Source organism: Pyrus communis, chromosome 5, assembly GCF_963583255.1.
Source record: "Pyrus communis chromosome 5, drPyrComm1.1, whole genome shotgun sequence".
Taxonomy (NCBI): domain Eukaryota; kingdom Viridiplantae; phylum Streptophyta; class Magnoliopsida; order Rosales; family Rosaceae; genus Pyrus; species Pyrus communis.
In genome coordinates, this window is record NC_084807.1 from 39,207 (window position 1) to 107,529 (window position 68,323).

Below are 68,323 nucleotides of genomic sequence, written 5' to 3' on the forward strand. Positions count from 1 at the left end.
GGACTATGTTTAATGGGATTGAAGGGGACTTGCGTTTACTAACTCTCTCACTAAAGGGCCATAGCATGGACTGCAAAGACCCTCGTTGCGTTCTTCTTCGCGTCGCGTCCTTCCCTGCTTTCTTTTTCGCGTCGCGTCCTACACTCACCAAACTCTGGCAAGATCACACCACCGGTCCAAACCACCACAGATCTCTCTCTCTCTCTCCCCCTCCTTTTTTTTTTTTTTTTTTTTTTTTTTTTACTTTACTTGTTCTGTTCTTTGAAGTCTCATTTGATGGAATATGTGAATTCGTTTCGTTTCGTTTGTGAAGGGAGGCTGGATTTGTGGGTTTTCTGGGATGCCAATTGGTTCTAATCAAATTGAACGATTTCTGATTTCTCTGGAATTTGGGTTAAGCATTTGTTATTCGAAGTTCTGCAATTTCCAAGGTGCAAAGGAGCACCAGCAATTTGCGAAGAAGATGCCCTTTTTTTCCATTTGTTAGTCCAGCTTCTTAGTCCAACATTGCACCAAAAGTTTCATTAAGTTAGTCCAATTTAGTCTAGTCTAAACTAGTCCAGCTTAATCCCTAAAACTAGTCCAATCCGGAATAGTCCGGTGCAATAAACACACCCTACAAGTAAATGGGAAGTATGTAACCTAGTACGACACAAACCATAATATTGAACCTATAAATTGGGACATGCATAACTAATTATGTAACCTAAAAACCAAACCAAACTGTAGAGATATCCATTTCGGTTCTAGTATGAGCGGTAAACTGGACTTGTTGATGCATAAAATCGGATGGACTTTTGGAACAACGTAAAACCTTAAGTTTGTGACTTTCGCAAGGTTGCTCCGTTCACCTAGTGAGGATAATATATAAAGAGATAGAGATATGGAAGCAAATACAAAATGTACGTGGTTCACCCTAAGTTGGGCTAAGTACACGGGGTAGAGGAATTCTTATTAATAGTGAAGAGTTTACACAATGCATAGGTTCAAGCATTATCATCATTAGCGAGTTCTAATGACGAGTTTAAATACAATAATGACATTAGGGATTAATTGTAGGAGAATGATTTTTTTTTTTTTTTTTTTTTTTTTTTTTATAGTTGAGGAGAGTCGCTCACTTTTGTTTGCGGTCGATGTGAGACTCTAAGAGTTTTATTCTAATGTTGACACGTGTCGTGTTGTGATTGGTCTCTTGATTGGAGATGAATTCTTATGCTTCAGCAGGGGTGCCCCATCATGAATCCTTCAGTGGGTCCTTGAAGATATGAAGTTAACCGGTGCTCGGTAGTTTTGAGATTGATGAAGTATGGTACAAATAAGACCAAAATCGAATGGGATGTTGGGCGGCATCAACTACAGGTATTAGGAGTGGAAGAATTGCTCTACCACATAGGCCATGGCTTTTAGTGGTTATAAAAAGACACCTACTGTTTTTCTAGACGTTGTAGCCTTGTTCGGAACTCCTACGGGGTCTCACAACGACATCACCGTCCTCGAGCATCTTCAATGGTGGCTTTATATATACTCTACGAGGCTACTATATATATATATACACATATATAGGCCCTTTATGCAAAGGGATCCCCATTTTTTGAAAAAAAAATTGGGGATTATGAGGCCCACTCCACATCGAATTTCAACGATTTGAACCGTCTATTTTGTAAGTCACGATTCATAGATCATCCTTGCAAAAATTCAATTCAATCTGAAACCACTTACATATAAAGAACAAATTTCAATTCAATTCAATTTGAAAAATAGACGGTTCGGATCGTTAAAGTTTGATGTGGTGTGGACCCCTCAACTAATCCTTATTTTTATAAAAAAAAAAAAAAATTGGGGATCCCTTCCCTTAAACATAAAATGATATGAGATGTTCTACTAAAATGGCTTACTTTTATCAATTTCAAAATAAAAACACACTACATATTGAAATGACATTGGTAGCTTAGAGAGCTAAACCGAAAACATAAACAAACAACATGCCTAAATTGCAAGGGTATTACAATTTAGTTAGTTAAATGCTACAAACACAAAACTTAGCCTCTTGTGCATGTTCATACTACATGTGTTATCAAATTATTACGAAGGGCAAAATGGGCATTTGAATCATCCACTACACTTCGGTTACGTAGATATTGATGCAGTGTTACAAGATCTTGATATGCATCACTCGTGTTGGGTTTTTGCGCATATTATTGGGATTAATTCAATTCAAATAATCACACGCAACAAAAACTAACATGCAATATGTTATCCCATTTATATATTTGGTTCGTTGTAATTGATAAATCAACAAACAAAGAAAGAGAAGAGATTAACTTACTTGAATCTCTAGCCACGTGCATGCCGCGTGATTGGATCACCCACTATTCAATATTCCTTTTCATGGTTGCAATCTTCCTCTGCATGGTTGATCACGCGAAGCTCTGCAAGCGTTGAGCTTCTAAAAGTATCCACACTAATACAATAGCAACCAATGATGGAGTGATCGATTTAAATGTGCTAGCAAATCTCTCACTTGGATCAGCGTAAAATGGACGGCACTAAGGTGTTTTGGCTTAGGATTTTTGTCTTTTTAATCTGAGAGACATAACTGAACAACTTTTGCATTGTGTGTATTGAGAAAAACACATAGTATATAGATACTCTTTGCCACACCCCTTTACACAATTTACCTAAATAAATGACGACATGAAAATAAAACCAAGAATAAACTAAGAACATACAAAGAAAAAACGACGTTATACAGCATGTTGAATCATCAAATAAAAAAATAAAAGAAAAATTAATGAAAATGACTTCAAAACTTTAAATTTTAACAAAAAAATTATATAATAATTTTATTTAATGATAAGGACAAAAGAAAGAATAAAAAAAAAAAAAAAAAAAAAAGAGCCAATGCACGCCATTACACCTATAGCCCTTTGGCCCCCTCGTTTGGAGATGATTTTTTGTCACATGGCTATATTTGGCCTATGACCCTTTAGCCCTTTGGTTGGAGATGGTAAGAAATATGGTTTGACACTGTTCATTAAAATATTAATTTCTTTGAGGGTTGTAGGGCTAAAACGAGCCTCTGGAGATGGCATTAATGAATAGTGTCATACCATATTTCATACCATCGCCAATCGAAAGGGCCAAATGGCCATAGGCCAAACGTAGCACTGTGACAAAAAACCACCTTCAACTGAGGGGGCCAAAGGGTCATGGGTCAAACATAATTTATTATTTTAATTAAATTAATATAATTAATTAAATTAAACTACCATATTAAAATAAGATTTTCGAACATATTGGAAAATTATTGAAAGAGGTGGTCATTTGAAAATTATTGAAAAAAATTAAAGTTCACGGTTGCGGTTATGGGTAACCGTTTAGATGAATAAACGGTTATGAGTATAACCGTTTATCTATGAAATTTAAATGGACGGTTATAGGTATTACTCATGGTTATAACTAGTATCCATCGGTTATGGGTAATATCCGCGGTTATAACGGGTATCCATTTACTTATTTAATTTAATATATGTAAAATTAAAAAAAATAAAAACCCTATTATTTCAATTAAAGACTGTTATTACCCATTTCCCTATTTTAATTTACTTTGTAATCATATGATTTATAATTAAAGACTTGTTTGGATGTAGCAGAAAAATATCGTTCATAAACTATTATTTCAATCATTGGAACTGTATGAGGATTTAAATGATTAAAATAGGGAAATGTATGCTAAAATGTACCTATAGTAATGTTTAATTGTCAGAAAATGAAAATTAAGACAACTTTTTTTTTGGTAATTTTCAAGTTGTTAAAAAAAAATGTAAATGAGTGAAAAAGAGGTAAATGGGTAAAAAAAAAAAAAAAAAGGTAAACAGGTTCAAAAACAGGTAAATGGTTATACTTGTGCCTGCATAACCATTTACCAGTAATTGAATAAACGGTATACCCATCACTGTTCATCCTTAGTTGTCAAACAAATCGCTGGTGGAAGATTTTAGCCAATCGTCATCTCCGGAGGAACTGGTGCTACAGAAGAGAGAGAGAGATGGGTGGAGCCCAGGCGATGAAGAGGATACCTCGCATCAAGTTTCCTCAGAGACACCCCAAATCTTCTGGTCCGTCTCTCTTTTCCTTTTCTCAAACCATTGTTTCGATTTTCATCTTTAATAAATTTAATTATTTATGCATGTTCCTATTTTTTTGAATTTAAGCTGTATTTATGCTCCAATTTAATGGGTTTCTCTTGAATGTCCCTAATTTTTGTTCTTTTCTTGTAAATTTAGAAATCTATCCTTCTCTGTATTTAAATTGAAGCATAGATTAGAATTGTGATGTCATAAAAAACCGCCTAATTTTGTAAACTACAGTGTGATTTCAATTGGATGGTTTGTTAAGATTGGCTGGCTCGATTTTTCGATTGAATTTTCCACTTGTTTGAGCTTGAGTTCATGAAACAGTTCAGATTGGCTGCATCGGGCTGGGTGGCTGGCTGGAGATGGCCAGCACGCTGGCCTGATTTGGTGGTTTTGGCCCGGTGGGACCTACAAGCCCTTTGGCCTAGCCCTTGGTTGGAGACAGTTTTTGTGTCATTTCGAGCTAATTTCGAGCTAATGTATGCATGCAAGTACGTATGTTTTTAATCTTACCTATTGATTTGAGGTTGAGAAATTGATTGATTGGTCGGCAATTCCATCCTTTGTTGTTTCCTTAATCTCGATTGATCAATTACTGGTTTGCATGATTAATTGCAAATTAATTATACTTGCTTGCTTCCTCTGTGTCTTTTTCCTAGGCTATATTGATGGATTCTTTGACATTCTCGCCTACAATTGAATACTTCAATTTGAGGATTGAAAAATTCCGCCTTAGTTCTTGAATAATATTATTACACATAACTTGCCGTATACATGCTTCTTTATTTATTCATTTTGGTTTTCTTTGGAACTTGCTGCTTCTTTTACCGCTGGACTGAGATGGATGCTTAAAACTCAGGTTGCTTGTGCGAGCAAGTTTAGCATTATATGATGCTTCATGACTAGCTGATGAAGGGTTTTTGTGAGACGGCTGTTGCGTCGAAATGTTCTTCTAAAAGTTCAACAGATTCAACAGATAGAGGTTCATCGTCTGCTTGTTCAGATTCAGGATCTAGGGACAGTAAGCACGATAAGGCATCCCTGTGGTCAAACTTCTTTGCGTCTGCTTTCTCAATCTTCGAAACACATAGTGAGTCATCAATTACTGAAAAGAAGGAAGGTCACTCTAGAAAGAATGGATGGACAGCAGCTGTGAGGAAAGCTGTGACTATTGGATCTATGAGGAGAATTCACGAGCGTGTACTTGGATCCAGAAGGACTGGAATTTCTTCTGCTAGTGACATATGGCTTCTTGGTGTGTGCTATAAGGTCTCACAAGATGATTCCTCTGGAGATGCACCTATTGATAATGGATTAGGAGCATTTGAACAGGATTTCTCATCAAGAATTTTGATGACATATCGTAAAGGTTTGGCTTGCAAACACCATTTTTAACTTTAGCACTTATGACTTTGTGGATAAAAATCAACTTGTACATATTTATTTCTAGGATTTGAGGCTATTGGAGATTCAAAGTACACTAGTGATGTAAATTGGGGTTGCATGCTTCGGAGTAGTCAGATGCTTGTAGCCCAGGTATGGTACAGTGTTTTATCCATTTTGGGTTCTTGCATTCTTATGTGGTTAATAACTGGTACATGTGTGAATGTTATTGTTAAGGTTTCTTGATCATGGCTTCGGTCCTTGCAATTAGATAACTTTTTGGTGTCTTCATAGATGCTTTACTTATAGGGGGATTGTGCTTGCTGATTTTTTGTGTGCCTTTATTTTTTATTTTGTGGACATCTTGTCCACTTTTTTTGTAATTTTGTTGTCATATGCAATAATATTTTGTTTCTTCTTCTTCTTAAAAAAAAAAAAAAAAAAAGTAGTGAATGACTAGAGTATATTTTTACAGGCGATGCTTTTCCATAGATTGGGAAGATCTTGGAGAAGGCCCTTGCACAAGGTAAAGTTGGGTGAGGTAGGATTGTTTTTTCTGTGATATAGTTTTGCCTTAAAATATTTGCAGTTCACATCTTACCCCTTTACATATATTTTCTTAAATCACATTCAGGAATCTGATTGGTCATACATGTTTTTTTATACCTCTGTTATGCAGCCTTTAGATGAAGCATATATTGAGATCTTGTATCATTTTGGTGATTCCGAAACATCAACTTTCTCCATCCACAATCTTCTTCAGGCTGGAAAGGCTTATGAACTCGCTGCCGGATCATGGGTTGGCCCATATGCCATGTGCCGCACTTGGGAGACTCTAGTACGATGTAGGAGAGAAGTAACTGACCTTGATGATCAGCCACTTCCAATGGCTGTTTATATTGTTTCCGGGGACGAAGATGGGGAGCGAGGTGGAGCCCCAGTAGTCTGCATTGAAGATGCTTCTAGACACTGTTTGGAGTTCTCAAGAGGCCAAGTTGATTGGACGCCTATTCTTTTATTGGTTCCTTTGGTTCTTGGACTTGAAAAAGTCAACCCCAGGTGCTTCTTTTATTTATAGTATACGGATGATTATGATTGATATATGCTGAGTTGCTGACGCGGGAGGTATTTGGTCATTTTATTTGTTGTCTAGCAATTTGAGTTAGTGTTATTTAGCTTTTGTTGTTTCCTTTTTCTTACGTTGTTAGATTAAGAATTTAGGAAGTCCTTTCCCAAAACTGTAAGCTTAAATGTCTCACCGAACCATAAAGTTAACTTGGAGCCTAGATGACATAGGGAATTATAAAATTAGTGAAATTCATAACTCCAAACATCTAAATTTTAGACCATTTATGTTACTTAAATGGGATCATTAATTGATTATCAGGTGCTGCTTTAGGATAGTTTAGAGTTGTATTACAAAGTAAGAGGTTTATGATGGATTTTATTTTTCATTCTTTTTCCTAAGGGTTGTACCATTTTGTTGGTGGACCTTTGGTTCACTAATTTTTGTTTTGTGATTACAAGCTCTTTAATAAAATATTGTTTCTGATAAAATAAAATAAAAATTATAATCAGGTACATTCCATCGTTGCGGGCGACATTCACCTTTCCCCAAAGTCTTGGCATCATGGGTGGAAAACCTGGTGCATCAACTTACATTATTGGTGTGCAGGATGAAAAAGCACTTTACCTTGATCCCCATGAAGTTCAGCCGGTATGGAATTTCTTTTTAAATACTTCTCATTCGGATATCTTTGTATGTTTTCAACCAAAATAAAAGCTAATAATCTGAAAATCTGCATTGTTCAACGAGCAAATTGTCCTTCAAATGGCAAAGAAGTTGTATGGCTTATGTGAAACAAATACTCTGATGAATTTTGAATAAATCTCATACTAAAGACATATAGGTTAGGATGGATTAGTGTCTAGTCATAATTTGGGTGACATCCAGTTGTCTCCCATTCCAAATGCACTCATGGTTGTCGTTTTCCTTGATTGTGGATTTTCTAGAACTAACTGTGGAGAGTAATGCTGCTAAACTCTATGGCAATTGCATCAGCTTGGAAAATCTGTATTATTGATTCAATTTGTGTAGGTGACTAGAGCTCCTCATGAGGTGTGGACTGTATGAATCCTTTGTTGTATTCCACTCAATCGAGGACTATCGCCTCACTCAAGTTTGCAAATTCATGTCCGTCCGCCCACACAATACTTTTGGGCTTCCTCTTCTGCCAATATTCTCTATTTGAATAAAGTCACTCGTATACCAAGCATTTTTATGTTGTTGTACATGTCTAAATCGAGCAAACCACCTTAGTGTGCTTGGTTGAAGATCATGTTCTCTATTATCTGGCATAATATCTGATGCAGTAGCAACACCTTGGTTAAGAAAGCCCAAGTCCAAACACAAGTCTGTTTTCCCAAATTGTTCTCTGTTCCTCAGTGTAATTCTGTTTCCTAAACTTTTTACTAGCTGAAGGCCAGCATCAACATGGCATATGTTGTCTTACAACAGATTGGTAAATAGAGCTTATTCATCCTCCGTTCTTTCAAATTTCTTTTTTTTCTTCAAGTACAGTAATATCAAAGCAAGACATTCATCTACGGTTGAGGGTTTGTCTAAAGGTTGTGTGGGCAATAAGAAGGCGCTCAATGAGTTGATTGGGAAACAGCTTAAACATATTGTTGCTTCGGTTAGGGAAGATGCGAATGGGCAAAATGCAAACGTGGATTCTCGTTCGTCAGTGTCTAGACAAGAACCTAGGGAATTTGCGGTAGAGAATGGTTTATGTGGGATGCAGATTAAATAGGAACCAAGATGAATTGCAGAATAATTCAAGCTTTGAAACTCTGCATGCATTCTGTCCGCATCTTAGAAAATTGAAAATAGTATAAAAATCAGCATCAATCAAGTTAATTTCAATTCTTCATTATGTTCCCAAAATAAAAATTTATAAAATTAGGATGTTTTAGTGACTGATCAGACTTCTCCAATTAGGGGTTTTGCCCAAATTCAATGTAAGACTCAAGTGCCTATCATGCATATAGGTTGTTTTAGTGACTGACGAGATTAGGGTGGTGTTCAAATTTGAATACGAGTCTTAAATCGGCATGAAACAAGTTAATTTCAATGTCAATATTATATTCCTAAAGTAGACTCGTATGGTTTAGGATTTTGTTCAAATTCTAGTGTAGGTCTTTAAGTTCCAGGTGTGAAAGCTTTGGGAGACTGTCAGATTTTGGGCTACTACAGGCATCAGTAATGGCTGTCTACATGATGTGTTCTTTCTTGGGGACTTTTCTGATTGGAAAGCTGCAATAGTCTAATTTCTACGAGTTGATCTTGTAGCTGTTATTTATCCTACGGGATTTATAAGCCATTTCATGCCTCATATTATTGTTCTCTTAATTCAGATGCCATTTCTGTCTTATATGAGTTTTTATCTTCTAGTATTATTGGAATATTCCCTTCAAGTTATTCCTAATAAGAAACAACTCTACTATCCAAATTGTTCCTTTCTTTTTCTCTTGTTGTATGTTGAAGTTTCTGTCCAATAAACTCAGTCTATCTAGAGTTTGTTTCACCGGTATAGAGTCTAGCAAACAAGCTTTTGCTTGATTTGCCTCCTAACACCATGCCTATCTAGAATTCTCTTTTTACCCGTGAAAGTTCCTGTATTCCAGGTCTTCAAAAATATTCTACTTTCCTGGACTAGTCTCTTTACCTGCAAGATGTCTGTTAAATTCTATGTCTACACAACACAATTGGTGCCACTGTGGTGCTTCCGGGAACACCTTAGACAACCACTCCCTCTTTTTCACTACACTTGGATGTGATGCAGCGCATCACTAGTAGGAAATGTTCCACTCATCTCATAGATCCAGTTCGTCTATAATCCAGTGTATGAAATTTCAAATTTACCCTTTTGACATTAAATGAGTTGAATAATAGACTGTAAAGTGATGGAAATATAATAGGTAAAATGTACTTAACAGTTTCAAGTTCCCCCACTTTTCTCGCTCACTACTATCTGCAATGACTTCATCTAACACATGTTGGCCCCACATTTATCTGGGATTTGGACTGGCTGTGGTATATGGTACCACATGAAGCATATGGAGTGATAATTATTAATTACATTGGAATGTTCTTGTTACAGGGGTTTTTATTTGTTCTTATTTAGGTTGGATACTTGTGATAATGTTTTGAATTATTACATTAGCTGTCCTATTGTTCATGGCAGACTGGTTTTTTGTCATTGGTTGTGCCAGGTAATCAATATCAGAAGGGATGATTTGGAGGCTGATACTTTATCCTACCACTGCAAGTAAGATTCTTTAAGACTACCTGTCTTCATTGAATTGGGTGTTTAATACTAACTACTGGTAATTTGCAGTGTTATACGGCACATTCCCCTTGAATTGATTGATCCATCCTTGGCGATTGGATTTTATTGTCGTGACAGAGGTTTGCTGGTCACTCTGCTGAATTCGTATTTTTGCAAACGTTGGTTTATGTACTTTTAGTTAAGTTGATGTACTTAGTATTGTTTCATGGCTGGCAGATGATCTTAATGATTTTTGTTTTCGAGCCTCCAAGCTGGCAGATGAATCAAATGGTGCTCCACTGTTTACTGTGACTCAGACACATAGTTTTCCCAGGCCGGTTAACCACAGTGATGCGTTGGGTGATGGTGCAGTAGAAAACGATGATTCATTTTCTGTTCTGCCCATGAGCGATGCAGATGGAAGTGCACAAGAAGATGACTGGCAACTCCTATGATGACTATTTACTGGGTATGAAATGAATATGGGTGTTCGACAACGTTGTACATTGTGGGTGATTTTGGGCTGTCGTGGTTGTATCCGAGCACTTTTGGTTGGCATTTGGATTGCGTGCTTTATTCCTGGAGTTGGGGTGAATTGGACATTTGCGAAGAAAAAAAATTATGATTCTTATGACTTTAAATTATTATCAATCCCAAAGTTTTTAGCTAGCCTTTTTATTTAGAGTAAATTATGGCAATGGTTTATTAACTTTAACTCAATTGGAGCAATGATCCCTCAACTAAAAATTCATTACCATTAGTCTCTTGACTCATCAAAACTTGCAGTTATGATCTCTTAACTAAAAATTCATTGTCATTGGTCCCTCAACTTTAACTCAATTAGAGAAATGGTTTGTCAATTTTAACTTAAGTGGAGCAATGGTCTCTTAATTTTAACTCAATTGTAGCAATGATTTTTTTAACATAAATCATTTTGACAAAATTCTGACGAAATTGACAAAAAAGATCATAACTACATGTTTTGATGAGTTGAGAGACTCTAATTGTAGCAATGGCTCTTTCAACATAATTTATTTTGACAAAATGCTAACGAAGTTGACAAAAATGACCATAACTACACATTTTGATGAGTTGAGGAACCAATGATAATGAATTTTTAGTTGAGAGACTATTGCTCTAATTTAATTATAGTTGAGATACTATTACTACAATTTACTTTTTTATTTATGATAAGAGAAATGCTACCTACATTTCCCACTTACCTTTTTCTATTTACTTTTTTTTTTATTCAACTTTTGACATGTGACTCTACTGCTACTACGGAAAATGATTATAGTTGGATCATTTTCCTATGAATCATAGGGATCTCGTGATTATGACCGTTTATGGTACATCATGAGATTAAAAATCATTTCAAAATTAAAAATTAAAAATAAATAATGCTTAACAAAAACTGATTGTACAATGAACGATCACGATCACGAAATTCCTAACAATGATCCGCTGAGGATCCTTTCCCTGTTACTACTACATCAAACTATCGGGAAAAGCTTGGTCAACCATCGTTGAATCTAATCCAACGCTGCAGAAAAATAAGCCATTCAATATTACCTTCATTTTTTCTCTCTTTCCTCACACCTTTGCCCTGTCGAAAATCGATGAACGACAACCAACGAAGAATGACGAATGAAGGAGACCGACAAGCGATGGTGATTGACGGAGAAGACGAACGTCGTGTCCAAGATTTCTTTATTTACTGCTATCCAAATCTAGCTATGTTAACAACGGAGCTTGTTGACTGTGGCGGCAATGGTCATCAACAGCTCGAATCTAGCGATGGCATTGAGAGACAGACCTGGAGAGAGATGCGTTGAGGAAAGAGAGTTCGGAAAGAGAGTATAACTGTTTTAAGTAAAAAAAATATTAAAACAAAAACGCTTTTATTTCTCCACCCTTGGATTTTTATCCAAGGCTGTTGACCAAGATTTCCCTGGACTTTGCGTTCCAGGTGAACGGGATTGTCAAATCCAAATTACCTATTTGATTCATAAATTTCAGTAAGTTTTTTTTGAACCAAAATGGTCTCTGAAATTTGCATAACTCCTCATTTTGGTCTTTGAGATTTGAAATCAATAGAAGTGATCATGAGATTGTCCACCATTAATCATTTTGGTCATTTGGTGAAAAATTATGTTAAGTAAGATTCAAAATGACAAAAAATACCATCAATTTAATAAACAATAGGACAAATGATTTGACAAATTTTGAGGGTATTTTTGTCATTTTATCCTTATTCAATAGAGATATTTTAGAGAATGACCAAAATGATTGATGGTTGATAAATTCAGGGATCAATTCTACCGATTTCAAATCCCAATGATCAAAATGAAGAGTTATGCAAATCTCAGATACCATTTTGGCTAAAAAACCATTTCAATATTTGTTATAAAGAAAATTGTAGCAATGGTCTTTTAATTTTAACTCAATCAGAGCGATGGTCACTTAACTAAAAATCTATAATCATTGATCTTTTAACTCATCCAATCGTGTAACTATGGTCCTTTTATTCAACTCTGTCAAAATGAGTCACGTTGGAATGACTATTGCAATAATTGAGTTAAAATTAAGAGACCATTTCTCTAATTGGATTAAACTTGAGCGACTATTTCTCCAATTGTATTAAAATTGAAGGACCATTGTTACAATTTTTCTCATTTTGTTTTCCATATTTGCATCTTGATTTAGTCTCATATGCATGGAATGTGGCTCATTTTGATTGAAGTTCTAACGAAGTTAACGAAAAAGACCATAACTGCACGTTTTGATAAGTTAAGGAATCATTGGTCACAAATTTTTTGTTGAATGATCATTGCTACAATATCTTCGTTCTTATAATATTGTGTTGATCAATTTCTTTGATCACAACGCCATATCTCAATCTTTTCAACGGGTAAATGTTTTTATTTATATAATGATATATTTACATCGAGATGGTGGGAGAATAAATTGGTTGCAGACTCACCATTCTCGAAATTCAAACCTAAGAGTCTGCACTTAAATTAAGAGGAATACGACTAGTCCATAGTACTAAGTGATAATGGAGTGAATGTTTCATTTCAAGGATGATATGTTGCACATAAAAAAATACACAATTCAGATAGTTGAAATTCAATGTCGAGGGCCCTACATAGTCTTTATCTCTTTTTTGTGGGGATCTGTAACACCAATTTTTTTTACACAAGTTTTGTCACATGTTTTTGTAGGGCCAACTTTTTAATGTATTTCAATGATCTATCTCTTAAGTATTTCTCAAAGATCATGTCTACAAAAAATCATCTAAATCTTAAATCATATGACCGTTGGATTAAGGATTTAGAGTTATTTCGTAGAACTATATTCGTCCATTTTCTTAACTACAAATAAATAACTTTTGGGGTCAGATCCGTGACACCACTTCTTTTACACAATTTTTATACACGTTTTTGTGGGGCCCACTACATAATGTAATTTTAACAACTCAAACCTTTTATCTTTTAGAACATCATTCATGCATCATCCTTGCAAAAAATTAGACAAATCCAAGACTACTAAGACACTCATTTGGAGTGAAGAAAATGGAGGAATATGGTTCTATAAAAAAGAGGAGTTTTAGCTGATCGAACTCTCGAAACTCTAAACGTTTAATTCAACGGTCATATACCATGAATTTATCCTATATATATATATATATATATATATATATATATATGTCTTCAGGCGAATTTGGTGTTTTTTTAGCCATTTTTGTAGCAATGGGTTATACTGTGATTTTAGAATAATAAGTAAAACAGAAATGTTCGGTAAATTGTATTTTTAGTAGTGTTGAGACTAAATAAAACCGTGTCACACTGTTTGATAAATTTTGATGTAAGACTTCAATGGATGTTTATAATGACTTCAATGGATGATGTTAAAAATTTCATGCAATAAGACATTCATAGTGAGGTGAAAAATTGAGTTTGATTCCGAATTCATCATAAGCTAAGCTCTTGAGTTCTATACAATAAGGACTAGGATTCTCTCCCCTTTTTTTTTCCCTTCCTTTCTCTCTCCTCTTATTTAAATGGTTACGGTTAAACCACATCAACATCTTATATTATTTTTTTTATAGAAAGAGAAAGACAAACCCACTTTTTGAAAAGGGGGGGGGGGAAGAGAATAACCAGTAAGAGTGTGTAAATTAGATGAGTCCCACAATTAGTAGATAGAACTCACCCCCAATAAAAACACACGTTCTTTGTAGCTGTTGTGTTATAGGAATCTAACTCAAAAGTGCTAGATTTTTATAATAGTTCTGCTCTCCATCCTTATTTTGAGAATATGTGAGAACCAAATGCATATTAACCATAAGACTATATTAGATTAAATCCAAAGGCTTACAATGTTTGACAATTTAATAAAGCAAAACAAGAAAATGAGGTTTTTATTGGCTCATGGATTTTAGTTGGTTTTACTTTATTAAGTTGTCAAATATTTTAAGCCTTTGAATTTAATCTAATATAATTTGGTGACTAATATGTATTTAGTCCTCACATGTCTTCAAAATAAAGACCTTAGGATGACATGGATGATTGTACAGGGGGTGGGAATGTAATGGTAGTGGATTGTCCGTCGGGGCGATGATAGCGATGGTGTTGGGAGTTTGGCGGTAGTGATCATTGCTAATGTGGCGGCAGCAGATATTTATTGGTTTAAAATCTTGTAATTTAAATCAATAATTCTCAACACTAATAGTTCTCTTCTCAGGCTTTGAATATTTAACCGTATTTCAAGGACATGTACAAAGACACCAATGCTTGTGACAAACAGTAAAAGTAACAAGTGGTTGTTATATAGGAAGTGCGGTTTCGGATGACGCACTTTATGTTCATTCCCTTAAAAAATAGAGTCACATATTAATAAGACCACTTTCTCCAAATGTATTAACCGTGTTTGTTGATCCTATAGGTTGTTGTTCCCCAGAAAGTCACAATGATCACAATCCAAGTAATAGAACTCCGAGGATGACACAATAACGCGGTATCCAGAGTGCTTTCACCTTGACATTATCATGTAGCAAAATGTCTTCCCAATAAACCACCGTCCTATTAAGAGATATAATGTGAGGGAAAGTGGAGTTGACAAAAAGCTCAAGAAGCTCACTGAGCGTTCCACCCTTTGATAGAAACGATTGAATGGCTGGATCAGCTTTCCGACAGCCCGGCATGATCTCACACTCTCAGCTCCAGCGTGGAAAAAATGGTTCAGGAAATAGCGTTGCCACATCATGGATGACGTTTTTAAGGACTTGGCAGTCCTGGTGGTCACCAGAGCCGCATCATGGGCCACTACAGTGGCAGCTGCCGCTGCTTTCATGGCTGTGGTCGCGCTCCGCAGTGTTAGGGTCGTGGCATTGAGCCTCGAAGAGCGATAGCGTGGGATCACGTTGTGATCTCCATCGTCTAGTATCCTTTAGCGTAGGATCTTTCGTTCGTTGTGGTTTTGAAATTTCTCGCCTTTGTATCTTTTTCTCAGAGTTATTCAAAAAATTTATAAAAAAGTTTTAGGAATAGGAACATGTGGGAAAATGTACGTAATACGAAATTCAAAACGTAACTACGAGATCCTTCTTTGAGCGTTTGAATCAAGCTTTCAACGAAAGCACCAATTTGTGGTAGCAAGAATCTACCGTCTTCAATATTACGAATTTGTAACTAATAAAAAATTAGCACTTTCGATCTAGGGCAAAGCCACATGTGCCCACGAGGTGGGAGGGTTTGTTTGACCAGTGGATCTCCGATGCCTAAGTTAGTAACTTTGAAAAATAATGAGTGTTTAGGACTTAAGTGCGTAGCAAAAGCTTACCAGAATTTGGTAGAGATGAGATATTTACAGGGAGGTGGCCGGCCTAGGCATACTACTTTGCCCTCCATGTGGCGGCTTCCCATTGGCCAATGTTGTGTCATCCATAGGATGATGATGGAAGCATCCTTGATTGATTGTGATAAAGATTCCTTACTTTTTTTTATCTTAAATTAGGAATGCATTAAAGATATGATTTGGTGATTAATCTTATCTCTAATGTCCTTGATTTTTCCATGCCACGAGAAGAGGGTTTGGAGCAGTCCTATTCAGCTGCTTAAACCTTTAGGGATGTTGAGCTGCGTATAGAAATATTTGTATACTCTGCTCATTTAATGAGGGAAATCTTGTATTCTTTGGAAAAAAAAACTCACTTATCATCTCCAGAATTTTGGGATTATTTTTTACTCCACAGTTGTGGGATTGTTAAGATATTCGATCAAACGTTCCATATATAAAACAAATAACGAAATAAAAGGTCCCCTTAACGGATTGAAGTAACTTTTGTTAGATTAGAGGATTCATTGAATAATCATGGTAAAAATCAAACTAAGGGCGGAAGCTAGGGATGCATATATTCAAAACTAAATCATTTTCTCAAAATCTTGAAGACCTAAGGGTTGATGAACTAAACTTATCCTAAAGTTAAAGAGTAGCGTATGAGATAATTACCCTTGAAGACTCTCTTTAGTTCATAAAACCAAAGTAAACACCTTTAAGAAAGGCCTTCAAAATCTCCATGGAATTGTTTTTCCTTTTCTTGAAGAGAGTTCTCCAAAGCCACCAAAGAAGATGACCTCTGTTAGGATGATATTTTACACATATTTTGTACCCTTTTTGTGTATTATGTAGTCATGATCATGTATTATATTGTTGAGTTTAATGCACCTTGTGTATGTATTGTAGAAATTACGGTTTTGAGAACAAAAGATGAGATTAAACGTCTAAATACAAGAAAACCCGACGACTACCAAGTTAGACCATGGTATTATTTTGGGCTGGAGAAATAAGAGACAAATTGAGAAGTTGGACCGGTTAAAGCTTCAAATAGTTGGCCCAATTGAATGGACTAATGCAAGATAGTCCAAGGAGGCTGCGGCACAAATAAAAGAGGAGGGGTGGAGATCACAACGTGATCGCGTGGGTTTTCGATCAGTAGGGGTGCACTACTTCACGTGGGTTTTCTTGACATGTCGTTAAAACTCCATGCAAGAACTCGACTGATCGCGTTCAATGTGACCAATCACAATTGAGCATCTGTATACTTATCTTTGTAGCACAACAAGAATGGCAAGAGACCAACCGTTATGTTTTGAGATGATACGATATGTTTCCATCTATAGTAAAGGTCTCTAACACATAGTAAACATGCCCCAAAGTGTACTGTCAACAATTGAATTTTATTTGTAGTAGGTTGCTTGGGCTACTGTTAAGATAATGTTGGGCTAGTGTTAATGTATAATGTTTTCGTAATCTCCGTTATTTGCAATATTATGTCACCTAAACCTGTTCAAATAAAGATTTTAGGCTCCGCCATTGATCACAATATACTTGGTTTGTGTACTCATGTAACATTATTAATTAAGTTTAAGCGGATCTGTCACAGTATGAGCTTAAAACTTGTTCTGTGTAATATAGATATTTAGATAGATGTCATCTACATGATTTATTTTTTCTTTTATATGCTATTCTCGTTTTCCACTTGGACTTGAGGAAGATAATGATTGAAAGGTCATGCATTAGCTAATTCATCAAATTTTCCAGATTTGTTTTAGTTCCTTTGATTAGCTAGTACGGTATAGAGTTAACCCTGATATTCTTCATCACATTTGTGCGAAGCGTTGCGGATACAACACGTGCTTAATCCCACACGTAAGCATATGCATGTGGTTGTTAAAGGTTGTTGAACAATCAAGCCAATGGGGCCTTGTTTTGTGTTGAAAGACATACAGATGGATCATATTTTCAAACTCATCGAAATAGTAACCTATCAAGTATTACATGAGGAAAATTAGGAACCTACATACAACGATTAAAGGTATGCGCCAAATATGATTGATTATGCAACCAGAAATTTGCTCCAGTAAATATCAAATATATTCTTAATGATTAATAAAATTTTCCACAGAATTTGTATCTCGTTTATTATTGTCCGTTTTAGAGTTGCCTTTGATATGAAAATTGTCAAATCATATTCATATTATTGAAGAGCTGTCACATCCCAGTCCACCATAGTAAGATATTGTCCGCTTTAAGCCATGCCCTCACGGATTTGTTCCTGGGCAAAAGAACCTCACTACCTAAAACGCGTCTTGCTAGGAAGAGATGGGCATGTATATATAAGGCCAGGGACCAACCCTTACTCCGCCGATGTGGGATACTACAATCCACCCCCCTTAGGGAGACCGACATCCTTGTTGGCACATCCGAACGGACGGTGACTGGCTCTGATACCAAACTGTCACATCCCAGTCCGCCGTAACAAGATATTGTTTGCTTTGTGTCATGCCCTCACGGATTTGTTCTTGGGCAAGAGAACCTCACTACCCAAAATGCGTTTTGCTAGGAAGAGATGTGCATGTACATATAAGGTCAGGGATCAACCCTTACCCCGCCCAGGGATCAACCCTTACCCCGCCCAGAGATCAACCCTTACCCCGCCGATGTGGGATACTACAAGAGCTGTCCTCAAAGATGTAAATTCGACCTGTAAAACAAAACAATTAACTAAGGAAAATGCACCTGCCATAACTGTACCATAAAAAATGAATCATTCTTTCCTTACCACATAGTTTATTCATCTTTCTTTTTGTCGAATACTAATACTTTATTCATCTTTCTTTTTGTCGAATACTAATCACTAATGTTATTTATCATCTTTCTTGTTGACCAATACTAATCACTAATGTTATTTATCCGCTTATATTAGAAAAGAAAGCAGACTTTATAAGGGAAGGGATTTCCATTTTTCTCAAAGGGTAAACTACATTTTCATACCTTATGTTTGAGGTCTATTTCAATTCCTTACAACATCTTTAAAACATTTCACTTTCATACCTTAAGTACTATTTTATTTCAAAATAATACATCCGTTACATTTTCCATCCATTGATCTGTTAAATGCTGACGTGGCTGCTAAATTTCTGCCACGTGGCAAATAAAATATTGGGTAAATTACACTTTTATACCTCAGGTTTGGGCTCTATTTCAATTCCTTACAACATCTTTAAAATATTTCACTTTCATACCTTAAGTACTATTTTATTTCAAATTAATACCTCTGTTACATTTTCCATTCATTGATCTGTTAAATGCTGACATGGCTGCCAAATGTCTGCCACGTGGCAAAAATAATAATTTTTAAATTTTTTAAAAAATACTTGAATTTTTACAAAAAAAAGAAAAGAAAAATTGAACAACCCACATTTGCAAGAAGAAGAATAAGAAGAAGAAGAGGGAGGAAGAAAGAAAAAAAAAATTGAAACTATGTGACCTACATCTGCAAGAACAAGAAGAAGAAGAGGGAGGAAGGAAGGAAAAAAAAAAAAAATTGAAACTATCCCTCCCCCCCAGCGACCCACATCTGCAAGAAGAAGAAGAAGAGGGAGGAAGAAGGGGAAAAAAAATTGAGCGACCTGCATCTGTAGCAGGAAGAAGAAGAGGAAGAGGAGGGAGGAAGAAAAGGAAGAAAAAAAAAACAACCGCCCCCCACCAGGACCCTCCTCCGATGCCCTCCTCGCGCGACCCTCCTTCCTCTCCGCAATTTGGTGATGCAACCCACCCGTCCCCAAAATTTTTATTTTATTTTATTCTTGACGTATTTCGAAGATTTGATTGGAACTAGTTCTTTATTTCTCCAAATTTAAGAAAACGAAGTGAGGGGTACTTTAGTCATTTCTAATTTTCTCGACCTTTTCGGTCAACTCTTGAATTGGTTAGGTAGAGTTCGATTCCATGAGCGCGTAGGCGCAAACAGATCTTATTTCCGAGTCTGAACGAAGAAGTTAGAGTCGTTTGAAGTTGGTGGCATTTTGGTTATATTACCAAAATGCTATAAATTGGGGGGATTTCAGAAAATGGGAGGGGAAAACGGCACAAAACCGTTTTAGGGGGAAATTTGACTCATAAACCTACCAAACTTGACCCGCTTGTATCTTTTTCATCCGAGCTCCGTTTTCTACAAACTTTGTATGCTTTTAAAGTACAGAACACAAGCTTCAAAACCCATATAATATCACATGATTTGGTTTAGTTTGGAATGTCCCAAAGGGAGCCTAAACTTGGTCTAATAGTGCTGTTTTCTGCAGATTTTGTGGAGAAGTAGAGTACTTTTTTTTGCCACATCTATTTTCTTTTCCAGTTTCCTTTCTAATCTTCTTTACTACTAATTGAGTGATATTATTTGAGTGGTAGATTCCATAATCAGTGTACTTTCTTTAAATAATATTAATTTTGTTCCTTTGAAGAGCTTAATCGGAACACAAAAGTACAATCAAGAGTATAAATACAAGTAGCACACATTACTAACCAAACTAAGCTATTAAAATGTGATTTCTTTTACAATTGGCCATCGATCTATTTTTATTAAATGTGGTTTGATTATGGATGGGTAATATTGTGGAAAAGTGATTCGAATTGCATATTGAAATGTGAATTATATATATACATACGCCATAGACCTATGTTAATTAAATGTGAATTCTATTGAAGTGTTATTTTATTTGTGGCCAGTGATCTATTTTCAATAAGTATGATTTGACTTGTGGATTGGAAATATGGTTTGTATTGTATGATTGGATTGATGTGATGAAATGCGAGAGCTAGTAGTGGACCTTTAATCCATTGTTATGGGGTTTGTTGCTTCGAAACATGTTTCAACCCTCGTGTCATTATTCATTCTCGTTTCATTGAGTCTTTGTACCTTGAGTAACTTGATCCATGTCTTGTTTTATCGATTGGTGTTACACATTCTACTCTGCGATTTCGTTGAGTGATGGTCCGAAATCGTATCCTGGTTTGGATTCCGTTGAGTGATGGTCCGGAATCCTTCCTTCTCCACTCCGCGATTCCGTTGAGTGACGGTCCGGAATCGTATCTTGGTTTGGGTTCCGTTGAGTGATGGTCCGGAATCCTTGCTCTTGTTCATTCCGTAAGGTGATTTAGAATCCTAAATTCGAGTAGATGGGATTTACCCACAATAGATATTGTGAAAATAAATTAGAATTACCAGGTTATTATTCTTAACCCAAATTGGGAATTATGTAGAGTTCTTTAATTAAATTCGTGAAATGATATGTTATCTCATTGATTGATTAACGTAGTTAAATGTTAATATTGTACTTCGTGATTCCTTGATATGTTACAAGCTATGTATTGAAATATAATGTTGGAAGTATAGTGATTAGTATGATGAAGTGAAATGTGATGTAACTTGGGTATTGGAAATGGTTATGACACATGATTGTAATGCATATTGAATTGCTTGGGAGATGTGAGGCTAGTAAATGACCGATGACCCATTGTGATGTGGATTTTACTCAAATATTGCTTTGTTTCGTTGAGTTTCGTGAAATGGGTAACTTGAATCATGTCTTGTTCCTTCGAGCCGTTGTTAAGTTTCTTGGACTTCCGTTCATTTCGGTTGGGTGGATTGGAACTGAGTTCTGTTTGGATTCCGTTGAGTGATGGTCCGGAATCCCCTTTGGAGCCTTGGTCCCTTGTGCGGTCCAAAATCCCCTTTTCCAAAGATGTAGTCTTCAACTGAATTGTGTTGCTCTAGCCTTGCGTTTCGACTTGTTGTAAGTGTTATTGATGATGTGATGGTTGACATTATTGATTGATGTGATTGTGGAATGACGTTGGATATGAGTGGAGTTATCATGAGTATTTTAGTTGATTAATGTTTCTAGAGATTAATATGTTCTTTGTTAATTCTTAAATATGTTACTCGCTATGAAACGCGAATTTATGTGGGAAACATGAGGAATTTGTGTGAGGGTTGAAGTGGGATATGTTAATCGTCATGTGGGATTGTTATGTTGGATACCATGGTCATTGTTATGACTAGACTTGTTGATAAATGTGGCTAGAGAATGGTATTGTACATCGTTGATTCTTTGAAATGATATATGTTGTGAATTGCGGTATCATGTTGTGACATAATGGTCTATATATTGTTGGAGGGGAAATCATGATTTTCAGATGGGTTGTTATGTAATCCTGAGTCTAGTATTTTCATGCTTGTCAAGTTCTATTGACTGATTGAGAAATGTTATACCTTTCGACTTAATCGGACTGTGTTATATGTCAATTATTGTGCATGACGAACTACGAATGGCTTGATCCCTGTCTAGGGTACGTAGGCAGTCTAACAGGGAGGTTAGATGCAGCCATAAAGCATACGAAAATAACTATGTGATTCGATTACTGGGTTGTGCTTGGCCATATCCCGGAGGTGGGATATGATAGATACGGATTTTTGTTGACGCCACGTGTCAATTCTGGACGTATGTCGGGATTGGGGCGTGACAATGTGAATTTGTTGCATTTGTTTTGTGAATGAAGGCTGGATTTGTGGTTTTCTAGGATGCCAATTAGTTCTAATCAAATTGAACGATTTCTGATTTCTCTGAAATTTGGATTAAGCATTTGTTATTGGAAGTTTTGCAATTTCCAAGGTGCAGAAGAGCACCAACAATTTGTGAAGAAGATACCTCTTTTTTTTTTTTTTTTTTTTTTCCATATTGATATTTTTAATAGAAAAGAAATTAAGCTACAATTATTATTATTATTATTGTTAGTCCAACTTCTTATTCTAACATTGCACCAAAAACTTCATCAAGTTAGTCCAACTTAGTCTAGTCTAAACCAGTCCAGCTTAGTCTCTAAAACTAGTCCAGTCCAAATAGTTAGGTGCAACAAATACACCCTACAAGTAAATGGGAAGTATGTAACCTAGTACGACACAAACCATAATATTGAATCTATAAATTGGGACGTGCAAAACTAATTATGTAACCTAAAAACCAAACCAAACTGTTGAGATATCCATTTCGGTTCTAGTATGAGCGGTAAACATGACTTATTGATGCATAAAATAGGATGGACTTTTGGAACACCGTAAAGTGTTAAGTTTGTGACATTTGCAAGGTTGCTTGGTTCACCTAGTGAGGATAATATGTAAAGAGATAGAGATATGGAAGCAAACACAAAATGTACGTGGTTCATCCTAAGTTGGGCTACGTACATAGGGTAGAGGAATTCTCATTAATAGTGAAAAGTTTACACAATGCATAGGTTCAAGCATTATCATCATTAGCGTGATCTAATGACGAGTTTAAATACAATAATGACATTAAGGATCAATTGTAGGATAATGATTTTTTTTTTTTAATAGTTGAGGAGAGTTGCTCACTTCCGTTTGCAGTCGATGTGAGACTTTAAGAGATTTATTCTAATGTTGACACATGTTGTGTTGTGATTGGTCTCTTGATTGGAGAAGAACTCTTGTGCTTCAGCAGGGGTGCCCCAACACGAATCATTAAGTGGGTATACGAAGTTAACCGGTGCTCGGTAGTTTTGGGATTGATGAAGTATGGTAGAAACGAGACCAAAATTGAATTGTGCCCACCCCTATGTAGAAATACCTTTGCTCTAATCCGCAGACTTGTAATGGCTTTTGAATAAAGCTAAGAAACAGCATCTTATTGGGATGCTAGGCGGCATCAACTGCAAGCATTAGGAATGGAATAATTGTTCTACTGCATAGGCCAGGGCTTATAGTGGTTATAAAACGACTCCCACTGTTGTTCTAGACGTTGTAGCCTCGTTCGGAACTCCCACGATTGCAAAACGACATCACCATCCTCGAGCATCTTCAATGGTGGTTTTATATATACTCTATAAGGCTACTATATATATATATACACATATATACAGGCCTTTTATGCAAAAGGATCCCAATTTTTTGAAAAAAATGGAGATTAGTTGTGGAGCCCACTTGACATCGAATTTCAACAATCCGAACTGTCTATTTTCTAAGTTACAATTCATAGATCATCCTTACAAAATTTCAATTCAATCCGAAACCATTTACCTATTTAATTATCAAGATCAAAATGTCATTGTTTCTTTATATAAGAAAGTATTCGTTCATTTCTTTAAACCCAATTAGATGTGTTAAATATTTCTGATTTGGCTAATATTTTGCAAGGATGATTTATGAGGTACAACTTGAAAAATAGACGGTTCGGATCATTAAAGTTTGATGTGGTGTGGATCCCACAATTAATCCTCAATTTTATAAAAAAAAAAATGGGGATCCTTTCCCTTAAAGGCTTCCTATACATATATATGAAGCCAGTGAAAAATTTCATCCCCAATATCGGAAAATGAGGCTAGATCCACCACTTGGGTGGACAACGTCTTTCCTTGGGTAGCAAAAAATTAGGTTACATCCAGCCCTAAAAAGCAGTGGGTACGAGAAATGTAATAGCCCATGTTAAATTGGTTCATTCTCCCCTCACTTGCAAATACACTTATACTCTCATTTTATTTATATTTTTTTTTCATATTTTTTGTTTGTATGTTTAATGGTTAAACATAAAATGATACAAGATGTTCTACTAAAAGGGCTTACTTTTATCAATTTCAAAATAAAAACACACTACATATTGAAATGACATTGGTAGCTTAGAGAGCTAAACCGAAAACATAAACAAACAACATACCTAAATTGCAAGGGTATTACAATTTAGTAATTTGAAAGCATAAACATGCAAATGGACCTAAATTGTAAAGTCATTACAATTTAGTTAGTTAAATGCTACAAACACAAGATTTAGCCTCTTTGTGCATGTTCATACTACATGTGTTATCAAATTATTACGAAGGGCGAAATGAGCATTTACATCATCCACTACACTTTGGTTACGTAGATATTGATTCAGTGTTAGAAGATCTCGGTATGCGTCACTCGTGTTGGGTTTTTGAGCATATTATTGAGATTGATTCAATTCAAATAATCACACGCAACAAAAAATAACATGCAATATGTTATCCTAGTTATATATTTGGTTCGTTGTAATTGATAAAGCAACAAACAAAGAAAGAGAATATATTAAGAGTAAATTACACTTTCATACCTCAGGTTTGGGGTATATTTCAATTCCTTACAATATCTTTAAAATATTTCACTTTTATACCTTAAGTACTATTTTATTTCAACATAATACATCCGTTACATTTTCCATCCATTGATCTGTTAAATGCTGAGGTGGCTGCCACATATATGCCACGTGGCTGCAAAATGTTTGCCACGTGGCAAATAAAAAAAATTTTAATTTTTTTTTTAAAAAACCTGAATTTTCTCAAAAAAAGAAAAAAAAAAAGGGTAAATTACACTTTCATACCTCAGGCTTGGGGTCTATTTCAATTCCTTACAACATCTTTAAAACATTTCACTTTCATACCTTAAGTTTTATTTTATTTCAAAATAATACCTCCGTTACATTTTCTATCAATTGATCTGTTAAATGCTGACGTGGCTGCCACATATATACCACGTGGCTGCCAAATGTCTACCATGCAGCAAATAAAAATATTTTTGTACTTTTTTTTAAAAAACTTGAATTTTCTCAAAAAAAAAAAAAAGAAAATTGAAATAAACCCCATCCCATCTCCCCACAAAACCCATAACCCTTTTGCCCCACCCACCCACCCAGCTCATCTTCCCCCTTCTTCCCAAAGACCCACATGAGCTGGAACCCCGCTACCTCACCTTGCTTCCCCCCCTCGCGACCCCACCCTGCTTCCCCTCTCCCCCTAGAAACCTTACCCTGCTTCCCCCCTCCCGCAACCTAACTCCCTGCGTCTGACTTCACCCAGACCCCAGATCTCAACCCGGGCGACCCACCTCGCCCAGAACCCGACCCCCACCCTCCTCTTATCTGCAACACCTACCCTCTTCTCCTTCCTCCATCTGTGCCCTGCTCGTCGGTAAGTCGGTCAGCTCCGACAGCGAGGTATGCATTTAATTTTGTCCTTCAAATTTTGAATTTTTTTGGTGCTTGGTTGGTGGTGGTCTAGATGGAGTTAGGTTTGCTAAGGGTGGGTGGGGTTGCAGATGAGAGAAGGGAGGGTGGAGGTGAAGAAGAGAAAGGGCTCGGGGAAAGTGGGGGTTTGCTGGGTTTCTTGATGAGAGGGGAGGTGAAGAGAGTGGAGAGAGGGAGGTGGGTCAAGGGGGGAGAGGGTTTAAGGTTTCTGGGTTTGTTTGTGGGGGTGGGGGGTTGTGGGGAGCTAGGTTTCAGTTTTTTTTTAATTAAAAAATTTATTTTTTTTGTCACGTGGTGTGCCACGTTGGCAGCCGCGTTAGCACTTAACGGATCAATGGATGGAAAATGTAACAGAGGTATTGTTTTGAAATAAAATAGTACTTAAGGTATGAAATTGAAATGTTTTGAAGATGTTGTAAGGAATTGAAATATACCCCAAACCTGAGGTATGAAAGTGTAATTTACCCTTTTTTTTCAATTTTTTTTCTTTTTTTGAGAAAATTCACGTTTTTTAAAAAAAATTAAAAAAATATTTTTATTTGCCACGTGGTAGACATTTGGCAACCACATGACATATATGTGGCAGCCAGGTCAGCATTTAACAAATCAATAGATGTAAAATGTAACGGAGATATTATTTTGAAATAAAATAGTACTTAAGGTATGAAAGTGAAATGTTTTTAAAATGTTGTAAGGAATTGAAATAGACCCCAAACCTGAGGTATGAAAGTGTAATTTACCCATATATTAACTTACTTAAATCTCCAGCCATGCGCATGCCGCGTGATTGGATCACCCATTATTCAATATTCCTTTTCATGCTTGCAATCTTCGTCTTCATGGTTGATCACACAAAGCTCCGCAAGTATTGAGCCTCTAAAAGTATCCACACTGATACACTAGCAACCGATGATGGAGTGGTCGATTTAAATGTGCTAGCAAATCTCTCACTTAGATCAATATAAAATGGACGGCACTAAGGTGTTTTGGCTTAGGATTTTCCTCTCTTTTATTTGAGAGACAGAACTGAACAACTTTTGCATTGTGTGTATTAAGAAAAATATAGAGTACATAGATACTCTTTGCCGCACCCCTTTATACAGTTTAGTTGAATAAATGATGATAAGAAAATAAAACCATGAATAAACTAAGAAAATACAAAGAAAAAACGACGTTATATGCCATGTTGAATCATCAAATAAAAAAAAAAAAAAAAAAAAAAATTAATGAAAAGGATTTCAAAACTCTAAATTTTAACTAAAAATTATATAATAATTTTATTTAATGATAAGGATAAAAGAAAGAATAAAAAAAAAATAATAAAATCAGCCAATGCACTCCATTACATCTTTTGCAGTCACCCTCTCGCTTTTTGGATATTGGGAAGTTAAGGCCATCTCTAACAGAGGAAAGATTTTTTTTTTTTTTCAAAAAGTAAAAAATTCGTCCAAAAAAAAAAAAAATGTGAGCAAAGTTGAACTTGATTCCGTTATGAACTTCCTATTTACGACCCGATAGAACCCGAACTTGATGACTAGCCCAACCCAGTTTGTGAAAGAGTGGATCGGGATTTAGATTGACGTTCCGACCCGGCAACCCGCACCCTTGAACAAACCCTTGACCTTTATAGTAACTTCTGTTCATCCCTGAGTTGTCAAACAAATCGCTGGTGGAAGATTTTAGCTCTTCTTTTTCAATCGTCATCTCCAGAGGAACTGGTACACCCCAAATCTTGTGCTCCGTCTCTCTTTTCCTTTTCTCAAACCGATGTTTCGATTTTCATCTTTAATATATTTGATTATTTATGCATGTTTGTGCTCCAATTTAATGGGTTTCTCTTGAATCTCCCAAATTTCTGTGCTTTTCTTGTAAATTTAGAAATCTATCCTTCTCTGTATTTAAATTGAAGCATAGATAAGATTTGTGATATCATAAAAAACGCCTAATTTTGTAAACTACAGTGTGATTTCAATTTGATGGTTTGTTAAGATTGGCTGGCTCGATTTTTCGATTGAATTTTCTGCTTGTTTGAGCTTGAGTTCATGAAACAGTTCAGATTGGCTGCATCGGGCTGGCTGGCTGGAGATGGCCAGCCCGCTGGCCTGATTTAGTGGTTTTGGCCCCACCGGGCCCACAAGCCCTTTGGCCTAGCCCTTGGTTGGAGACGGTTTTCGTGTCATTTCGAGCTAATGTATGCATGCAAGTATGCAAATATGTTTTTAATCTTATGTATTGATTTGGGGTTGAGAAATTGATTGACTGGTCGGCAATTCCATCCTTTGTTGTTTCCTTAATCTCGATTGATCAATTGCTGGTTTGCATGATTAATTGCAAATTAATTATACTTGTTTGCTTCCTCTGTGTCTTTTTCCTGGGCTATATGGATGGATTCTTTGACATTCTTGCCTACAATTGAATACTTCAATTTGAGGATTGAAAAATTCCGCCTTAGTTCTTGAATAATATTATTACACATAACTTGCCATAAACACGCTTCTTTATTTATTCATTTTGGTTTTCTTTGGAATTTGCTGCTTCTTTTACCACTGGACTGAGATGGATGCTTAAAACTCAGGTTGCTTGTGTGAGCAAGTATAGCATTATATGATGCTTCATGACTAGCTGATGAAGGGTTTTTGTGAGACGGCTGTTGCGTCGAAATATTCTTCTAAAAGTTCAACAGATTCAACAGATAGAGGTTCATCGTCTGCTTGTTCAGATTCAGGATCTAGGGACAGTAAGCACAATAAGGCATCCCTGTGGACAAACTTCTTTGCGTCCGCTTTCTCAATCTTCGAAACACATAGTGAGTCATCAATTACTGAAAAGAAGGAAAGTCACTCTAGAAACAATGGATGGACAGCAGCTGTGAGGAAAGCTGTGACTAGTGGATCTATGAGGAGAATTCACGAGCGTGTACTTGGATCCAGCAGGACTGGAATTTCTTCTGCTAGTGACATATGGCTTCTTGGTGTGTGCTATAAGGTCTCACAAGATGATTCCTCCGGAGATGCACCTATTAATAATGGATTAGGAGCATTTGAACAGGATTTCTCATCAAAAATTTTGATGACATATCGTAAAGGTTTGGCTTGCAAACACCATTTTAAACTTTAGCAATTATGAGTTTGTGGATAAAAATCAACATGTATATATTTATTTCTAGGATTTGAGGCTATTGGAGATTCAAAGTACACTAGTGATGTAAATTGGGGTTGCATGCTTCGGAGTAGTCAGATGCTTGTAGCCCAGGTATGGTACAGTGTTTTATCCATTTTGGGTTCTTGCATTCTTACGTGGTTAATAACTGGTACATGTGTGAATGTTATTGTTAAGGTTTCTTGATCATGGCTTCGGTCTTTGCAATTAGATAACTTTTTGGTGTCTTCATAGATGCTTTACTTATAGGGGGATTGTGCTTCTTGATTTTCTGTGTGGCTTTATTTTTTATTTTGTGGACATCTTGTCCACTTTTTTTGTAATTTTGTTGTGATATGCAATAATATTTTGTTTCTTCTTCTTAAAAAAAATAAAAAGTAGTGAATGACTAGAGTATATTTTTACAGGCGTTGCTTTTCCATAGATTGGGAAGATCTTGGAGAAGGCCCTTGCACAAGGTAAGTTGGGTGAGGTAGGATTGTTTTTTCTGTGATATAGTTTTGCCTTAAAATGTTTGCAGCTCACATCTTATCCCTTTACATATATTTTCTTAAATCACATTCAGGAATCTGATTAGTCATACATGTTTTTTTATACCTCTGTTATGCAGCCTTTAGATGAAGCATATATTGAGATCTTGTATCATTTCGGTGATTCCGAAACATCAACTTTCTCCATCCACAATCTTCTTCAGGCTGGAAAGGCTTATGACCTCGCTGCCGGATCATGGGTTGGCCCATATGCCATGTGCCGCACTTGGGAGACTCTAGTACGATGTAGGAGAGAAGTAACTGACCTTGATGATCAGCCACTTCCAATGGCTGTTTATATTGTTTCCGGGGACGAAGATGGGGAGCGAGGTGGAGCCCCAGTAGTCTGCATTGAAGATGCTTCTAGACACTGTTTGGAGTTCTCAAGAGGCCAAGTTGATTGGACTCCTATTCTTTTATTGGTTCCTTTGGTTCTTGGACTTGAAAAAGTCAACCCCAGGTGTTTCTTTTATTTATAGTATACGGATGATTATGATTGGTATATGCTGAGTTGCTGACGTGGGAATATTTGGTCATTTTATTTGTTGTCTAGATATTTGAGTTAGTGTTATTTAGCTTTTGTTGTTTCCTTTTTCTTACGTTGTTAGATTAAGAATTTAGGAAGTCCTTTCCCAAAACTGTAAGCTTATATGTCTCACCGAACCATAAAGTTAACTTGGAGCCTAGATGACATGGAGAATGATAAAATTAGTGAAATTCATGACTCCAGACATCTAAATTTTAGACCATTTATGTTACTTAAATGGGACCATTAATTGATTATCAGGTGCTGCTTTAGGATAGTTTAGAGTTGTATTACAAAGTAAGAGGTTTATGATGGATTTTATTTTTCTTTCTTTTTTCCAAGGGTTGTACCATTTTGTTGGTGGACCTTTGGTTCACTAATTTTTGTTTTGTGATTATAAGCTCTTTAATAAAATATTGTTTCTGATAAAATAAAATAAAAATTATAATCAGGTACATTCCATCGTTGCGGGCGACATTTACCTTTCCCCAAAGTCTTGGCATCATGGGTGGAAAACCTGGTGCATCAACTTACATTATTGGTGTGCAGGATGAAAAAGCACTTTACCTTGATCCCCATGAAGTTCAGCCGGTATGGAATTTCTTTTTAAATACTTCTCATTCAGATATCTTTGTATGTTTTCAACCAAAATAAAAGCTAATAATCTGAAAATCTGCATTGTTCAACGAGCAAATTGTGTTTCAAATGGCAAAGTTGTATGGCTTATGTGAAACAAATACTCCTTGATGAATTTTGAATATATCTCATACTAAGGACATATAGGTTATAAGATAGACTAGTGTCTAGTTAGTGTCTAGTCATACTTTGGGTGACATCTAGGCTAGTGGCTAGTCATAATTTGGGTGACATCCAGTTGTCTCCCATAATCCCATTGCAAATGCACTCATGGTTGTCCTTTTCTTTGATTGTGGATTTTCTAGAACTAACTGTGGAGAGTAATGCTGCTAAACTCTATGCCAATTGCATCAGCTTGGAAAATCCGTATTATTGATTTAATTTGTGTAGGTGACTAGAGCTCCTCATGAGGTGTGGACTGTATGAATCCTTTGCTGTATTCCACTCAATCGAGGACTATGCCTCACTCAAGTTTGCAAATTCATGTCCGTCCGCCCACACAATACTTTTGGGCTTCCTCTTCTGCCAATATTTTCTATTTGAATAAAGTCACTCGTATACCAAGCATTTTTATGTTGTTGTACATGTCTAAATCGAGCAAACCACCTTAGTGTGCATGGTTGAAGGTCATGTTCTCTATTTCTGGCATAATATCTGATGCAGTAGCAACACCTTGGTTAACAAAGCCCAAGTCCAAACACAAGTCTGTTTTCCCAAATTGGAACAATAAGGCAGTTTCTGTCAAAAGAAAAATTCCCGTGGTTGTGTAAGAGTCGGGCAATACAAAGATTGAGCAAGTGAAGTTCTTATAGTAAAATAGGCTAAAGAGTGAAATGAAGTGTGATATTAGTCAATATATTTGGTGCTTTAATATCTCAACTAGTTTCTCGTCTCTATCTTCCTTATTGTTCTCTGTTTCTCAGTGTAATTCTGTTTCCTAAACTTTTTACTATCTGAAGGCCAGCATCAACATGGCAATACATTGTCTTACGTCAGATTGGTAAATAGAGCTTATTCATCCTCTGTTCTTTCAAATTTCTTTTATTTCTTCAAGTACAGTAATATCAAAGCAAGACATCCATCTACGGTTGAGGGTTTGTCTAAAGGTTGTGTGGGCAATAAGAAGCCGCTCAATGAGTTGATTGGGAAACAGCTTAAACGTATTGTTGCTTCGGTTAGGGAAGATGTGAATGGGCAAAATGCAAACGTGGATTCTCGTTTGTCAGTGTCTAGACAAGAACCTAGGGAATTTGCAGTAGAGATTGGTTTATGTGGGATGCAGATTAAATAGGAACCAAGATGAATTGCAGAATAATTCAAGCTTTGAAACTCTGCATGCATTCTGTCCACATCTTAGAAAATTGAAAATAGTATAAAAATCAGCATGAATCAAGTTAATTTCAATTCTTCATTACGTTCCAAAAATAAAAATTTATAAAATTAGGATGTTTTAGTGACTGATCACACTTCTCCAATTTGGGGTTTTGCCCAAATTCAATGTAAGTCTCGAGTCTCTATCATGTATATAGGTTGTTTTAGCGACTGAAGAGATTGGTGGTGTTCAAATTTGAATGCGAGTCTTAAATTGGCATGAAACAAGTTAATTTCAATGTCAATATTATATTCCTAAAGCAGACTTGTATAGTTTAGGATTTTGTTCAAATTCTGGTGCAGGTCTTTAAGTTCCAGGTGTGAAAGCTTTGTGAGACTGTCAAATTTTGGGCTACCACAGGCATCAGTAATGGCTGTCTACATGATGTGTTCTTTTTTGGGGACTTTTCTGATTGGAAAGCTGTAATAGTCAAATTTCTATGAGTTGATCTTGTAGCTGTTATTTATCCACTGGATTTATAAGCCATTTCATGCCTCATATTACCGGTCTCTTAATCCAGATGCCATTTCTGTCTTCTATGAGTTTTTATCTTCTAGTATTATTGGATTTTCCCTTCAAGATATTCCTAGTAAGAAACAACTCTACTATGCAAATTGTTCCTTTGTTTTTCTCTTCTTGTATAGTGGAGTTTCTGTCCAATAAACTGAGTCTCTCTAGAGTTTGTTCCACCGGTATAGAGTCTAGCAAACAAGCTTTTGCTTGATTTGCCTCCTAACACCATGCCTATCTAGAATTCTCTTTTTACCCATGAAAGTCCCTGTATTCCAGGTCTCCAAAAATATTCTACTTTCCTGGACTAGTCTCTTTACCTGCAAGATGTCTGTTAAATTCTGTCTACTCAGCACAATTGGTGCCACTGTGGTGCTTCCGGGAACACCTTAGATAACCACTCCCTTTTCACTACACTTGGATGTGATGCAGCGCATCACTAGTAGGAAATGTTCCACTCATCTCATAGATCCAGTTCATCTATAATCCAGTGTATGAAATTTCAAATTTACCTGCAATGACTTCATCTAACACATGTTGGCCCCACATTTATCTGGGATTTGGAGGGGCTGTGGTATATGGTTCCACATGAAGCATATGGAGTGATAATTATTAATTACATTGGAATGTTCTTGTTACAGGGGTTCTTATTTGTTCTTATTTAGGTTGAATACTTGTGATAATGTTTTGAATTATTACATTAGCTGTCCTATTGTTCATGGCAGACTGGTTTTTTGTCGTTGGTTGTGCCAGGTAATCAATATAAGAAGGGATGATTTGGAGGCTGATACTTTATCTTACCACTGCAAGTAAGATTCTTTCAGACTAATTGTCTTCATTGAATTGTGTGTTTAATACTAACTACTGGTAATTTGCAGTGTTATACGGCACATTCCCCTTGATTTGATTGATCCATCCTTGGCGATTGGATTTTATTGTCGTGACAGAGGTTTGCTCTGAATTCATATTTTTGCAAACCTTGGTTTATGTACTTGTAGTGAAGTTGATGTACTTAGTATTGTTTCATTGCTGGCAGATGATTTTAATGATTTTTGTTTTCGAGCCTCCAAGCTGGCAGATGAATCAAATGGTGCTCCACTGTTTACTGTGACTCAGACACATAGTTTTCCCAGGCCGGTTAACCACAGTGATGCGTTGGGTGATAGTGGTGCAGTAGAAAACGATGATTCATTTTCTGTTCTGCCCATGAGCGATGCAGATGGAAGTGCACAAGAAGATGACTGGCAACTCCTATGATGACTATTTACTAGGTATGAAATGAATATGGGTGTTCGACAACGTTGTACATTGTGGGCGGTTTTGGGCTGTCGTGGTTGTATCCGAGCACTTCTGGTTGGCATTTGGATTGCGTGCTTTATTCCTGGAGTTGGGGTGAAATTGACATTTGTGAAGAAAAAAAATTATGATTATGTTATAAATAGACAAAACTTAGAGAAATAACCTTTGCTAAGGACAGAAACGAAGCGAGTGCGAAATATCACACTGTTTTTGTTTTGTAACTATAACACAAATGATTGCAGATAAAAGAGGAGAGGAGGGAAACTGATATTATTGCTTTCAATGATTTTCTCATTTTCAGTTACTATACCTTAATCACCTGCAAAGTGCTTTATTTATAAAGCCACATCCGTAGGCTTACAGTGAATGAAACATAAACAACACTATTAGGCATGTGAGAAAGTTAATGTTGGCATGTGGGCATACATTTCCACTGTTTACAACACTCCTTGGATGCTCACAAATCAACATTAGTTGCCTCGTTAAAATCTTGTTTGGAAAAACTCAGTGGGAAAAAACCATAGTGAAGGAAAAAGAGTACAAGTTTACTTGTATTGTTGATATAGTGTTAAGCATGCTTATGTTGTCTCATTTAAACCTTGATAGGAAAAACCTAGTGGGAAAAATCCTAGTCGAAGGAAAAAGAGTACAATAGACATGTATTATGGAAGCTCCCCCTGAATTGTATCTCCCCCTGATTTCGCATTCTTCAAATTTAGCTCATTGGTAAGCCGACGTAATCCGATACCCTGCACTAGCTTATGGAATGTGCACTTCGGTAGAGATTTGGTGAATAGGTCTGACATATTTTCATTGGAACACATTTGTTTGACTTTAATAACTTTAGTCTTCTGAAGCTTGTGCATTGAAAAACTTTGGAGATATGTGTTTAGTCTTATCGTCCTTGATGAATCCTTCCTTCATTTGGGCAACACAGGCTGCATTATCTTCATGGATGATAGTTGGAGTGTCTGTCTTTGAAGGAGACCATATAAATTCCAGATATGATGGATCATTGATCTTAACCAAGAACATTCATGACTTGCTTCATGTAAAGCAAGTATTTATGAGTGATTGGAAGATGTAGCAACTAATGTTTGGTTTGTTGAGCACCATGAAATTGTTGTATCTTCATTAGTGAACACATATCCAGTTTGTGAGCAGGCTTTGTGCGGATCAAAGAGAAAACCAGCATCTACATATCCAACAAGAATCTGGTCATTTGTGGATGTCTCTGAGTAGAAGAGGCCCATGTCTGTTGTCCCACAAAGGTGTCGTAAAACATCTTTGACTCCTTTCCAATGACAAATTGTTGGAGCAGAGTTATACCTTGCTAACAAGTTGACTATAAAAGTTATATCTGGTCTAGTACATTGTGCTAAATACAATAAAGCACCTATTGCACTCAAATATGGTACTTCTGGACCAAGGACCATTTCATCATCTTCATTCGGACAAAATGAATCTTTCTTAATGTCCAAAGAACGAACGACCATTGACATGCTGAGTGGATAAGCCTTGTCCGTGTCAAATCGCTTCAGGATTTTTTCAATGTAAGTTGATTGATGGACCAAAATTCCATTAGCACAATGCTAGAGCTGCAGGCCGAGATAATATTTTGTTTTCCCAAGGTCTTTCATTTCAAATTCACTTTTAAAATATTTTGTAGTTTTATTGAGCTCTTTAGGGGTTCCAACTAGGTTCATATCATCGACATATACTGCCACTATAGCAAATCAAGAATTTGATTTCTTAATGAACACACAAGGGCAGATGACATTGTTACTATATCCTTCTTTGATCAAATACTCATTGAGACGATTATACCATATTCGTCCAGATTGCTTCAGCCCATATAATGATTGCCTTAATTTGATTGAGAGCATACCTTGTGGTTTGTTTGTTGTTTCAGGCAACTTAAGTCATTCTGGGACTTTCATATATATGTTAGTATCTAATTCTCCATATAGATACGCAGTGATGACATCCATAAGTCGCATGTCAAGTTTTTCTGAAACCACCAAACTTATCAAGTAACAGAACGTAATTGCGTCCATTACAAGAGAGTATGTCTCTTTATAATCAATTTCAGGTCTTTGTGAAAAACCTTGTGCAATGAGCGTGCTTTATATCTTGCAAACTTGTTTTTCTCATTGCGTTTTCTTGTGAATACCCATTTATAACCCACAGGGTTTACACCAGGCGGGGTTTGGACTATCGGTCCAAAAACACTTCTCTTTTCCAAGGAATTTAATTTTGCCTGGATTACATCTTTCCACTTAGGTCAATCTTGCCTCTGTTTGCATTCATCAATAGAGTGGGGCTCAATATCATCACTTAATATGATTTCAGTGGCTACTGTGAATGCGAACATATCGTTGATGATTATTTCATTTCGATCCCACAAGTTGTTAGTACATGCATAATTTATGAAGATTTCTTTGCTTTCATGTACTTCTGTCTCTTCAGGGACATGTATCTCATGAAGGGCATTTTCCTTTTCTGAAAGTTCAGATTGTGGATTTGTCATTCATTTTCTTTTCTTGAATGATTTCATTTGGATTCAGTTGTGCCCTCATCTTTCTTTTTTGAGGAGCTGAATCTTTTGAACCTGAGGGTCTACCACGCTTTAGGCGTGCACTGGATGAATCATTCACTGCCATTTTATTTTGTCCAGCAGGGACATCAATTCTTGCAGGTGCATTTGCAGCTGGTATATGTGATTTTGTCACTTTTGTAGCATCATTAAATGCATCTGACATTTGATTAGCAATATTTTGAAGATGAACGATCATTTTCACTTCATTTTCACATTGAGTGCTTTGTGGATCAAAATGAGATAACGTAGGTACAACCCATGTTAGCTCTTGCCGTTCTTTTGGAACAGTTTTTTCTCCCCTAGCGACGAGAATATTATCTCATCAAAGTGACAATCCGTAAAACGAGCTGTAAACATATCACCTATCAAGGGTTCCAAATATCTAATGATAAATGGTGAATCAAAGCCCACATAAATTCCTAGTCTGCGCTGAGGTCCCATTTTAGTGCGTTGTGGCCGTGCAGTAGGCACATAAACAGCACAACCAAAAACTCATAAATGTGAAATATTTGGCTGATACCCAAATATGAGTTGTATTGATGAGTATTGGTGGTTGGCTATGGGTCTCAATCGAACCAATGATGCAGCATGTAAGATAGTATGTCCCCACGTAGAGACTGTCAATTTTGTTTTCATGAGCAGAGTACGAGCTATTAATTGAAGCCGCTTGATAAAGGCTTATGCTAAACCATTTTGAGTATGGACATAAGGAACAGGGTGTTCAACATCAATGCCCAGTGTCAAGCAATAATCATCAAAGGTTTGAGACGTAAATTCACCAGCGTTATCAAGTCGGATTGACTTAATAAGGTAATCTGGGAACTGTGCTCGCAACTTAATTATCAGAGCAAGAAGTCTCGCAAAAGCTACATTTCGAGTAGACAAGAAGCAAACATGTGACCATCGGGTAGATGCATCAACCAAAACCATAAAATATCGAAATGGTGCCCAAGGTGGTTGAATAGGCCCACAAATATCCCCTTGAATTCTTTGCAAAAATGATGGGGATTTAGCATCAATCTTTAGTTGTGATGGTCTAATTATCAACTTCTCTTAAGAACAAGCCTTACAAGAGTTATCATTTGAGATAGTAATGTGTGTACTCAATAACGGATGTCCATTAAAGTTGGTAATGATCATACGCATCATGGTGGATCCTGGATGACCCAGACGATCATGCCAAAGCATATAAACTTTTGAATTAATGAACTTCTGGTTCATGAAAGTATGTGCTTCAATTATCTTTATGTATTTATAATACAATCCAATCAATAAACACTCAACTTCTCCAAAATACGGTTCTAGGTATCATTGGAGGTAATGCATAGATATTCCACATTTTCTGCACATTTTGTTTTAATGTGTTATCCATTTAAACGTATGTCTTTAAAACTCAACAAATTCCAAGTAGATCGAGTAGCGTACAATGCATTTTGTATGGACAATATTGTTCCATTTGGTAACATGATCTGGGCTTTTCATGAGCCTTCAATTACATCTGATTGGCCTGATATTGTTGTTACCTTTACTTTTGTAAGCATCAAGCTTGAGAAATATTTTCTATCTCGAAGTATTGTATGCGTGGTTACACTATCTGCAAGACAAATATCTCCACTATTGCTCTTGTTTTGAGAATAACCATAATTTTTATCCATACTCTCTGAGTAAGGAAATCTTAGTTAACAAAACAATTTATTCATAATAAAGAAAATTGAAATGCCACTTTTATTGAATTGAAATGAAAGCTTTAAACTACAAATTCAGATAAGAGTACATCAAACAGAAGTGATTCAATCAGACCGATACACTTCATTCCCTCTTTCCACAATGAAGTCTGAAACATCTAGGTGGGTTGTGTTCAATTGCCCTGATAAATCGAACACTGGATCATGTTTGTTCATCGGTTTAGCATGGTCGATAAAATTGGTTTTGACACCTTTCTTCTTGAGGGAGGCTTGATACAGATTCACCAGATGTTTTGGGGTACGACATGTACGCGCCCAGTACCCATTGCCACCACACCTATAGCAAACTCTTTCAGGATTTCTACGAGTGAGCTTTGCCTTTCTAGCGATTTGCATTCTTGAAACTCGGGCTTGAATTATGCTTTGGAACCGAGTTGTGAAACTAGACACCATAGTTCTTGCCTTTCCCGTTCCACTGGCCTCACTTGTGGCCACGTCCTCGTTTATAATTATTGCCACGAAAGGATGTGGTGTTCACTTCAAGGGAAGCAACATTCATTTCTGGGAATGGTGTTGATCCAGTAGGTCGGGACTGATGATTCTTCATTAAGAGCTCATTGTTTTGTTCAGCCATCAGGAGTACAGATATCAGTTGTTTGTACTCAGTAAAGCCTCGTTCTCTATATTGTTGTTGCAGGAGTACGTTGGAGGCATAAAAGGTGTTGAAAGTCTTTTCCAGCATACCTTTCTCAATGATGGCTTCCCCACAAAGCTTCATATGGGAGCTGATTCTGAACATTGCAGAATTGTACTTAGCCACTGTTATGAAATCCTGGATCCTTAGGTAAGTCCACTCATAACGAGCCCTTGAAAGAATCACTGTTTCTGGTGATTGTATCTATTTCTCAATGTTTTCCAGAGGGCTAATGGATCCTCAACAGTTAGCTACTCGCTCTTTAGTCCTTCATCAAGGTGGCGATGGATAAAGATAATGGCCTTCGCCCGATCTTGAGATGTTGCATTATTCTCCTCCTTAATGGTTTCTCTAAGATTCCCTACCTCCAGATGGATCTTGGCATCCACTAACCAGGTATGGTAGTTCTTCCCAGTAATGTCGAGGGCAACAAAATCAAGCTTTGCCAAGTTCGCCATTTTATTTTTTGAAAGCAAAACGAGATGTGTAAGAACTTGCAACAATATGTATTCTGGAGGAATGTAGTGTTAGAACTTCTGGTTCTTACAAATTTTTCATTTTGATCTTCAGGCCAAAATGACAAGCACTTGAAATTTCAGGCTCGAGATTTACATGATTGATGAGGATGGTGATTGTGCTGCACCATTCTCATTGAAACAATATAGCATAAGATGGGCAATTCTGCACCACTCAAGCAGCAGGAAAATTTAAATATGCAGAGCAGGGTGGGCGATCATACTGCACCAGCTAAAATTGTAGTAAAATTAAAGGGTAAATTACACAAAACTACCTTAACTATGAGTTGAACGACACTATCATATCTCATCTTTTTAAAATGACAATGTCATACCTCATCTTACGAAATTGTGACAATGTCATACCTTCCGTCAGTTTGTCAGTCAATTATTCCGTTAAATAGTGACGTGGCTTAAAAAAATGAATTAAACATTAAAAACTAAAATTATAAAATCATTTAACAATTTTTTTTATATGGGGACCCACCCCTTATCCCCCTCACCTTTCTTTTCTCCTTTCATCTTCCCCCACCCCAAACCCAGATCCCACCCGCTCCCATCTTCCCCTAACCCACCCCCCAAACTCAACACCCTCAACCTTCTTCCCCACCTACCTCCCCCGAACTCATCACCATCACCCACCTTCCCCATTTCAGTCCCCACCCTAATTTTCCCACTTCGCTTTCCCTCGTCGTGCTCAGAACCATTATCCCTCCCCTCTCTTTCGTTTTTCTCCCGTATTCTCTCTCCCTTTCTCCTTTTCATGCTGCAACAGCAGCCTCGTATGCTCCGCCATCATCCGTAAGCTCCAAGCCTTAGACTTTGCGAACCTCATCTTCCGCACCCACGCCGAGAGCCTTTTGTCTCCAAGAACCTGATCGATTCGATCGTTGACATGTGCCTCGGCGAGCTCGCCCTTCGCACCCATAGCTGTGCCAGCAAATCTGCGGAAGGGCGAGCTCGTCGAGGCACATATCGACAATCGAATCTATCAGGTTCTCGAAGACAAAAGGTTCTCGGCGTGGGTGCAAAAGACGAGGTTCACAAAGTCTAAGGCTTGGAGCTTACGGATGATGGCGAAGCCGACGAGGCTGCTGTTGCAGCTTGAAAAGGAGAAAGGGAGAGAGAATACAGGAGGAAAAGGAAAGAGAGGGGAGGGATGGTGGTTTTGAGCATGGCGAAGGAAAGCGAAGTGGGGAAATTAGGGTGGGGACTGAAATGGGGAAGGTGGGTGATGGTGATAAGTTCGGGGGAGACGGGTGGGGAAGAAGGTTAAGGGTGATGAATTTGGGGGGTGGGTTAGGGGAAGACGGGAGCGGGTGGGATCTGGGTTTGGGGTGGGGGAAAATGAAAGAAGAGAAGAAAGGTGAGGGGGATAAGGGGTGGGTCCCCATGTAAAAAAAATTGTTAAATGATTTTATAATTTTAGTTTTTAATATTTAATTAATTTTTTTGAGCCACGTCACTATTTAACGGAGTAATTGACAGACAAACTGACGGAAGGTATGACATTGTCACAAATTCGTAAGATGAGATATGACATTGTCATTTTAAAAAGATGAGGTATGATAGTGTCGTTCGACCCATAATTGAGGTAGTTTTGTGTAATTTACCCAAAATTAAATCTGCAGTCCAAGATGGGCGATGATACCGCACCATCTTTGATCACAGCAAAGATAAATAAACTTTCAGTTAGTAATCAGGAACTACACTAAACAAGAAATCAAAGATATCAGTAATTGTTATATTGACAACTAGAAACAGGCATGGTGCTAGCAATTCTTAGCGAGGGTACACCAGGTAGGTGAGGCAAAGGAAGAAGAACAGTAAAATCCTTGGTGGAAGCATTTTTTCGCTAATGGAAATGAGACCTGTTTAGGGTTAGAGAGTCGTGCTGATAATGTGTTATAAATAGTCAAAAGTTAGAGAAATAACTTTGTTTTTGTTTTGTAATATCACATGAATGAAGCGTGTGTGAAATATCACTTTGTTTTTGTTTTGTAACTATAACATAAATGATTGCAGATAAAAGAACACAAATGATTGCAGATAAAAGAGGAGAGGAGAGGAGAGGAGAGAAACTAATATTATTACTTTTAGTGATTTTCTCTTTTCAGTTGCTATAACTTGATCACCTGCGGAGTGCTCTATTTATAAAGCCACATCCGTAGGTTTACAGTGAATGGAAATTACACCCGTGACCAATCCAACAACGTCCGTGATTAGTTTATAGAAAGTGGATGGTTGCTATACAAAAAGCAAAAACAACATTATGTGAGAAAGTTACTGTTGGCATGTGGGCATACATTCCCACTGTTTACAACAGATTCTTATTACTTTAAATTATTATCAATCCATCTTGGAAATTTGGAAAGATGGCCAAAGTTTTTAGCTAGGCTTTTTATTTAGAGTAAATTGCAGTAATGGTCTCTTCACTTTAACTCAATTAGAGTAATAGTCCCTCAACTAAAAAAACCATTACCATTGGTCTCTCAACTCATCAAAACATGTAGCTATGATCTCTCAACTAAAAATTCATTTCCATTGGTCCCTCAACTTTAATCCAACTGGAGAAATGGTCTGTCAATTTTAACTTAATTGGAGCAATGGTCCTTCAATTTTAACTCAATTGTAGCAATGGTCTTTCAAACATAACTCATTTTGACAAAATTCTGACGAAGTTGACAAAAACAATCATAGCTACACGTTTTGATGAGTTGAGAAATCCTAATTGTACCAATGGTCTTTCTAACATAACTTATTTTGACAAAATTCTAACGAAGTTGACCAAAATGACCATAGCTATACATTTTGATGAATTGAGAGACCAATGGTAATGAATTTTTAGTTGAGAGACTATTACTCTAATTTAATTATAGTTGAGAAATTATTGTTACTGCCAAAATAGAGTTAATTTCTTGATATTTTCATCTCCCAATCGGAGGATTTATATAGGAATACAAGCAATGATGATCAGGTATGAAACCAGTACAAGAAGTCAAAAAAAACTGCTATGAAACTACTGTATTAATTACAATGGATTTCATGTCTGATTTCCTAATTCTTTAGTCAACAATGGCTGCTTCTTTAGTCAACAATGGTTGTTTCAGTTAACACTACCCCTCAAGTTGGTGCATAAATATCTCGAATGCCCAACTTGCTGAGTGAAAGATGGAAAATCCTACTTGACACTGCCTTTATTAAAATATCTGCTAGCTGGTCATCACTCTTCACATAAGGCAAGTTAATGGTACCATCAACCAACCTTTCCTTAATAAAGTGCCTATCCACTTCAACATGTTTAGTACGATCATGTTGAACTGGATTATGAGCAATGCTAATGGCGGCTTTGTTATCACAATAAAGATTTGATGGCTTTGTAGAATTGAAACCCAATTCTCTCAACAAAATCTTGAGCCATAACAATTCTTGCGCGCCGTGTGCCATACCTCTAAATTCAGCTTCAGCACTGGATCTAGCCACTACATGTTGTTTCTTACTGCACCAAGTAACTAGATTTCCTCCAACAAATGTAAAGTATCCAGAAGTCGATCTGCGATCAGTTACTGACCCAGCCCAATCTGCATCAGTGTATCCTTCAACTTCTTGATGTCCATGATTGGAAAACATCAAGCCTTTTCCAGGAGCAGACTTCAAATACCTGAGAATGCGTTGTACAGCATCCATGTGGGCTTCACTTGGCCTATGCATAAATTGACTCACCACACTTACAGCATAGGCTATGTCAGGTCGTGTATGAGACAAATAAATCAACCTCCCAACTAATCTTTGGTATCTTTCCTTGTTAGCCGAAACTTGATCAGGATAGTCTCCTAATCTATGGTTTTGCTTAATTGGTGTGTCTGCAGGTTTACAAGCTAACATCCCAGTCTCAGTTAATAAGTCTATAACATATTTCTTTTGAGAAAGAAAAATGCCATGCTTTGATCTTGCAACTTCAATACCCAAGAAATATTTCAAAGTACCCAAGTCCTTCATTTCAAATTCCTTGGCTAGATACATTTGAAGTTTTTGAATTTCCTCGACGTCATCACCTGTAACCACCATATCATCCACATAAACAATTAAGGCTGTAAGTTTACCTTTATCATGCTTAAGAAATAAGGTATGGTCAGCCTGAGTTTGCTTGAACCCATAATTTCTTATCGATTGAGTGAACCTGCCAAACCATGCCCCTGGTGATTGCTTTAATCCATACAAGGACTTTCTCAACCTGCATACTTTGCCAATATCACAAGTGGTAGTGAATCCAGGAGGAAGATCCATGTATACCTCTTCATCCAAGTCTCCATGTAAAAATGCGTTTTTCACATCAAACTGTCGTAGAGGCCACCCCAGATTTGCTGCCAATGACATAAGAACCCTAATAGTGTTGATCTTTGCTACCGACGCAAATGTCTCTTGATAATCAATGCCATAGGTTTGAGTATAACCTTTGGCTACCAATCTGGCCTTGTACCTCTCCACTGAACCATCAGCTTTATGCTTTACTGTGAACACCCATCTACACCCAACAGGTTTCTTGCCTTCAGGAAGTTTAATCAGTTCCCAAGTGGAGTTTTTTCGAAGAGCTTCCATCTCTTCAATCATAGTTTTTTTCCATTTTAGATTTTTAAGAGCATCCTGTAACTTATTAGGAATTGAGACTGATGACAATTGGTTTGCAAAAGCTATATAAGAGTCTGACAAGCGATGAGATGAAACAAAATTAGATATAGGATATTGAATACCCTTTGTAGAAGAATAACCATAACGAACAGGGGGTATCCCTCGATTTTCTCGAATAGGATAACGAGAACCAGACTCATGATATGGTTCATTTGGATCAGCACTTAATGAAATCTCATGATTGGACTCATCAAATATAGTAGGCTGAAGAGAAGGAGAATGAGTGGTTACCTCAGGATAATTCGTATGAGTAGCAGCTGATTGGTCAGAGAGTTGGTCAATGAGGGGATCTATATGTGGGTGGTCTATCTCATCAGCCACTTTTTCTTTTTCTTTTCCTTTATCTCCCCTTTTTCTTGTCCTCTCATATACCTTCAATATTTTTCCACTCTTTGCCTCATCATTAGGCAAATTTAGACCATCACCGGCATCAGACAAGTGTTCATCCGAAAAATGCATACCACCAATGTCAAGTGGCCACTGCTCTTCCTCCTTACTCCCCATCTCCCCCTGAAGAGAAGTGACCGAATCTCCCTCTGAAAAATAAGCCTCTTGTTCCTGAAAGGTAACATCCATAGAGACAAAAAATTTCCCATTGGGAGGATAGTAACATCGATACCCTTTCTGAGTAGCAGAATAGCCAATAAACATACATTTGATGGCTCGAGGATCCAACTTATCACGATTTTGCATGTGGACATGAACATAGCAGACACAACCAAACACTTTTGGAGGAATATGTGAAGGAAGATTTGTGAAAAACAAGTTCATTTGAGCAACATCATCAACATGCAATTAACAATTAAAAGGCGGAATCATGTTTATATGCACTCAAAAACAAAACTTAACCCATGAACTTCAAAGCCTAGTAGATAGGTGAACCAAGACTCAACTCAAAACAAAGTGAGTTGAGAAATCAATACCTTTGTAGATTCCTCTTTGCATAAGCAAAGGCTAATCACCCAAAGAGAAGGCCTTCATTCCTTGCATCTTAGATCCATGGATTTGGATGGATGAAAAGGCTTCTCCAAGTTCCCAAAATTGAGAACCTCTAAGTCTCCACACCAAGGTAAGATTGGAGAAGAAATGAGTGACCTTGAGGAAGTAAGATTGCTAGATGTTTTCCTCAAGGGTGGCCGGCCATTTCTAGAGAGAAATGAGAGTTATTTCTCATCTTTTTTTCTTAGAAAACCCTTAGGATGAAATGGCTATAAAGATGTCTTTATACCACCTCACAATGGAGTGGCAAACTTGCAATTAAGCCAAGTTCACTACCCTCCTCTAAATGGCCGAATTTAAGGGGATTTATTGGGCTATTTGGGCATTTGTGAATCATTATTCATTAAGTTGTCATACAACTTAAGTCAATGGACTTGACGTTCGAAGCCCATTGGGCCTTAAGGTCCAAAACTATCCCGAGGTCTTTAACGAACTTATTCGTTTGATTAATTAACATATTAATTAATCCTTGCCATAAATAATTAAACCATTTAATTATTCTTACTCATCTCCGTTGAATCTTCAATCTCTACCTTACACGGTGTACGATCCATTAGGTTCCTTTTAGCGAGGCAGTGGGCGATTCAAACTCTTTCAAATCGATTGTGAATTGAAACTTACTTTCAATTCTCCCGTTAGTGATAATACACTTTTAGGGCTTCCACAAACCATGGTTGACGCCTAGCAGCATGTCATGGTTACCCAAGCTAATCAGAAGAGGTGGAGAACCTATTCAGTTTTAGGATTACAAATGCAATACGGTCTTTCTCTAATACAATACTCTTGACCACATTGTTTGGTTTGATAGTTTATTCATGTCTACTATCCAATGTGAGTCTTGTGCTTATATGATTACCTTGAATGTGATTTGGAACACATTCCAACATCTCATTCATACTCTGACCAGAGATTCTAAATCATATCATAGAGTATTCTCCCTCAAACAGTTTGAAGGTTAGAGATCCCTTGTTGCGCATTCACTTGCCTCCATGGCTAAGTGGCTTAACCCCAACGATGCCGTGGACACCCTCCTGATGGAGTGACTTTGACATATTCAAAGATTAAGGACCTAACCACAAGACAACTGTGATGCCTCAGGTCAAAAGACTAATTTGCATTATCCCAACCATGAGTTCTCATGTGACATGAATATGAGAACTCTTCGTTGATCGTGTTCAGTGAACTCAATCTCTATTGAGCACCTACGTACTTGTCTTGATGTCACACACACCAATGACTCGAGACTAGTCACTCTCCCTGAGAGAAGACATAGCACGTACTGATCTTAACGGACTGTCAATGCCCAATTGACAATCCTATGATCAGGAACGTTTAGGATGTGTCAACGAAAGAATGGTCTCATGAATCTAACTTCTTTAGATCGCATTCTTCCAATCACATATTCCTTGGACTTATCGTTTAAGCATATAACATTTATATGAGACGGCTCAAACAATAATCTTTGCCCTTAATATTAAACTAGATTAGTTTAACATGTGAAATGTCCATAAAGTATCATCATATGATTGGTTTTAGGGCACATTTCCAACAATCTCCCACTTGCACTAGAGCCAATCAGCTTAGTCATCAGTGATGATACCTCTTCTGTAGTCATTTCATAAATGGCTGAGTAGTAGGCCTAGACAATGGATATCTATATGTTATCCATAGAAGCAACCTTGAGAATAACGACGTCACCATTATACATGATTCTCAATCATGTGGTTCAGTCTCTCATTTGAGTTCGGACCCTGATGAGACCTTGATTCCCTGGCTTGAGCTATCGCCCCATTAGTGTCATACACTTTCTGGTTGGAACCGAATGGAGAGTTCATAAATGAACTTTCCCATCCAAACAACAATGTTGTAAGCTTCTATATGGCAATATATTTTGCATACATGATGGAACACATTAAAGTCATTACTTTTAACGTTTCCACCCAAATATCTCTTTAGTCATAATAAAGAGATATCTCATTATCACTTCATTCATAATGAAGAGATATTCTATGATGGATTAGATTCATAATCTAATACATTTACGCTTCCATTATATTACTCTAATTCTTCCTCATTCTTGAGGAATCCATCCTTAGTATTTCTTAAATACCTAAGGATTCACTTGACAGTTGCCATGGTTCTGATCCTGGGCTTGCACTGATATCATCTTGTACCGTTCTAGGTACAACTTATATCAATGTTTTCATACAATATGAAATACATAAATCACCTTTTTGCGTATGCATAAAGGATTCTATTTATTTCTTTGGGAGTCAAAGGGTACATTCCCTTTGAGAAGAACAACTTCCTAGTCTCACTAGAATTGTCATTCTAATTGAAGTTTATCATCATATGAGAAACTTCCTAGCATCTCTTGTCTATTTTAGGGATTGATATAATCCAATTATATCTTGAAATCTATCATTATAGATTTCCATCCCATGTATGTAGACTATGTCTCCCATATACATTCTATCATTATAGAATGTTTAAAGTCATAACTTTAACGATGAAGAATTCCTTTCATTTTCAAAATTAATATATATCATGTATATATATATTCAAATTTAGGAATATGATTAACTCCCACTAATCTTTTGTAAATCTAGTAAACAAAAGATTCATTTACATCTTTATGAGAAATCAAACGATTTGATCCTTTTTCTCATAAGATGCTTATAGCTCCCACTAATCTTTTGTAGTCACCTTAAGCTACCAATTAGCTGTGAAGGTTTCATTATTTCGGGTCAAATGGTACTTTACCATTTCCTTGAGTATATATCGTATATACACTCAATGTAGTCATAAGGATTTTCATTCTTATTTCTTTCGAATTAAGAGGTGCAACTCTATGACATAGTCATAAAGTTCAAACCATTCAACTGAGACGGTTTATAAATCCTTCTGGACTACCTTGGAGCTTGTGGTATAGGAACTAGGTTGTCTTAGAAGTATATATCATATATATATGGGTAATTGATAATGTCCAACGAACTAAATCTTATTCATGTTCGTTCTTCTCCTAATGGAGAAATTCATTATCTTACGATGCTACCTTCCTTGATATCTTTCAAGGAAATTAATCTAATGTGTTACTTTTTCCTTGGATCAAATCTAAGGAGCTAAATACTTTAGACGTCTTACTCATCTACTTACATTTCTTGAATTCTTTGAAACCTTTTGCAAAGTATTCGGACTTGTGTTTATTCAAAATAAACTATAGTCCAACCGAGAGTGATCTTCGGTGAATGTCATACAACATGAGTAGTATTATGTTGTGGACAAATGCCACTAATATCTAAGTGAATTAACCTCAATAACTTTGTGATTCTTTCTTCTTTCCAAAAGAATAAAGATTCGAACATTTCGCCTCTATACAATTTTAACAAGAAGGTATTGGATCCGGATCTAACGATCCAAAGCATCCATCTATGACCAACTCGTAACTTATGTTTTAGAGGTATCACAACTCAGTTGGGATTAGTCACTACCTTGCAACCTTTTGGGTTTTAAGCATCATCGTATTCTAAACAGTTAAACTACCACATCATCTCTACTATAGAGACAACCAATTAAATTACAATAATCTAATTATTAATTAATAAAGAACAATGTTTTGTCAAACAAAACATTTATCCATCTCTACTATAGTGACGGATTTAAGTTCCTTAAAATTGGAATGTAAAGACAATCTTTAGTATTTTCCAATTTCTTTGGTAGTTCATATGAGGAAGTAAGTACAATCCGCTTTTGCAGGGATCTATATTTTATTCACTTTCCGAATGTGAAGTACTTTCTCTTCTCTCATTAATCTTCTACTTTTTATTAGCACACTTTTACAACAATTGTAAAACATAGTTGCTAATATAGAATCATGTATTCAAGTAGAAGAACCAACTGTTTTGAATTATTCAAGAACATTTTACAACACCTTCGAAAGGTGTGTTCTTGACACTTGCAAGACATTTCTTGCAAATACCCTTTCCAATGTCCATCCTTTCATAAAGAAAGTTTGTTCCCTTGGAGTTATTTTGCCTTCTTCATTTGACTTCCCTTTTGACTACAATAGTCATGGTCCCTAAACTCCCACTATCTCTCTTGAAACTTATTTCAAATGTGTTATACACATCAAACGATTTGGAGAGCGTGCGGTTATTGTTCACTGTATAGTTTACAATAAACTTAGTGAACCATTAGGATAGGGACACAAAGGTGAAGTCCTTGCCTAGTTTCCGTCTCATTAAGTGTTTTGACACTTCAACATTCAATGATTCAAAATCATCATAAATCCATGTTGATGGACTATTTTTGTCAACCAACCATTATGTTCTCAACATAATTACAAACGTTCAAGAGTTGTTCAAGGCAACTCTCATTTCTTCATACAACAATTTGTAAGTGAAGAATCATGGCACATAAAGTGTCCATGCCCTTGTGCTTACTTCTCAAGTTCCTTGTTCGTGTAACAAAGAGACAAGCACTAGAGTTTGCATTGTCCTCTTCATGGTAGACTTATCTAACATGTTCTTCCATTGATACATTATCAATAGGAAGATTGTGAGGATGAGACTACTTAGGCACTTTTACAATCCATTCAAGACAATCTATGGGATTGTGGTACCAAGTTCGGAAACTAAAGCGTTCGGTTTTTCTTTGTCAAGTTTTGGATAGCGTTTGCAAATATATTGGTAAACAAATACATAACGAATATAAATTGATTGATTTTAAGCTATTTGATCCGGGTCTTTAAATCAAAATAGCACCACCCACTATTTTTAGCAAATTCCATATCCCTCATCGGAATTCGAGAGTTTTGGAGGAAACTCTTAGTAGGGTATGGGAGGCTCACTATTACCAAGCCCACCTCAGAATTATATCATGTTGGTTAGCAAAAATAATGATGAGAGAATAACACTTTAGTCATTTACAACTCTTGTAATTACCCATCTAGTTTGGCCTCTAGAGAATGAATGCCTCAGAATTATATCATGTTGGCACCATTGCACTTAGTTAAGTTATTCCCACCATGCTTAGTTTATGTAGAGGTTCAAGCACAACCTCAGAATTATATCATGTTGGTCATACTCGTTGTCTACACTCACCTCATCATATGTTTATGGACTCCTCCTGGATGTAAGCACATACTTTGTACTTCCCCATTATAGGGTGAAGCCGGTGCATGAGTGACAAACGATTGGAGCCCACCACGGTGGAAGGCCACGAAGAGATATTCAAAGCATCTCTCGCTTATCAACTTAATAATGGTTTGTTGAGGGTTTTAGGTCTCATCACATATAAACATACATTTTAATCCAATTAAAACATTTTGGTCCTATTACAACTATTGGTCCATATGATTTATTTAGTAGTATATAATACTCCCACTATGCTTTTAAAACGGTTTTTAAAGCAAGACTATATGGTACTACTAACACAAGATTTGCATTCATTGATGGACTATATAGTTGCCTTAGGGCCTTAGGATGACTATGAACCTTTGATTCGATTCAACACGAGCCTAGTGTTGAATCTTGGTCTAGGGATGGTGATTGATTTTAGTTACGCGTTTAATCACATTAAGGCGTGTTGTCTTATTGGGCGTTGGACCCAACTACTCCAATTTCATGCATATCGAATAAAACAAGAAAGGAGTACTTCAAAGTAAATAAGAGCTTATGCTCTTTTACAACAATTGATCAAATCAAATTACTTTAAAGTAAAGAAAAGCTTATGCTCTTTTACAACAATTGATCATATCAAATTACAACCAAAATTTAATCTACACATTCCCAAGGTTCAAACAAATTTGAAACGGCCTTTCACATAGCTCAATTATCGTAGGCTTAGGTTCATAATCACCCTTTCCTTAATTAATTAACGCTTTAACTAATTAAACTTGAATGCAACATTTTCATTTGGTTTTTGTATCCATAGAATTGATTTAAATGGAGCTAAATGAAATGAAAATCCAATTCTCATTTAAAGAGACAAAACAATTTTGTTCTCTACCTAATTTGGGCCAAAAACAATGACCACAACAATTTGGGTCACTTTGTTAAAACAAAAACTTTTGGGGTCAAAATGCAAATACACAAAAGTATCAAAACTTTATTTAATTGCACAAAAGTCCCTCCATCACCTTTTACCAAAGGTGGCCGGCCATAGTGTTGAAAAATTGAAAAAATCTAAAGTTTTGTAAGTGGTTTTTGGTAGGTGAGACAAAGGTGACTTTGATGGTTTGTAAGAAAATGTTTTTTTTTTTTTATAAAACTTTAAAATTCTTTTAGTCACATCTTACCAATAACTATCACCCACCATTTGAAAAACAAAACTTTATGAAAAACATAAAACTTTTGAATCAAAACTTCAAAACTTTTTGTTCTTGGTAAGAACTTCAAGAAATATGAAGAACATACATGAAAACTCATAATAGCTCCATGGATGTTTTCTTTCACCAAAAACTCAAATTTTCACAACTCAAAAGAGGGTTAATATCCTAGAGTACTTAGGGGTTCCAAAAGTCACTTTAAAACACTTTTAACAAGTCAAACAAGAACCCAAAAATCCACCCTTTGGATTTGGCCGAATTTCCCCAAAAACATGGCAACAAATTTTAACTCCAAAATTCATGCTCATATGAACTACATCTACAACATTTGAGATGGCAAATTTTCTAACAAAATTTTCATTCAAAAAAGCAAGAATAAAGCTTGTAACAATTACAACATTCAAATCACAAACTATGAACTACAAAACCCAAAAGGATTCACCAACTACTAGACTTAGGCTCTTGATACCACTTGAAGGAAGATTTGTGAAAAACAAGTTCATTTGAGCAACATCATCAACATGCAATTAACAATTAAAAGGCGGAATCATGTTTATATGCACTCAAAAACAAAACTTAACCCATGAACTTCAAAGCCTAGTAGATAGGTGAACCAAGACTCAACTCAAAACAAAGTGAGTTGAGAAATCAATACCTTTGTAGATTCCTCTTTGCATAAGCAAAGGCTAATCACCCAAAGAGAAGGCCTTCATTCCTTGCATCTTAGATCCATGGATTTGGATGGATGAAAAGGCTTCTCCAAGTTCCCAAAATTGAGAACCTCTAAGTCTCCACACCAAGGTAAGATTGGAGAAGAAATGAGTGACCTTGAGGAAGTAAGATTGCTAGATGTTTTCCTCAAGGGTGGCCGGCCATTTCTAGAGAGAAATGAGAGTTATTTCTCATCTTTTTTCTTAGAAAACCCTTAGGATGAAATGGCTATAAAGATGTCTTTATACCACCTCACAATGGAGTGGCAAACTTGCAATTAAGCCAAGTTCACTACCCTCCTCTAAATGGCCGAATTTAAGGGGATTTATTGGGCTATTTGGGCCTTTGTGAATCATTATTCATTAAGTTGTCATACAACTTAAGTCAATGGACTTGACGTTCGAAGCCCATTGGGCCTTAAGGTCCAAAACTATCCCGAGGTCTTTAACGAACTTATTCGTTTGATTAATTAACATATTAATTAATCCTTGCCATAAATAATTAAACCATTTAATTATTCTTACTCATCTCCGTTGAATCTTCAATCTCTACCTTACACGGTGTACGATCCATTAGGTTCCTTTTAGCGAGGCAGTGGGCGATTCAAACTCTTTCAAATCGATTGTGAATTGAAACTTACTTTCAATTCTCCCGTTAGTGATAATACACTTTTAGGGCTTCCACAAACCATGGTTGACGCCTAGCAGCATGTCATGGTTACCCAAGCTAATCAGAAGAGGTGGAGAACCTATTCAGTTTTAGGATTACAAATGCAATACGGTCTTTCTCTAATACAATACTCTTGACCACATTGTTTGGTTTGATAGTTTATTCATGTCTACTATCCAATGTGAGTCTTGTGCTTATATGATTACCTTGAATGTGATTTGGAACACATTCCAACATCTCATTCATACTCTGGCCAGAGATTCTAAATCATATCATAGAGTATTCTCCCTCAAACAGTTTGAAGGTTAGAGATCCCTTGTTGCGCATTCACTTGCCTCCATGGCTAAGTGGCTTAACCCCAACGATGCCGTGGACACCCTCCTGATGGAGTGACTTTGACATATTCAAAGATTAAGGACCTAACCACAAGACAACTGTGATGCCTCAGGTCAAAAGACTAATTTGCATTATCCCAACCATGAGTTCTCATGTGACATGAATATGAGAACTCTTCGTTGATCGTGTTCAGTGAACTCAATCTCTATTGAGCACCTACGTACTTGTCTTGATGTCACACACACCAATGACTCGAGACTAGTCACTCTCCCTGAGAGAAGACATAGCACGTACTGATCTTAACGGACTGTCAATGCCCAATTGACAATCCTATGATCAGGAACGTTTAGGATGTGTCAACGAAAGAATGGTCTCATGAATCTAACTTCTTTAGATCGCATTCTTCCAATCACATATTCCTTGGACTTATCGTTTAAGCATATAACATTTATATGAGACGGCTCAAACAATAATCTTTGCCCTTAATATTAAACTAGATTAGTTTAACATGTGAAATGTCCATAAAGTATCATCATATGATTGGTTTTAGGGCACATTTCCAACAATATGAAGGAGTGAAGGAAGAGAATGATACTGGGATAGGGTTTGGATAGGTGTTTGAAATTGGAGAACACGTGATGGCATGCGATTGATAAGAAAAACAGCTGTGTGAATGGCATCACCCCAAAAACGTTTAGGAACATGCATAGCAAAACATAAAGATCGAGCCACATCCAAGAGGTGACGATTTTTACGTTCTGCTATACCGTTCTGTTGAGGAGTATGTGGACAAGATGTTTGATGAATGATACCTTCTTGTTGAAAAAATGTTCCAAGTCCATAATTCAAATACTCTTTCCCATTGTCAGATCGAACAACTTGAATTTTAGCATTAAATTGGGTTTGAATCATTTGATGAAATATTGGAAAAACAGACATAACCTCACCCTTACTTTTTAGTAAGTATACCCAAGAAACTCGAGTGCAGTCATCAATGAAAGAGACAAAGTATTTAGCACCAGTATAAGTAGGAATATGAAATGGTCCCCAAACATCAGAATGAATAAGAGAGAAAGGAACATCACTTTTATTGGAGCTTAAAGGAAATGAGACACGATGATTTTTAGAAAAGATGCAAGTTTCACAATGGAAATTAGAAACCTTGACTTTAGAAAATAAAGAAGGGAATAGATATTGCAGGTACTGAAAGGAAGGATGTCCCAATCTTTTGCGCCATAACCAAATGTTTTCAGAAGCTTCAAATTGTTTAGCTTCCACTTGACAACTGTAACTTGTCTTCTCACAATCTGGTGGTAAGTCCAAGTAGTATAGACCTCCCCTCTCTCTACCATGACCAATCAACGCTTTCATTCGAATATCCTGAAACCAACAATGAGTAGGAGAAAAGATGGTAAGACAGTTTAGTTGATTTGTAAGTTTACCAATGGAAAGCAAATTGTGAGAAAGATTAGGAACATGTAAAACAGATGAGAGAGATAGGCATGGTGTTAATGAGATGGAGCCTGCTCCAAGCACTGGAGTGGAAATACCATTAGCAACTTTAACGGTATTTAAAGGTGGAGTAGTGTGAGAAGCAAATCATGAAGAGTTATTGGTCATATGGTCAGAAGCCCCCGAATCAATGATCCAAGGTTTATTTGGAGCACCAAATGTGGTGTTCAAGGCAAAACCAAAGTTACCTGCGTCGACTAAGGAAGTGGAAGCAGTAGTAGGAGAAACTGAGTGAGCAGATTGATCTACTCGAGGCACGTAAGGCGTTGGTGTAGACAGGTGTGCTTGTGATCCAACAATGCTTTTCTTTTGATTTTCCTTCTTTTGAACCCACCAATCAGGATATCCATGCAACTTAAAACAAGTGTCTCTAGTATGCTTATCCTTGTCGCAATAAGTACACTTCCTTGTATCAGTAACTTTAGATCCACCTGATCGAGAATTCGAGACTCCACGGGGAAATCGAGACGGAGCAGCTACCATGGCTGATCCTTCCACTTGTGGGCCAACCAACATAATGGTTTGCCTACTTGCTTCAGCATTCACAAGAGCATAAGCAGCACGAACAGATGGCAAAGGTGTTTGAGTCAAAACTTGACTGCGAACATGATCTAAATGAGGATCAAGGCCAGCCAGAAAATCATACAATCTTTCTTCTGAAATTTCTGTCTCTCGAGCAGCAACATCATCAGCACATTTCAATTTTCCAGGACGTAAGAAATCTATTTCTTGCCATGTTTGCTGAAGTTTACCATAATATGCAGATAAAGACTCACCATTCTGGCGAGTCGCCAGTGCTTGACGGCGAAGTTCATATAATTTTGATGCATCTTTTTCAATTGAGTAAGTTTGGGTAACAGCATCCCAAACATCTTTTGCAGTAGAGAGTCGGAGAAAAATGGCCCGCAAATCTCTAGTCATGGAGTTGAGAAGCCAAGATTGAACCATGGCATTCTCTTCCTCCCATATAGCATACAATGCATCGGCTTCTGCTGGTGCCTTCTTTTTTCCACTGACATAAGACCATTTGCCTCTGCCAGTGATGTAGATGCGGACACTTTGGGACCACGAGGAATAGTTGGACCCATCCAACTTGTCTGGGGTGATATGCAGAGACATATCATTTTGTGTAACAGCAGCTGAAACAGTGGTCTTGGAGTCACCCATTACTACTGCAACGAATTCTCTTTATTGAAACAATAGAGAGTCAGTCTCATTGAGAGAGATGCAGGAACAAAATGCAAGGAGGAAGAGGCAATGGCACGAGTTTATTGGGTGATTCCAACGGGTATGGTTTATATGGTATGGGGTAGTATTTAAAATTTTTTTGTTTTTTTGGAAAGTTTTATGGGTTCGTGGAGATATTGCAAATGGACAGAAGATGGGTAAAGATGCAGCGGAATGTATATGGTTAACAAGCTCAATATGGGTAGTGATGTTGGCAGATATGGCCAAAGAAAGATTGAATTCGTATGAAAGTAGAAGGCCTGCTATTCTGCAGGTCTTATGGGGTAGATGGCAGTAGTGCCAGTAGGTTAATCAGAATAGAAACTTCTTTTGGATCAGAATGGCTCTGATACCATGCCAAAATAGAGTTAATTTCTTGATATTTTCATCTCCCAATCGGATGATTTATATAGGAATACAAGCAATGATGATCAAGTATGAAACCAGTACAAGAAGTAAAAAAAAACTGCTATGAAACTACTGTATTAATTACAATGGATTTCATGTCTGATTTCCTAATTCTTTAGTCAACAATGGCTGCTTCTTTAGTCAACAATGGCTGTTTCAGTTAACAGTTACAATTTAATCTTTTATTTATGATAAGAGGAATGCTTTCTTCATTTCCCACTTACCTTTTTCTATTTACTTTTTTCATTCAAATTTTGACATGTGACTCTACTGCTACAACTACATCAAACTATCAGGAAAAGCTTGGTCAACCATCGTTGAATCTAATCCAACGCTACAGAAAAATAAGTCATTTAATATTATCTTCATTTTTTCTCTCTTTCCTCACACCTTTGCTCTGTCGGAAATCGATGAACGACAACCAACGAAGAATGACGAATGAAGGGCACTGCAAGCAATGGTGGTTGACAGAGAACACGAACGTCGCATCCAAGATTTATTTGTTTACTGCTATCCAAATCTAGCGATGGTTAACAACGGAGTTTGTTGAAAGTGGCGTGGCGGCAATGGTCATCAACACCTCGAATCTAGCGATGCACTGAGAGAGACGTGGAGAGAGATGCGTTGAGGAAAGAGAGTTCGGAAAGAGAGTATAACTATTGTAAGTAAAAAAAATATTAAAACAAAAACGCTTTTATTTATTCACCCTTGGATTTTAATCCAAGGCTGTTGACCAAGATTTCCCTGGACCCTGCGTTCCAGGTATACGGGATTGTCAAATCCAAATTACCTATTTGATTCATAAATTTCAATAGGTTTTTTTTAGCCAAAATGGTCCCTAAGAATTGCATAACTTCTCATTTTGGTCCTCGAGATTTGAAATCAATAGAAGTGATCCCTGAGATTATCCACCATCAATCATTTTGGTCATTTGATGAAAAATTATGTTAAATAAGGTTCAAAATGACAAAAAATACCCTCAGTTTAATAAACAATATGACAAATGATTTGACAAAATTTGACGGTAGTTTTGTCATTTTATCCTTATTCAATAGAGATATTTCAGAGAATGACCAAAATGATTGATGGTTGATAAACTCAGGGACCAATTCTACCGATTTCAAATCCCAAGGACCAAAGTGAGGAGTTATGCAAATCTCAGAGACCATTTTGGCTAAAAAGCCATTTCAATATTTGTTATAAACAAAATTGTAGCAATGGTCTTTCAATTTTAACCCAATCAGAGCGATGGTCACTCAACTAAAAATCTATAATCATTGATCCCTTAACTTATCAAATTGTGCAACTATGGTCCTTTTATTCAACTCCGTCAAAATGAGTCACGTTGGAATGACTATTGCAACAATTAGGTTAAAGTTGAGGGACCATTTCTCCAATTGGGTTAAAGTTGAACGACCATTTCTCCAATTGTATTAAAATTGAAGGACCATTGCTACAATTTTTCTCATTTGGTTTTCCATATTTGCATCTTGATTTAGTCTCACATGTGTGACACGTGACTCATTTTAACTGAAGTTCTAATGGAGTTGACAAAAAGGACCATAATTGTACGTTTTGATAAGTTAGAGACCATTGGTCACAAATTTTTTGTTGAATGATCATTGCTACAATATCTTAGTTCTTATAATATTGTGTTGATCAATTTCTTCCGTCACAATGAGATATCTCAATCTTTTTCAATGGGGTATGACACACCTTGACCCGGAATGTTCAGCTGGATTCTGAATCAAGCTGTGTTGGCCGACACCCGAAGGGTGACAAAGCCATAAGTGTAGTGATATGAAAAATGTGAATAAATTTAAACCTGAAAGTGCCTAAATATAAGAGTGCGTTGGTGAGCGGGAATGAACCTATTTCACACTCATAAGTAAAGTACAGTAAAGTAGGATAAGAATTATATCATCGAATGTAACCACTTATACCAAGATTTGCCAAGAATCCTTATCGATACCAAAGCTCAAATGCTAAAACCTGGAGGGGCGAAAAACAAAGGTGAGTGGGCCTAAAAATAAAGTTTTATAAAAACCTTTTTGAAAACTTTATAACCCATTGCCGTAAAACAAGTATAGTTTCCAAAATATACATACTACATATAGTAAGAAAATACTTACCGTAACCTGCAATATTTCAAGAATTCAATACGGCACAATACTTCGTAAGTAAATACATGACATCCGTAATCGCATAATCTTGCATAAGCAAACATATCATATCAAGTGTTCATCAACAGATGCTGACGCACGAGTTCATGCAGAGATATTCTGACATGAAGAGGACTGGGTGTAATAATGATATACGTTCTAGTATTACAATCACATGAAGACTGGTGTTATGCACAATATATACGAGTCTTAATTGCCTATAAAAATCTAGGACAGGACTGGCGCCTACAATGGATCCAAAGTGAGCGTATGATGCGATGTGCACATACACGTGAAAGACTGACCCTGGCCCAAACGAGTGTTAACACCGGTGCAGCAACGATGAGCATATAACGTAAATATAGTCATGCCATAATGATTCAATAATTATAGTCAACATAATATCATTCATAGCCATAAATATAATTATGGCATCAATAATAATAAGCATACATTTGCATCCCGTAGGACGTAGCATAACGTCATAATTTCTATCAACGTGCTAAATCTTATAAACGTCACGCTAATTTAGGTGTATTGTGGAAAACTCTTTATAAAATGTATAAATGGAAACTAACAATTATATATATACTATATAAAAGAAAAGACTCACTCACAGTTACTTGCGATGCCACATCCGTTCGAGTTAAGAAGTTGGAGTCTCTAATAGTAATTACACCTAAGCATAATATTGGGACCCATTAGTAAAACTTAATTAAACCACTTGAATTTGGAGAAACGGATGGCAGATTCGAAATCAGCACATCGAAATATGCTAAGGAGTGTCCCGGGTTTTTTTTCTTAAAAAAATCAACAGTTAACGGTCAACCCTAAAAAGTCAACCGAGATGCCTCGGTGGTCAACTATGTTAAAACCTTGGAATTTCAATAAATGGATGTGAAAAACGAATTAAGGACGTCGAAATTAGCCCAGGAAGGTTTCCGAGAAATTTTCGAAAAAGTCAACTAATGGTCAACAGTTAACTTTAACGGAATATTCCATTCTCAGATAGAATATTTTGTTAAAGTTAACTGGGAGGTTAATATAATATTCCCTCCAAATCAAAAATGGATCTGGGTCAATCTAGCCCATGGATTCGAGTTATGGGCTTGGGCCAGTTCCAGGTTTGGCGCTTTTTTTTTTTTTTTTTTTTTTTTTGCAGTTGGGTCCACACGGTTCCTCTCATGGGTCCAGTCGTCGAAACTGGGCAGCAAATTCCCGAGCTCAAAACTGGGCAGCAAATTCCCGAGCTCAAAACCTAACCATTTTTCATGAAATAAAAGTCAAAATAAAGCTAGTGAAGTAAGGGTTTGAAATGTACCAGTTTGAGGTCCAAATGAGGCCTGAGGCGGCCGGAAAAATGGCCGGATGGCCACGGTTCGATTCCCAGAAATCTGGGAAAAAACTCCCCCGAGGTATTTCTGCATCAATCTTTCTCCAAATCAATTACAAGATTGTAAAAGACATCAGATCATGATTAAAAGGAGAACCTAAGGAATCCTAAGGCTTACCTTGGTCGGAATCTTGAAAAATACGCCGGAGTTGGCTTAGTTAGGTGACTATGCACTGTTGCTTTCTCCATACCAGTGGAGGTAGAAGGGACGAGAAAGAGACTGAGAGTTTGAAGAAAGGTTTAAAAGGAACAAGGATATGGTCGTGGTCGATTGAAACATCATCATCAAGGTTTGCTTTTTGGGCAAACCTTCTCGACCTCCCTACGTGTGCAGAGAAAGAGGGAGTCTAAGAGGGATGAAGATGTGAGCTAAGAGGGTTAGAGGAAAAGGATAGGTTGGCAGCCAATAAGTGGTGGAAGTGAGGTGAAGGAATATTTAAAAAAAAAACTAAAGTGAGATTGTCCTGAGAGATAGGGGACATGAGAAAGAGGTAGAGGAATGGAATGTGGGCCCCACATGGTACACAGCTCAAGGCTAAAGGACAAAATCAAATTATCTCCCGTAAACGTGAAATTACTAAAATGCCCTTTACTATCGTAGTTCCGTAAAATTTTAACCGTAGCTCCGATTTTGATTCCGCTTGCACCTACATGTTCGTAGTGAGGAGCACTACAAGGATACGCTAAAAGAATAAGTTATAAATCTCTCTAAACAATGGTCAACGGAAGTCAAAATCCTTGCCTCTAGGGGCATTTTCGTCAATTCACAGTCTTAAATTTTATAAAATCATAAAATTAGGGACGGGTTGTTACAATCTACCCACCTTAAAAAAAATTCATCCCCGAAAGTTAAAATAAGTTGTAAACATAAAATACTCAAAGATAGATAGAAAATACATAAAGAAAAAATCAAGCTAGAGCGGTTGCATAAAAGAGAATGTCATTCTATCAAAATCGGAGTGCAATGATTCCTCTTTCATGCCTCCAAACTCATACTTTCCTTCTCCTTCAATACAATACTATAATATAATACTTTTTATAAAAACATAAAATCGAAAAATTTATATAAGTATAATAACATCATGTCAAAATACGTATATATAATAACATAAGGTTAAAAATAATTGTACTGAAATTAAAACCGAACATAGAAAGATTTCAGCTACGTACTCGTAGCATAATGTACTCCGAGAATAAGTGTAGTATCTTTGGGTGAAGCCCAAACAATAAATAAATAAACTAACGTAAATGGCCTAATTGTCCACTTGCTTAACGAATCCAACAAATATGTTATTGAAATTACGGTCTGCAGACAATACCGAAAACTCACTGTTGTCACGATAAGCAAGCAAATAATTCCCAATGGTGCAATATTACCATCTTGCCCCTCATTGGGAAATACACCTCGATTGCGCTCACACATTATCCTCTTGGGCGACATCGTCAATAGCTCACAATTATGCTACATCGTAAACTCAATCATTCAAATACCCGTTCGTAAAACTCTTATGTTTATCAAGTATTGTCCGTAGAATGTCTATACATCATCTCGAATGGTGCCATGCTAAAAATTGAAATAGTAATTGTAGTTGCACTCAACTCTAACAGGGATAAGTGTCTAACATAACTGGCTCAAACTGTAAAACATACAGAGCAATATGTTCTCTAAGTTCCGGGCAGTTCATTGAGACTGGCTATTAGTTTGAGGGAGAAATGTGGTATTTGACAAAAACTTAGTACCCATGGTTTTCAAGGAGACTTCCTAAGACTTGGAAGTGAAATGCGCATCACATTGAGATACTGTAGTGACATGCATACCATGTAGCTGAACAATGCAATTCACAACACCTTAGCGAGTAGATTTACAATGAATTCTCTCGAATTTAGTGAAAAACTATGTCGAGAAGACTAAAAGAACACTCAAGAATTTGAGGTCAAAACAAGTTCATCACTTCAAGAATACAAGGTAACTGGATTGAATGCATAACATGTCGCTACAACAGTAGCTTCCGAAATATTCAATCACCAACAGTAAAGGTTCGTTCAACAGAGTATTGGTTAGGTGATTGAGGAATTAATGGCCACAACTAAAATTTCAAGGTCCGAGCGATTCTCCTAGGTGATCTATCTGTTTCAAAATTAATACGAAGTGCAGTAGAATAGACAAGTATCCACGGTCGATTGAAATGCTTTCTTGCACAAGAAGATGAATATGGAATCACATTCAGAGTAAATGTTGATCAAAACACCAGAAAATCTGGTAAATTCAAGTTAATGTCATCGAAAGGTGTAAAGCAAAGGTGAGGTGAGACAACAGTTCGGTTGTCAGAAACTTTATTCATATCCACATCCCAAACCAAACTAACTTTCCTCGGTCGATAAGTGAGGAAAAACACTATAGCCAAAAAATCGCTAACAATTGTCGGTAAAAATCGACAAGGCCAAAGATATCTCAAATTTCACAACACTTTGCGAGAATTTCAACTTTCTTCTGCTACAACCTTTTGGGCAAAGAAAAGAATATCGTCCACTGAGAGCACGGCTCCCAAGAAACGTACATGTTCTAAACAAGTTTAACATTTGAAGAATTTGATATAAAGCTGACTATTGGTGTTTAGAGAATTTGGTCTCACTACCAAGGTAGATGAGAAAGTTGCGATAAGACCACTATGAATTCGTCAGGCTATGGAAGAAAACTCGGGTTACAAAAGTTGGTTGAGTAGACCATCAATTTGAAGTCAGGGTTAACGATTTTTAATCGTCACCCGATTAAGTTACTAAAATCTAGGTACGATCCTAAGGTTCAATCTTTCGCCTTCATGGATGGGTTTGAGGTTCCCAAGATAACGTGTTTAGTTGGGTGAATTCCTAATCGATAAGCTTTCGCAACTAAGTTTTCTCGGTGTCAAAGGAATTTGATGTGAAAAATGCTTTCTTACATAGTAATCTTAAAGAAGAAGTTTATATGGCTATTCCACATGGTTATGCATCAGTTTCACAACCCGGAGTAGTGTGCAAATTGAATAAAGCATAGTATGGATTGAAACAATCACCTCAGGCATAGTTTGGTAGATTCTGAACGGCTATGAGGAAATATGGGTATAGGCAGAGCAATGTCGATCATACACTTTTCCTGAAACGTCAAATGGGAAAATTGACGACACTTATTATTTATGTGGATGATATGATTGTTCCAAGTGATGATAAAGAGGAAATCTGAAGGCTAAAGGATTACCTGGCAACCGAGTTTGAGATGAAAGATCTCGGTGGATTGAAATATTTCTTAGGGATATAAGTAGCTCGATCTAAACAAGGTTTATTTCTATCTCAAAAACAATATGTTCTAGACTTGTTAGCTCAAATAGGGATGCTTGATTGTAAACCGGCTGACACCCCCATAGTCCAAAATCATCATCTTGCCGTGCACCCTGATCAAGTTCCCACTAACAGAGATCGTTATCAAAGATTAGTTAGGAGATTAATTTATTTATCTCACACCAGACCTGATATTACATATGCAGTAAGTGTTGTTAGTCAGTTTATTCATTCTCCAAGTGATATGCATATGGGTGTACTTGATCGCATCCTACAATACCTAAAGTCCTCCCTGAGGAGAGGCATCATGTTTTCAGAAAATGATCATTGCCGGATAGAAGGTTATACCGATGCAAATTGGGCAGGAAACATTTTTGATTAACGGTCTACATCTGGATACTTTACATTTGTGGAGGGAAATTTATTGACTTGGCAGAGTAAGAAATAGAAAGTGGTTGCTTTATCCAGTACAGAGGTGGAATACAGGGGTATGGCGAAAGGAGTGTGTGAATTATTATGGCTTTGGAGGTTACTTGCTGAGCTCGGGTGTCCTTCAAAGTCAACATCGGATTTGTTTTGTGATAATAAAGCAGTTATTGATATCTCACACAACCTAATCCAGCACGATTACACGAAACATGTGGAAGTTGACAGACACTTCATTAAGGAGAAACTGGAGGGGAATATTATTCAATTCCCGTTCGTAAAGCAGATGATCAATTGGCAGACATCTTAACTAAAGTTGTTGCGAGTCAAGCGTTCTACAACTCTCTCGTCAAGTTGGGCATGAACGACATTTATTCACCAACTTGAGGGGGAGTGTTAGAGAGTTGACCTTTTGTAATTAGTTTAGTTACTAGTTTGGGTCCTTGTAATCATGATGTAATTAGGAAAGATATTATTTGATGTTTCTTTCCTTGTAAATCAATCTTGTACATTATATATTTTCCTCCATGGTAAAAAGAATAATATCAGAAAATTAAGCCTCAAGATAAGTCCTAATTAGCATTCTACCCTTTCAATGGCCCCGCCAGGGCCAAAGTTGAGTTTCTGAATCTCTCCCTAGGGAAAATTGGTGAACATATTGGTGACTGGGAGCACGTGACCCTACGAGTCAGCAATTTTACTAAGGAACTCTGGAAGGTCTACTTCTCGCAGCACAACGGGTGCATATGGGTGGACGCTTCTGAGCTTGAGTTTCAGAATGGTGGTGGGAACAAAGCCGTGACCTATGCATCTTTGCACGACCATGCTTTTTATGCCAAGCCAAGACTTGTATTGCAAGGCACTGGAGGAATAGGAATTAGGAATGATGCTGCCAAGAGTAAGATGGTATTGGACACTGGACAAAGCCAGCCTATAATCATTGCAGTTGACTATTTGGGCTCCGTTATATCCGAACCGCCATGGCTCAACTACTATTGGGAATGGGATCCAAAACTTAGTTATGACATTACTGATGAACTAAAAAAGGTGGAGAAACTTTTGCCTGGAAAGCTCAAATCTGCATTTGAGAAATTCGTAAAGAGTCTACCAAATGAAGTGTTAGGGGAAGAAGGGCCTACTGGTCCCAAGATGAAGAACAACTGGACTAGTGATGAAAAAATGAGACTTTAGTTAATTATATATGTTTATGTATAATTTAAAGGGATTCTTTCTACATGATCAAATGAATTCGTTTGTTGCCTTTCACCAATTAGTCTACTACTAGTTGCAGGAGGAAGGGAGAAAAATCTTAATTAAAACTTTGTGCAGTTGTAGGAGGAAGGGAGAAATCTTAATTAAAACTTGGAGTAGTGGAGAAAGGAGACGCTTTTAATGTGAAAACATTTTTATTTCTTCACATACAAAAACTATATAACAGTGCATGGCTTTTATAGCTAATACAATACATCATAATTTATTTAGTTAATTAAGAACAACTTTGTAACTGAAACATGTAGAGAAATAACTGACTCTAGCAATCTCAATCATCACAACTCTAAGACTTCTATCTTTTATTAATCCATATTCGTGACTCTTAACTCAATAACTAAAATTTGGTTTAGTTCTCCAACACTAGTAAGGCCTCTTTGTCCATTATAGGTGCGTTTGTTTGGCTTCACTAGCCTTCACTGGACTAGACAGGACTATTCATCAGTGCAGTCCTATGTTTGTTACATAGTGGGACTATGTTTAATGGGATTGAAGGGGACTTGCGTTCACTAACTCTCTCACTAAAGGGTCATAGCGAGACCCCACAAATACCATGGGACTGCGAGGACCCTCACTGCGTTCTTCTTTGCGTCTCGTCCTTCCCTGCTTTCTTCTTCGCGTCATGTCCTACACTCACCAAACTCCGGCAAGATCACACCACCGGTCCAAACCACCACCAATCTCTCTCTCTCTCTCTCTCTCTCTCTCTCTCTCTCTCTCTCTCATTTTTTTTTTTTTAACTTTACTTGTTCTGTTCTTTGAAGTCTCAGAACATTTGATGGATTATGTGAATTCGTTGTGTTTGGTTTGTGAAGGGAAGCTGGATTTGTGAGTTTTCTGGGATGCCAATTAGTTCTGATAAAATTGAACGATTTCTGATTTCTGTGTAATTTGGGTTAAGCATTTGTTATTGGAAGTTCTACAATTTCCAAGGTGCAGAGGAGCACCAACAATTTGTAAAGAAGATGCCCTTTTTTTCCATATTGATATTTTTAATAGAAAAGAAATTAAAGTATAATAATAATAATTATTATTATTATTTTTAGTCCAACTTCTTAGTCTAACATTGCACCAAAAGCTTCATTAAATTAGTCTAACTTAGTCTAGTCTAAGCCAGTCCAACTTAGTCCCTAAAACTAGTCCAATCCGAAATAGTCTGGTGCAACAAACGCACCCTACAAGTAAATGGGAAGTATGTAACCTAGTACGACACAAAACATAATATTGAACCTATAAATTGGGACGTGTAGAACTAATTATGTAACCTAAAAACCAAACCAAACTGTAGAGATATCCATTTCGGTTCTAGTATGAGTGGTAAACTGGACTAATTGATGCATAAAATCACATGGGCTTTTGGAACAACGTAAAGTGTTAAGTATGTGACCTTCGCAAGGTTGCTCCGTTCACCTAGTGAGGATAATATGTAAAGAGACAGAGATATGGAAGCAAACACAAAATGTACATGGTTCACCCTAAGTTGGGCTATGTACACGGGGTAGAGGAATTCTCATTAATAGTGAAAAGTTTACACAATGCATAGGTTCAAGCATTATCATGATTAGCAAGTTCTAATGACGAGTTTAAATACAATAATGACATTAGGGATTAATTGTAGGAGAATGGTTTTTTTTATAGTTGAGGAGAGTCGCTCACTTCCGTTTGTTGTCAATGTGAGACTCTAAGAGATTTATTCTAATGTTGACACGTGTCTTGTTGTGATTGGTCTCTTGATTGGAGAGGAACTCTTGTGCTTCAGCAGGGGTGCCCTAGCACGAATCCTTCAATGGGTCCCTGAAGATACGACGTTAACCAGTGCTCGGTAGTTTTGGGATTTATGAAGTATGGTACAAATGAGACCAAAATCAAACTGTGCCCACCCCTATGAAGAAATACCGTTGCTCTAATCTGCAGACTTACAATGGCTTTTGAATAAAGCTAAGAAACAGGGTCTTATTGGGATGCTGGGCGGCATCAACTTCAAGCATTAGGAGTTGAAGAATTTTTCTACTACATAGGCCAGGGCTTTTAATGGTTATAAAAAGACTCCCACTATTGTTCTAGACGTTGTAGCCTCGTTAGGAACTCCTATGGTCGCACAACGACATCACCGTCCTCAAGCATCTTCAATGGTGGCTTTATATATACTCTATGGGGCTACTATATATATACATATACAGGCCCTTTATGCAAGGGGATCCCCATTTTAAAAAAAAATGGGGATTAGTTGTGGGGCCTACTCCACATTAAATTTCAACGATCCGAATAATCTATTTTGCAAGTCTCGATTTATAGATCATCCTTGCAAAAATTCAATTCAATCCGAAACCATTTACCTATTTAATTATCAAGATCAAATTTCATTGTTTCTTTATATAACAAAGTATTCGTTCATTTCTTTAAACCCAATTAGATGTGTTAAATATTTCCAATTTGGCTAATATTTTGCAAGGATGATCTATGAGGTACAACTTGAAAAATAGACGGTTTTGATGTTAAAGTTCGATGTGGTGCGGACCCCACAACTAATCCCCATTTTTATAAATAAAAAATGGGGATCCCTTTAAAAATGAGAATCCTTCCCTTAAAGGCTTCTTATACATATATATGAAGCCCTAGTGAAAAATTTCATCCCCAATACCGGAAAATATGGCTAGATCCACCACTTGGGTGGGTAACATCTTTCCTTGTGTGGCAAAAAATTAGGTTACATCCAGCCCTAAAAAGCAGTGGGTACGAGTAAAGTAATAGCCCATTTCATATTTTTTGTTTGTATGTTTAATCGTTAAACATAAAATGATATAAGATGTTCTACTAAAAGGGCTTACTTTTATCAATTTCAAAATAAAAACACACTACATATTGAAATGACATTGGTAGCTTAGAGAGCTAAACCGAAAACATAAACAAACAACATACCTAAATTGTAAGGGTATTACAATTTAGTAATTTGAAAGCATAAACAAGCAAATGGACCTAACTTGTAAAGTCATTACAATTTAGTTAGTTAAATGCTACAAACACAAGACTTAGCCTCTTTGTACAAGTTCATACTACATGTGTTATCAAATTATTACAAAGGGCGAAATGGGCATTTGCATCATCCATGCAATATGTTATCCCGGTTATATATTTGGTTCGTTGTAATTGATAAAGCAACAAACAAAGAAAGAGAAGAGATTAACTTACTTGAATCTCTAGCCACGTGCATGCCACGTAATTGGATCACTCACTATTCAATCTTCCTATTGGGAAGCTGAGGCTATCTCCAACCGATCCTGCCAGAAGGCCACGGAGCCGAAAATAGCCCGAAATGACATGAAAATCATCTCCAACCGAGGGCTAGGCCAAATGGCTCGTGGACCCCACCAGGCCAAAAAAGGAGAAAAGGGCCAACCGGTTGGCCCAACCCAACCAGCTTGGACCAGTCTAGTAATTTGAATCCAACGGCTACTTGATGATGTCATGATGACGTCAGCTAGCCATTATATTGATTTTTTTTTTTACAAAATTTAAAAAAAAAAAAAATTTAATTTCTAATTTTTTTTCCTATAACTACATAAGCCATTACACAACATTAAATAACATTAAGTAACATTAAACAACATTAA

At 36.8% G+C, this 68,323-nt stretch overlaps 4 protein-coding genes and 1 long non-coding RNA gene across 9 annotated transcripts; 2 read left to right on the top strand and 3 right to left on the bottom strand.

The window, feature by feature from the left end:
- Positions 1 to 3,941: 3,941 nt before the first annotated feature.
- LOC137734055 (cysteine protease ATG4-like) lies at positions 3,942 to 10,522 on the top strand. Of its 5 annotated transcripts, none has more exons than XM_068473311.1 (10): positions 3,943 to 4,118; positions 4,461 to 4,627; positions 4,996 to 5,505; positions 5,587 to 5,672; positions 5,995 to 6,060; positions 6,199 to 6,578; positions 7,098 to 7,236; positions 9,795 to 9,850; positions 9,920 to 9,990; positions 10,088 to 10,522. In XM_068473311.1, exons 3-10 carry the CDS (start codon positions 5,046 to 5,048, stop codon positions 10,303 to 10,305), a joined length of 1,476 nt encoding a protein of 491 aa, XP_068329412.1. In that variant the 5' UTR covers positions 3,943 to 4,118; positions 4,461 to 4,627; positions 4,996 to 5,045; the 3' UTR covers positions 10,306 to 10,522. The 5 variants fall into 5 exon arrangements, with proteins under 5 accessions (XP_068329416.1, XP_068329412.1, XP_068329414.1 ...); XM_068473313.1 differs by having other exon boundaries at positions 4,461 to 4,615; XM_068473315.1 differs by lacking the exon at positions 4,461 to 4,627 and having other exon boundaries at positions 3,942 to 4,118; positions 5,995 to 6,045; positions 6,283 to 6,578.
- A 16,757-nt stretch (positions 10,523 to 27,279) lies between these two features.
- On the top strand, positions 27,280 to 34,058 carry LOC137733642 (cysteine protease ATG4-like). The gene is made up of 9 exons (XM_068472780.1): positions 27,280 to 27,461; positions 28,319 to 28,828; positions 28,910 to 28,995; positions 29,310 to 29,360; positions 29,513 to 29,892; positions 30,411 to 30,549; positions 33,230 to 33,285; positions 33,355 to 33,425; positions 33,513 to 34,058. Exons 2-9 carry the CDS (start codon positions 28,369 to 28,371, stop codon positions 33,731 to 33,733), a joined length of 1,464 nt encoding a protein of 487 aa, XP_068328881.1. The 5' UTR covers positions 27,280 to 27,461; positions 28,319 to 28,368; the 3' UTR covers positions 33,734 to 34,058.
- Positions 34,059 to 38,540: 4,482 nt separating this feature from the next.
- On the bottom strand, positions 38,541 to 39,211 carry LOC137733476 (uncharacterized). Its single transcript, XM_068472626.1, has 2 exons — positions 39,009 to 39,211; positions 38,541 to 38,850 (listed from the first exon to the last, which is right to left on the bottom strand). Exons 1-2 carry the CDS (start codon positions 39,209 to 39,211, stop codon positions 38,541 to 38,543), a joined length of 513 nt encoding a protein of 170 aa, XP_068328727.1.
- Positions 39,212 to 54,599: 15,388 nt separating this feature from the next.
- LOC137733342 (uncharacterized) lies at positions 54,600 to 55,707 on the bottom strand. Its single transcript, XM_068472495.1, has 3 exons — positions 55,487 to 55,707; positions 55,043 to 55,399; positions 54,600 to 54,943 (listed from the first exon to the last, which is right to left on the bottom strand). The coding sequence occupies exons 1-3, from the start codon at positions 55,677 to 55,679 to the stop codon at positions 54,600 to 54,602; spliced, it is 894 nt and encodes a 297-aa protein (XP_068328596.1). The 5' UTR covers positions 55,680 to 55,707.
- A 1,972-nt stretch (positions 55,708 to 57,679) lies between these two features.
- LOC137733328 (uncharacterized) lies at positions 57,680 to 60,116 on the bottom strand. Its single transcript, XR_011068456.1, has 4 exons — positions 59,821 to 60,116; positions 59,631 to 59,730; positions 58,927 to 58,988; positions 57,680 to 58,139 (listed from the first exon to the last, which is right to left on the bottom strand). It is a non-coding gene; the product is annotated as an uncharacterized lncRNA (long non-coding RNA).
- Between the last annotated feature and the right edge of the window lie 8,207 nt (positions 60,117 to 68,323).

Bases quoted from the DNA above. Each gene is read 5' to 3' on its own strand.
- LOC137733642 (XM_068472780.1), top strand. From the start codon at position 28,369: ATGAAGGGTTTTTGTGAGACGGCTGTTGCGTCGAAATATTCTTCTAAA. The intron at 28,996-29,309 runs GTATGGTACAGT...ATATTTTTACAG, and splicing joins GTCAGATGCTTGTAGCCCAG to GCGTTGCTTTTCCATAGATT. The intron at 33,426-33,512 runs GTTTGCTCTGAA...CATTGCTGGCAG, and splicing joins ATTTTATTGTCGTGACAGAG to ATGATTTTAATGATTTTTGT.
- LOC137733476 (XM_068472626.1), bottom strand. From the start codon at position 39,211: ATGGCGAACTTGGCAAAGCTTGATTTTGTTGCCCTCGACATTACTGGG. The intron at 38,851-39,008 runs GTAGCTAACTGT...TGCAATGTTCAG, and splicing joins GATGAAGGACTAAAGAGCGA to AATCAGCTCCCATATGAAGC.
- LOC137733342 (XM_068472495.1), bottom strand. From the start codon at position 55,679: ATGGGTGACTCCAAGACCACTGTTTCAGCTGCTGTTACACAAAATGAT. The intron at 55,400-55,486 runs ATGCTATATGGG...TTTTTCTCCGAC, and splicing joins AGCAGAAGCCGATGCATTGT to TCTCTACTGCAAAAGATGTT. The intron at 54,944-55,042 runs GTAGGCAAACCA...ATTCTCGATCAG, and splicing joins TCTTGTGAATGCTGAAGCAA to GTGGATCTAAAGTTACTGAT.
- LOC137734055 (XM_068473311.1), top strand. From the start codon at position 5,046: ATGAAGGGTTTTTGTGAGACGGCTGTTGCGTCGAAATGTTCTTCTAAA. The intron at 7,237-9,794 runs GTATGGAATTTC...TGGTTGTGCCAG, and splicing joins ATCCCCATGAAGTTCAGCCG to GTAATCAATATCAGAAGGGA. The intron at 9,851-9,919 runs GTAAGATTCTTT...GGTAATTTGCAG, and splicing joins ACTTTATCCTACCACTGCAA to TGTTATACGGCACATTCCCC.